The sequence below is a fragment of the Rattus norvegicus genome, chromosome 6 (assembly GCF_021556685.1).
Source record: "Rattus norvegicus strain SHRSP/BbbUtx chromosome 6, alternate assembly SHRSP_T2T, whole genome shotgun sequence".
In the NCBI taxonomy this organism is placed as follows: Eukaryota; Metazoa; Chordata; class Mammalia; order Rodentia; family Muridae; genus Rattus; species Rattus norvegicus.
This window is the reverse complement of record NC_141539.1, coordinates 89,029,961-89,102,049: the sequence shown is the minus strand read 5'-3', so window position 1 is coordinate 89,102,049 and position 72,089 is coordinate 89,029,961. Positions and strand designations below refer to the sequence as shown.

Below are 72,089 nucleotides of genomic sequence, written 5' to 3'. Positions count from 1 at the left end.
GTTGAAATCTCCCACTATTATTGTGTGAGGTGCAATGTGTGTTTTGAGCTTTAGTAAGGTTTCTTTTACATATGTAGGTGCCCTTGTATTTGGGGCATAGATATTTAGGATTGAGAGTTCATCTTGGTGGATTTTTCCTTTGATGAATATGAAGTGTCCTTCCTTATCTTTTTTGATGACTTTTAGTTGAAAATTGATTTTATTTGATATTAGAATGGCTACTCCAGCTTGCTTCTTCTGACCATTTGCTTGGAAAATTGTTTTCCAGCCTTTCACTCTGAGGTAATGTCTGTCTTTGTCTCTGAGGTGTGTTTCCTGTAGGCAGCAGAATGCAGGGTCCTCGTTGCGTATCCAGTTTGTTAATCTATGTCTTTTTATTGGGGAGTTGAGGCCATTGATATTGAGAGATATTAAGGAATAGTGATTATTGCTTCCCGTTATATTCATATTTGGAAGTGAGGTTATGTTTGTGTGCTTTCATTCTCTTTGTTTTGTTGCCAAGATGATTAGTTTCTTGCTTCTAGGGTATAGCTTGCCTCCTTATGTTGGGCTTTACCCTTTATTATCCTTTGTAGTGCTGGACTTGTAGAAAGATATTGTGTAAATTTGGTTTTGTCATGGAATATCTTGGTTTCTCCATCTATGTTAATTGAGAGTTTTGCAGGATACAGTAACCTGGGCTGGCATTTGTGTTCTCTTAGGGTCTGTATGACATCTGTCCAGGATCTTCTGGCCTTCATAGTTTCTGGCGAAAAGTCTGGTGTGATTCTGATAGGTCTGCCTTTATATGTTACTTGACCTTTTTCCCTTACTGCTTTTAATATTCTTTCTTTATTTTGTGCGTTTGGTGTTTTGACTATTATGTGACGGGAGGTGTTTCTTTTCTGGTCCAATCTATTTGGAGTTCTGTAGGCTTCTTGTATGCCTATGGGTATCTCTTTTTTTAGGGTAGGGAAGTTTTCTTCTATGATTTTGTTGAAGATATTTACTGGTCCTTTGAGCTGGGAGTCTTCACTCTCTTCTATACCTATTATCCTTAGGTTTGATCTTCTCATTGAGTCCTGGATTTCCTGTATGTTTTGGACCAGTAGCTTTTTCTGCTTTACATTATCTTTGACAGTTGAGTCAATGATTTCTATGGAATCTTCTGCTCCCGAGATTCTCTCTTCCATCTCTTGAATTCTGTTGGTGAAGCTTGTATCTACAGCTCCTTGTCTTTTCTTTTGATTTTCTATGTCCAGGGTTGTTTCCATGTGTTCTTTCTTGATTGCTTCTATTTCCATTTTTAATTCCTTCAACTGTTTGTGTTTTCCTGGAATTCTTTCAGGGATTTTTGCGATTCCTCTCTGTAGGCTTCTACTTGTTCTCTAAGGGAGTTCTTCATGTCTTTCTTGAAGTCCCCCAGCATCATGATCAAATATGATTTTGAAACTAGATCTTGCTTTTCTGGTGTGTTTGGATATTCCATGTTTGTTTTGATGGGAGAATTGGGCTCCGATGGTGCCATGTAGTCTTGGTTTCTGTTGCTTGGGTTCCTGCGCTTGCCTCTCGCCATCAGATTATCTCTAGTGTTACTTTGTTCTGCTATTTCTGACAGTGGCTAGACTGTCCTATAAGCCTGTGTGCCAGGAGTGCTGTAGACCTGTTTTCCTGTTTTCTTTCAGCCAGTTATGGGGACAGAGTGTTCTGCTTTCGTGCGTGTAGTTTTTCCTCTCTACAGGTCTTCAGCTGTTCCTGTGGGCCTGTGTCTTGAGTTCACCAGGCAGGTCACTTGCAGCAGAAAATTTGGTCTTACCTGTGGTCCTGAGGCTCAAGTTCGCTCGTGGGGTGCTGCCCATGGGCTCTCTGCAGCGGCAGCAACCAGGAAGACCTGTGCCGCCCCTTCCGGGAGCTTCAGAGCACCAGGGTTCCAGATGGTCTTTGGCTTTTTCCTCTGGCGTCCGAGATGTGTGCGCAGGGAGCAGTCTCTTCTGGTTTCCCAGGCTTGTCTGCCTCTCTGAAGGTTTAGCTCTCCCTCCCATGGGATTTGGGTGCAGAGAACTGTTTATCCGGTCTGTTTCTTTCAGGTTCCGGCGGTGTCTCAGGCAGGGGTCCTGCCGCTCCTGGGCCCTCCCCCACGGGAGCCCAGAGGCCTTATACAGTTTCCTCTTGGGCCAGGGATGTGGGCAGGGGTGACCAGAGTTGGTGGTCTCTTCCGCTCTGCAGCCTCAGGAGTGCCCACCTGAGCAGGCGGTTGGGTCTCTCTCTCACCGGGTCTGGGAGCAGAGAGCTGCTGCGGGCCGGGATCCGTGGGTGTGGGACTTCCGTTAAACACAGAACGTGCCCGGTCCTAAAGAAATTCTGCTTCCATGTGTCCCAAGCTCACCAGGCAGCTTTCTTGCAGCAGAAAATTTGGTCTTACCTGTGGTCGTGAGGCTCAAGCTCGCTCGTGGGGTGCTGCCCAGGGGCTCTCTGCAGCGGCAGCAACCAGGAAGACCTGTGCCGCCCCTTCCGGGAGCTTCAGTGCCAATATTCTTTCTTTATTTTGTGCGTTTGGTGTTTTGACTATTATGTGATGGGAGGTGTTTCTTTTCTGGTCCAATCTATTTGGAGTTCTGTAGGCTTCTTGTATGCCTATGGGTATCTCTTTTTTTAGGTTAGGGAAGTTTTCTTCTATTATTTTGTTGAAGATATTTACTGGTCTTTTGAGCTGGGAGTCTTCACTCTCTTCTATACCTATTATCCTTAGGTTTGATCTTCTCATTGAGTCCTGGATTTCCTGTATGTTTTGGACCAGTAGCTTTTTCTGCTTTACATTATCTTTGACAGTTGAGTCAATGATTTCTATGGAATCTTCTGCTCTTGAGATTCTCTCTTCCATCTCTTGTATTCTGTTGGCGAAGCTTGTATCTACAGCTCCTTGTCTCTTCTTTTGGTTTTCTATATCCAGGGTTGTTTCCATGTGTTCTTTCTTGATTGCTTCTATTTCCATTTTTAATTCCTTCAACTGTTTGATTGTGTTTTCCTGAAATTCTTTCAGGGATTTTTGTGACACCTCTCTATGGGCTTCTACTTGTTTATTTATGATTTCCTGATATTCTTTCAGGGATTTTTGTGTCTCCTCTCTATGGGCTTCTACTTGTTTATTTATGTTTTCCTGGAATTCTTTCAGGCATTTTTGCGATTCCTCTCTGTAGGCTTCTACTTGTTTATTAATGTTTTCCTGTGTTTCTCTAAGGGAGTTCTTCATGTCTTTCTTGAAGTCCTCCAGCATCATGATCAAATATGATTTTGAATCTAGATCTTGCTTTTCTGGTGTGTTTGGATATTCCACGTTTGTTTTGGTGGGAGAATTGGGCTCCGATGATGCCATGTAGTCTTGGTTTCTGTTGCTTGGGTTCCTGCGCTTGCCTCTCGCCATCAGATTATCTCTAGTGTTACTTTGTTCTGCTATTTCTGACAGTGGCTAGACTGTCCTATAAGCCTGTGTGCCAGGAGTGCTGTAGACCTGTTTTCCTGTTTTCTTTCAGCCAGTTATGGGGACAGAGTGTTCTGCTTTCGTGCGTGTAGTTTTTCCTCTCTACAGGTCTTCAGCTGTTCCTGTGGGCCTGTGTCTTGAGTTCACCAGGCAGGTCACTTGCAGCAGAAAAGTTGGTCTTACCTGTGGTCCCGAGGCTCAAGTTTGCTCGTGGGGTGCTGCCCACGGGCTCTCTGCAGCGGCAGCAACCAGGAAGACCTGTGCCGCCCCTTCCGGGAGCTTCAGTGCACCAGGGTTCCAGATGGCCTTTCGTGTTTTCCTCTGGCGTCCTAGATGTGTGTGCAGAGAGCAGTCTCTTCTGGTTTCCCAGGCTTGTCTGCCTCTCTGAAGGTTTAGTTCTCCCTCCCATGGGATTTGGGTGCAGAGAGCCTTAAAGTTCTTCAATGGGTACTTTTATTGAGTTTTTAGTCCTTATGTTAGTTGGCAATATAATTAAATGGGTAGAAACTCATTGTTTTCCAAGGAAATACCCTGTCGTTAAATGACTATTTCATTTAAAGGCTATATTATTATTCCTTACTAATTTATTTGCAAACAATTTATGTATACCTAATGGTTGTTCTCCTATTTCCTATCTGTCTTATGTTCAGGTGTGATTCTCAGAGTTTGCAGGATAGAGAAATTAAGTTATTTACATTCCTGTGTCTTGGATTCTTCATAAGATCAATGTGATGCTGTGCTGGATGATTTTTGTTGGCTTGACACAGACCTAGAGTTATCTGGGAAGATGACCCTCAATTGAGAGCATGCCTCCAGATTGCCTGTGGGAATGTCTGTTGGGTGTTTCCTTGATTAATGACTGATGTAGGAGGGTCTAGCCTATTGTGGGTGCTACCACCACTGGGCTGTTTGGGGTTGTATCAGAAAGCAAGCTGAGCAAGTCATGAGGAGAAAGCCTATCAGCAGCACTCTTCCATACTCTTGCTTCAGTTCCTTCTGTCAGGTGCCTGCTCCAAGTCTCTGCCTCTACTTCCCTTTTTGTTTGAATATAAACTGTAAGCTGAAAAAAATCCCTTCCCTCCCTAGGTTGCTGTTGGTCAAGGTGTATTAATCGTGGCATAGAAACTCAAACTAGGTCAAATTATCAAGAACACAGGGGCAGAGCCAGAGGTAGGTGAGTTTCTGTGAACATGAGGCTGTTCAGGTCAGCGAACGTGCAAAATTACACAGTGCAACCCTTTCTCCTCTTCCACCACCACCACCAATAATAGCCACCACTATCATCACCACCATAACAACCACAAATACAAACACACACACACACACACACACACACACACACACACACACACACACCACACCCCAAAGCCAAAAGCTCACAAAATAACAAAGAGATTGATGTATAAATCAGGGTGATTTTATATATAGTTCAAGGTTCTTTCCCACTTGAAGGTATGTACTTAGCCTTTTGCCTCAGCCCACCAGCACAATACAGATATTCCACAACATATTCATAATCTGGTTCTGAAGAAACTTGATATGTAAGAATTGTTTTAATTTTAGAACAATAAAAATTGTTCCAAACCCATTTGTACAATTTTCTTTACAATGGAGTTTGAAGCCACACTTCCGTTCATTCCTCGTAGGTAAGAGGCAGGCAAACAAATCTTATTGACCATCTTATCCTTTAGTGTGTACCGGCCAATCGCCCAACGTATATTTTTACTTTTTGTGGATCCTTCCTTTTCATATTCGTAAAAAAATATCTTCTTGGGCTGGAGAGATGGCTCATCAGTTAAGAGGATTGACTGCTCTTACAGAGGTCCTGAGTTCAATTCCCAGCAACCACATGGTGGCTCACAATCATCTGTAATGGGATGTGATGCTCTCTTCTGGTGTGCCCAAAGACAGTTACAGTGTACTCACATGTATAAAATAAATAAGTAGAGGTGGGCACTCCCGAGGCTGCAGAGCAGAGGAGACCACCAACACTGCCCGCCCCTGCCCACATCCCTGGCCCAAGAGGAAACTGTATAAGGCCTCTGGGTTCCCGTAGGGGAGGGCCCAGGAGTGGCAGGACCCCTGCCTGAGACACTGCCGGAACCTGAAGGAAACAGACCGGATAAACAGTTCTCTGCACCCAAATCCCGTGGGAGGGAGAGCTAAACCTTCAGAGAGGCAGACAAGCCTGGGAAACCAGAAGAGACTGCTCTCTGTACATACATCTCGGACGCCAGAGGAAAACACCAAAGGCCATCTGGAACCCTGGTGCACTGAAGCTCCCGGAAGGGGCGGCACAGGTCTTCCTGGTTGATGCCGCCGCAGAGAGCCCGTGGGCAGCACCCCGCGAGCAAACTTGAGCCTCGGGACCACAGGTAAGACCAACTTGTCTGCTGCAAGAAAGCTGCCTGGTGAAATCGGGACACACAGAGGCAGAATTCCTCTAGGACCGGGCACGTCCTGTGTTTACCTGAAGTCCCACACCCTCGGATCCCGGCCTGCAGCAGCTCTCTGCTCCCAGACCCCGTGGGAAAGAGACCTCACTGCCTGGTCAGGTGGGCACTCCTGAGGCTGCGGAGCGGAAGAGACCACCAACACTGCCCACCCCTGCCCACATCCCTGGCCCAAGAGGAAACTGTATAAGGCCTCTGGGCTCCCGTGGGGGAGGGCCCAGGAGCGGCAGGACCCCTGCCTGAGACACTGCCAGAACCTGAAGGAAACAGACCGGATAAACAGTTCTCTGCACCCAAATCACGTGGGAGGGAGAGCTAAACCCTCAGATAGGCAGACACGCCTGGGAAACCAGAAGAGACTGCACTCTGCACACACATCTCGGACGCCAGGGGAAAACACCAAAGGCCATCTGGAACCCTGGTGCACTGAAGCTCCCGGAAGGGGCGGCACAGGTCTTCCTGGTTGCTGCCGCTGCAGAGAGCCCGTGGGCAGCACCCCACGAGCGAACTTGAGCCTCAGGACCACAGGTAAGACCAAATTTTCTGCTGCAAGAAAGCTGCCTGGTGAACTCAAGACACAGGTCCACAGGAATAGCTGAAGAGAGGAAAAACTACACGCCCGAAAGCAGAACACTCTGTCCCCATAACTGACTGAAAGAGAGGAAAACAGGTCTACAGCACTCCTGACACACAGGCTTATAGGACAGTCTAGCCCTGTCAGAAATAGCAGAACAAAGTAACACTAGAGATAATCTGATGGCGAGAGGCAAGCGCAGGAACCCAAGCAACAGAAACCAAGACTACATGGCACCATCAGAGCCCAATTCTCCCACCAAAACAAACATGGAATATCCAAACACACCAGAAAAGCAAGATCTAATTTCAAAATCATATTTGATCATGATGCTGGAGGACTTCAAGAAAGACGTGAAGAACTAACTCCCTTAGGGAAACACAGGAAAACATTAATAAACAAGTAGAAGCCTACAGAGAGGAATCGCAAAAATCCCTGAAAGAATTCCAGGAAAACACAATCAAACAGTTGAAGGAATTAAAAATGGAAATAGAAGCAATCAAGAAAGAACACATGGAAACAACCCTGGATATAGAAAACCAAAAGAAGAGACAAGGAGCTGTAGATACAAGCTTCACCAACAGAATACAAGAGATGGAAGAGAGAATCTCAGGAGCAGAAGATTCCATAGAAATCATTGACTCAACTGTCAGAGATAATGTAAAGCAGAAAAAGCTACTGGTCCAAAACATACAGGAAATCTAGGACTCAATGAGAAGATCAAACCTAAGGATAATAGGTATAGAAGAGAGTGAAGACTCCCAGCTCAAAGGACCAGTAAATATCTTCAACAAAATCATAGAAGAAAACTTCCCTAACCTAAAAAAAGAGATACCCATAGGCATACAAGAAGCCTACAGAACTCCAAATAGATTGGACCAGAAAAGAAACACCTCCCGTCACATAATAGTCAAAACACCAAACGCACAAAATAAAGAAAGAATATTAAAAGCAGTAAGGGAAAAAGGTCAAGTAACATATAAAGGGAGACCTATCAGAATCACACCAGACTTCTCGCCAGAAACTATGAAGGCCAGAAGATCCTGGACTGATGTCATACAGACCCTAAGAGAACACAAATGCTAGTCCAGGTTACTGTATCCTGCAAAACTCTCAATTAACATAGATGGCGAAACCAAGATATTCCATGACAAAACCAAATTTACACAATATCTTTCTACAAATCCAGCACTACAAAGGATAATAAATGGTAAAGCCCAACATAAGGAGGCAAGCTATACCATAGAAGAAGCAGGAAACTAATCGTCTTGGCAACAAAACAAGAGAATGAAAGCACACAAACATAACCTCGCATCCAAATATGAATATAACGGGAAGCAATAATCACTATTCCTTATCTCTCAACATCAATGGCCTCAACTCCCCAATAAAAAGACATAGATTAACAAACTGGATACGCAACGAGGACCCTGCATTCTGCTGCCTACAGGAAACACACCTCAGGGACAAAGACAGACATTACCTCATAGTGAAAGGCTGGAAAACAATTTTCCAAGCAAATGGTCAGAAGAAGCAAGCTGGAGTAGCCATTCTAATATCAAATAAAATCAATTTTTAACTAAAAGTCTTCAAAAAAGATAAGGAAGGACACTTCATATTCATCAAAGAAAAAATCCACCAAGATGAACTCTCAATCCTAAATATCTATGCCCCAAATACAAGGGCACCTACATATGTAAAAGAAACCTTACTAAAGCTTAAAACACACATTGCACCTCACACAATAATAGTGGGAGATTTCAACACCCCACTCTCATCAATGGACAGATCATGGAAACAGAAATTAAACAGAGACGTAGACAGACTAAGAGAAGTCATGAGCCAAATGGACTTAACGGATATTTATAGAACATTCTATCCTAAAGCAAAAGGATATACCTTCTTCTCAGCTCCTCATGGTACTTTCTCCAAAATTGACCATATAATTGGTCAAAAAACGGGCCTCAACAGGTACAGAAAGATAGAAATAATCCCATGCGTGCTATCGGACCACCACGGCCTAAAACTGGTCTTCAATAACAATCAAGGAAGAATGCCCACATATACTTGGAAATTGAACAATGCTCTACTCAATGATAACCTGGTCAAGGAAGAAATAAAGAAAGAAATTAAAAACTTTTTAGAATTTAATGAAAATGAAGGTACAACATACCCAAACTTATGGGACACAATGAAAGCTGTGCTAAGAGGAAAACTCATAGCGCTGAGTGCCTGCAGAAAGAAACAGGAAAGAGCATATGTCAGCAGCTTGACAGCACACCTCAAAGCTCTAGAACAAAAAGAAGCAAATACACCCAGCAGGAGTAGAAGGCAGGAAATAATCAAACTCAGAGCGGAAATCAACCAAGTAGAAATAAAAAGGACCATAGAAAGAATCAACAGAACCAAAAGTTGGTTCTTTGAGAAAATCAACAAGCTAGATAAACCCTTAGCCAGACTAACGAGAGGACACAGAGAGTGCGTCCAAATTAACAAAATCAGAAATGAAAAGGGAGACATAACAACAGATTCAGAGGAAATTCAAAAAATCATCAGATCTTACTATAAAAACCTATATTCAACAAAACTTGAAAATCTTCAGGAAATGGACAATTTCCTAGACAGATACCAGGTATCGAAGTTAAATCAGGAACAGATAAAACAGTTAAACAACCCCTTAACTCCTAAGGAAATAGAAGCAGTCATTAAAGGTCTCCCAACCAAAAAGAGCCCAGGTCCAGATGGGTTTAGTGCAGAATTCTATCAAACCTTCATAGAAGACCTCATACCAATATTATCCAAACTATTCCACAAAATTGAAACAGATGGAGCCCTACCAAATTCCTTCTATGAAGCCACAATTACTCTTATACCTAAACCACACAAAGACACAACAAAAAAAGAGAACTTCAGACCAATTTCCCTTATGAATATCGACGCAAAAATACTCAACAAAATTCTGGCAAACCGAATCCAAGAGCACATCAAAACAATCATCCAACATGACCAAGTAGGCTTCATCCCAGGCATGCAGGGATGGTTTAATATAAGGAAAACCATCAACGTGATCCATTATATAAACAAACTGAAAGAACAAAACCACATGATCATTTCATTAGACGCTGAGAAAGCATTTGACAAAATTCAACACCCCTTCATGATAAAAGTCCTGGAAAGAATAGGAATTAAAGGCCCATACCTGAACATAGTAAAAGCCATATACAGCAAACCAGTTGCTAACATTAAACTAAATGGAGAGAAACTTGAAGCAATCCCACTAAAATCAGGGACTAGACAAGGCTGCCCACTCTCTCCCTACTTATTCAATATAGTTCTTGAAGTTCTAGCCAGAGCAATCAGACAACAAAAAGAGGTCAAGGGGATACAGATCGGAAAAGAAGAAGTCAAAATATCACTATTTGCAGATGATATGATAGTATATTTAAGTGATCCCAAAAGTTCCACCAGCGAACTACTAAAGCTGATAAACAACTTCAGCAAAGTGGCTGGGTATAAAATTAACTCAAATAAATCAGTTGCCTTCCTCTATACAAAAGAGAAACAAGCCGAGAAAGAAATTAGGGAATCGACACCCTTCATAATAGACCCAAATAATATAAAGTACCTCGGTGTGACTTTAACAAAGCAAGTAAAAGATCTGTACCATAAGAACTTCAAGACAATGAAGAAGGAAATTGAAGAAGACCTCAGAAGATGGAAAGATCTCCCATGCTCATGGATTGGCAGGATCAATATAGTAAAAATGGCCATTTTACCAAAAGCAATCTACAGATTCAATGCAATCCCCATCAAAATACCAATCCAATTCTTCAAAGAGTTAGACAGAACAATTTGCAAATTCATCTGGAATAACAAAAAACCCAGGATAGCTAAAGCTATCCTCAACAATAAAAGGACTTCACGGGGAATCCCTATCCTTCAACTCAAGCAGTATTACAGAGCAATAGTGATAAAAACTGCATGATATTGGCACAGAGACAGACAGATAGACCAATGGAATAGAATTGAAGACCCAGAAATGAACCCACACACCTATGGTCACTTGATTTTTGACAAAGGAGCCAAAACCATCCAATGGAAAAAAGATAGCATTTTCAGCAAATGGTGCTGGTTCAACTGGAGGTCAACATGTAGAAGAATGCAGATCGATCCATGCTTATCACCCTGTACAAAGCTTAAGTCCAAGTGGATCAAGGACCTCCACATCAAACCAGACACACTCAAACTAATAGACGAAAAACTAGGGAAGCGTCTGGAACACATGGGCACTGGAAAAAATTTCCTAAACAAAACAGCAATGGCTTACGCTCTAAGATCAAGAATCGACAAATGGGATCTCATAAAACTGCAAAGCTTCTGTAAGGCAAAGGACACTGTGGTTAGGACAAAACGGCAACCAACAGATTGGGAAAAGATCTTTACCAATCCTACAACAGATAGAGGCCTTATATCCAAAATATACAAAGAACTCAAGAAGTTAGACGGCAGGGAAACAAATAACCCTATTAAAAAATGGGGTTCAGAGCTAAACAAAGAATTCACAGCTGAGGAATGCCGAATGGCTGAGAAACACCTAAAGAAATGTTCAACATCTTTAGTCATAAGGGAAATGCAAATCAAAACAACCCTGAGATTTCACCTCACACCAGTGAGAATGGCTATGATCAAAAACTCAGGGGACAACAGATGCTGGCGAGGATGTGGAGAAAGAGGAACACTCCTCCATTGTTGGTGGGATTGCATACTGGTACAACTATTCTGGAAATCAGTCTGGAGGTTCCTCAGAAAATTGGACATTGAACTGCCTGAGGATCCAGCTATACCTCTCTTGGGCATATACCCAAAAGGTGCCCCAACATATAAAAAAGACACGTGCTCCACTATGTTCATTGCAGCCTTATTTATAATAGCCAGAAGCTGGAAAGAACCCAGATGCCCTTCAACAGAGGAATGGATACACAAAATGTGGTACATCTACACAATGGAATATTACTCAGCTATGAAAAACAACGACTTTATGAAATTCGTAGGCAAATGGTTGGAACTGGAAAACATCATCCTGAGTGAGCTAACCCAATCACAGAAAGACATACATGGTATGCACTCATTGATAAGTGGCTATCCAAGGTCTCCCAACCAAAAAGATAAGGTCTCCCAACCAAAAAGAGCCCATGTCCAGACGGGTTTAGTGCAGAATTCTATCAAACCTTCATAGAAGGCCTCATACCAATATTATCCAAACTATTCCACAAAATTGAAACAGATGGATCACTCCCGAATTCCTTCTATGAAGCCACAATTAAAAAAAATAAAAAAAATAAAATAAATAAGTAAATATCAAAATAAATAAATAAACAAAGTGCCTTTAAAGTATTTTCTTTTTGCCTAATACAGTGTCTTAATTTCTGTTTTTATATAATGGTTTTAAGTAGTCCAATGTATGAATTTAGTGACATCTCAGAAAATATTTATTTAACAATTTTTAAAAATATACATATTTTCTTCTAGTTTACCAATTTTTACTATCTTATAATTAAAAATGCAAGTTAATTATGTATAGTAATGGGTTTCATTATGGTATCTTCATGCATGCAGAGTGTAAGCCAATCACATCCATCCTCATTACCTTATCTGATTATCTTCCCACTTTCATCAATCTGCTTTCTCTTCCCAAGTACACTAGACCCTCTTCTACACACACACACACACACACACACACACACACACACACACACACACACACATGCACACACAAATATATGCACCTTGGCATACAAATTTTTCCGTTAGCGTAAAGTGCAAAAAATCAAAAAATGTATCTTTTCAAACCGAATTCACCCTATTTGTCTCTATAAAAAAAGTCTAGTTAATAAAATAATTGTTTATATCCAAGGAGAGTTGGAAAGTTGGATTCAGGGTGCCCTGGCTAACAAAACGATCAGGTGCCCTAAATCAATGGTCTAGACTTTGTTGAGAGCTGAAGCCCGTTTCCTTTGTGCTTCCAACAATCCCTAGAACTTATAATTCCTAATGGAATGTTTGAGAATCAGTTTACGTGATTCACTATTAGCACTCAACGAATTCAAAATGTACTTTTCTGGAATTTAAAGTAAAATATTTTCAGTCTGAGGTTGGTTGAATCTATGGACATTGAACCACACATTTGGAGGACCAACTGAGCTTAGTGGTAACTTTTTCCTCTATTTTGAAGAAAACTCATAAACTCTTATCAAGTTATCTATTAGTAAATTATTTATCAGACTGTATTTATAAAATCACTGTGAATATCATTAAGAACATTTTTCTTTCTTTTTTGTTTTTTTCATTTTTTATTAGATATATTTCTTTACTTACATTTCAAATGTTATTCCCTTTCCTGGTTTCCTGTCCATAAGCCCCCATTCCCTCCCCTCTCCCATACGGGTATTCCCCCCATACATCCCCCTCTACTGCCCCCAATATTTCCCTGCACTGGGGGTTCAACCTTGGCAGGACCAAGGGCTTCCCCTTCCACTGGTGCCCCAACAAGGCTATTCTCTGTTACATATGCAATTGGAGCCCTGGGTCAGTCCATGTATAGTCTTTTGGTAGTGGTTTAGTCCCTGGAAGCTCTGGTTGGTTGGCATTGTTGAAGAACATTTTTCAAAGTCGCTTGCCTGACATGTCCCCTTCTCTTGGTCACGGAGTCTCTTCTAGATGATTAGAGCAGCAGGTGTGTTCTGTATTCCTTCAGGCTTGAGCTTCCTCTAAGTTGTGATCTAAGACTGCCAAGATCTATGCACTTGGAAATTGTAGAGTGTGCATTCCCTAGATGGCCTGTGAGCATACTGCAGGACCCCCAGAGGAGCAAGCGACTAATAATGGTAAATAATTACTAGCCTAAATATTCACTTTTAGTAAAGTTATATCTGCCAAAGAGTATTTGATGTGGAGTCACGGCTTTGCACATTCTATAAATACTGAAATCATCAATATTTTACACAAAGTAGAAAATGATTGCACCAGAATACTGTGTATTTATTGAATTTCTAAAAAAATATTATATATGTGTACTGTATTTCTAACCTTTTTCCACTCTGTCTTCTCTCTCCAGCTCCTCCTTGCTTCCAATTTTCTCTCAAAAGTATGACTGCCCCCTCACCCCTGTGTGTGTGTGTGTGTGTGTGTGTGTGTGTGTGTGTATGTGTGTGTGTTTGTGATATGTGTGTGGCGTGTGGTATCTGGTGTGGTGTGGTGTGTGTGTGTGGTGTGGTGTGGTGTGTGTGTAGTGTATATGTGTGTAAATACAACCTACTGAATTCATTAAGTGGAAGCAATTACAATGTTCCTCTCTGGAGAAGACTAACTCTCTTCTCAACAGTAATTAATTGCCTGTAGCTCTTTTTTTTTATTGGACATTTTTTATTTACATGTCAATGCCTGTGGCTCTTTAACTAGGGATGTGGCCCATGAGACTTTCCTCATCCACACTGTTATGTCAACTGGTGTTAAAATTGCTCTGGTCTTGGTTAGGTAGCCATATGGGTGAGATTTTATGGGTATAGCTCCCTGTCATGTATAGAAGACAATCACATGGCAGATGTCCTGGTTCTCTGGCCCTTACAACCATTTTGTACCCTCTTCCTTGATGTTCCATGAGCCCTAAGTATAGGGGTTGTGTTGTAGATGTATTAACTGAGGCGAGGGACCAGGCACCCCATTGTCAGTTATTTTGATCAAGTATGGCTTTCTATAAATGGTCTCCATTTCCTGAAGAATTAAGCTTCTTTGATGAGGCATGAGAGCTACACTTAGAGGCCTTGTCTGGAGCACAGGCTGTGTGGACCTGTCTGGGCTTGGAAGTTGAATGGTGCTGGCAGGATAAGGTTGGTAGGAACAGAAGCAACAGTGTGGTATTTTGAAATGTGGCATGCTGGTCAATTACAGCTCTTCTGGTGCATTAATATTTATAGCTTTCACTGGGGCGTGAGGACAAGGCATGTATCCCCAGTTACAATACAGGGTAAGTGCTCACAAGAATAATAAAACTGTTGTTAGAAAATGCACCCTTGAACCCTTATGAAAAAGTGAGCTTTAAGAAATACAAGTTGACTAGATTAGAAGGGGGAGTGAATACTGGCACATAGATGAACACTTTGCGCAAGGAAAATTTTATTTTCTGGTTGGACTTAGAATCTCAAATGCTACTGGGTGAAAATAGGGGGAGCTATCAATGCATGGTTTCAGCTTTTCTCTTTCATGTGATTAAAATGAATTAATGCCTGGAAGTTAATTCTGCTGATAGTGGCACAATTTGTGAATGGCAGAGAAAGATCAGTGGGTTATACAGTTCATATGGGTGAATTGTATACCAGGCAATTACATGTTTATGAATCTGTTTTTGTCTTCAAAAATAATAAAAAAAGTCCCTAGAAGACATGATATTATTGTTTCTGCTGAAAAACATATGTATAGGGAAGAAAGCTTGGTATTGTGACGGGACTACATAGAAAATGGTAATTATATTTTCAGTAGGCATGGTATAACTCTGTATGTTTATAACTCTAGTACTCCAGAGGCTCACACAGGACGGTTGCAAGTTTGGGTCCAACTTGAGCTACATAGTGAAACCTTGTTTCAAATCACAACAAAAAGCCTCCTATGTTTATGTATTTTTAGTTTTTAAGTGCTTTAGATTTTCCTTCTGCTTGGTGTCAGGTTGTATTGTGTGACTGTACGTCGTGACTGCCTTTAAGTTGTACTGTCATTTTGAGGCAGACTGTTAAATTCTTCATGCAATTCACAGTTCTTCATTTGCATGCTTGCTAAATGATTCCCTAGAGTAACATTTGACTTAAAGTCTTTAGGCTGACTTTCTATAAGGTTATCATCCTCTGATTTCTGATATTTGAAAATAGTACCAAATTGGATTTAAAACCCAAAATAAACATGATAAACATTAAAAGTATTTCTCTGCTCTTATTCTCAGCTTAATTGTGAAGCCCATTTCTTATTTATCCCATATTCTTTAAGAAACTCAAGACTGGCTGTTAAAGAGCTCTTTTAATTTGTATGAACTGTTGTAGCATTTAAAATCCATGTCCTGCCTTTGATAAAAATCAAAATCAGAGTGAATAATATGCCTTGGTTGAGCATTAACATGCAAACCATGCAGCAGCAAAGATGGGCTTAGGCGCTGAGAATAAAGCAGAAGCCAGCACGTTCTGACAGCTGTGAGAAACACAAAAAATATTAATGGTGGCAGTTAGAGAGTCAGCCAGAGAATAGCAATGCACAGGTGCATTTCCCCTAGTGCACAGAGTTCTTCTTTAGCATTCATGATAAGTTTCCAATAACTTCATCTTTACACACAAATTAGAAAGCAGTTTAGATTTATTAGGCTGGCTGAGCAATTGCCCAGAACAGCTAAAAGAACAATGCCCACAGGGACATATATATTTGTAATGAAGTAGTCTTCTATGATAATGTCTTAAATATCACCACAGTGCCATCTTTATTTTCTGATAAAGTCATCATCATGAGAGTTTTAAGACTCTCTTAATTTTATTCTTAAGATCTCATCTAGGTAGAATGAAAAATTACATTGTAATTCTGATTGCTTCAGGATATTATCCTTTGATAGAAATTTCCATTATTTATCCTCCAATATTTTGACTTTAGAGGCTAAAATGTCACTTTGGATTCGAGTAGCTAAGTGGAAAACTTTTTTTTTATAAGCTGATGTTATTTTATTTATTTATTTATTTATTTTTTATTAACTTGAGTATTTCTTATATACATTTCGAGCGTTATTCCCTTTCCCGGTTTCCGGGTAAACATCCCCCTCCCCCCTCCCCTTCCTTATGGGTGTTCCCCTCCCAACCCTCCCCCCATTGCCGCCCTCCCCCCAACAGTCTAGTTCACTGGGGGTTCAGTCTTAGCAGGACCCAGGGCTTCCCCTTCCACTGGTGCTCTTACTAGGATATTCATTGCTACCTATGAGGTCAGAGTCCAGGGTCAGTCCATGTATAGTCTTTAGGTAGTGGCTTAGTCCCTGGAAACTCTGGTTGCTTGGCATTGTTGTACATATGGGGTCTCAAGCCCCTTCAAGCTCTTCCAGTTCTTTCTCTGATTCCTTCAATAGGGGACCTATTCTCAGTTCAGTGGTTTGCTGCTGGCATTCGCCTCTGTATTTGCTGTATTCTGGCTGTGTCTCTCAGGAGCGATCTACATCCGGCTCCTGTCGGTCTGCACTTCTTTGCTTCATCCATCTTGTCTAATTGGGTGGCTGTATATGTATGGGCCACATGTGGGGCAGGCTCTGAATGGGTGTTCCTTCAGTCTCTGTTTTTTTTTTTTTTTTTTTTTTTTGTTAAATTTTTTTTTCCTTTTCACATTTTTTTTTTTTTATTAACTTGAGTATTTCTTATACAAATTTCGAGTGTTATTCCCTTTCCCGGTTTCCGGGCAATCATCACCCTCCCCCCACCCCTTCCTTATGGGTGTTCCCCTCCCAACCCTCCCCCCATTGCCGCCCTCCCCCCAACAGTCTAGTTCACTGGGGGTTCAGTCTTAGCAGGACCCAGGGCTTCCCCTTCCACTGGTGCTCTTACTAGGATATTCATTGCTACCTATGAGGTCAGAGTCCAGGGTCAGTCCATGTATAGTCTTTAGGTAGTGGCTTAGTCCCTGGAAACTCTGGTTGCTTGGCATTGTTGTACATATGGGGTCTCAAGCCCCTTCAAGCTCTTCCAGTTCTTTCTCTGATTCCTTCAATAGGGGACCTATTCTCAGTTCAGTGGTTTGCTGCTGGCATTCGCCTCTGTATTTGCTGTATTCTGGCTGTGTCTCTCAGGAGCGATCTACATCCGGCTCCTGTCGGTCTGCACTTCTTTGCTTCATCCATCTTGTCTAATTGGGTGGCTGTATATGTATGGGCCACATGTGGGGCAGGCTCTGAATGGGTGTTCCTTCAGTCTCTGTTTTTTTTTTTTTTTTTTTTTTTTGTTAAATTTTTTTTTCCTTTTCACATTTTTTTTTTTTTATTAACTTGAGTATTTCTTATACAAATTTCGAGTGTTATTCCCTTTCCCGGTTTCCGGGCAATCATCACCCTCCCCCCACCCCTTCCTTATGGGTGTTCCCCTCCCAACCCTCCCCCCATTGCCGCCCTCCCCCCAACAGTCTAGTTCACTGGGGGTTCAGTCTTAGCAGGACCCAGGGCTTCCCCTTCCACTGGTGCTCTTACTAGGATATTCATTGCTACCTATGAGGTCAGAGTCCAGGGTCAGTCCATGTATAGTCTTTAGGTAGTGGCTTAGTCCCTGGAAACTCTGGTTGCTTGGCATTGTTGTACATATGGGGTCTCGAGCCCCTTCAAGCTCTTCCAGTTCTTTCTCTGATAGTGGAAAACTTTTATACCAATAGAGAAACCCACTACTCCAGAGAGACAAATGATGTAGAAATAGAAAGCAAGAGTTTTCTCTTCAGTGCATTTGAGCACCTAGTGACACTGAGTCTCTGCACATGTCCTAGAAATTCAAACAAACTAAAATCCCACACACTCTCCTCTGAGTTTCACAAAAGCCCAAGACACTGTGGACAAATGATGTTTAGAGATGCTATCTCCCAAGTTCACTGTCAATGAAAAATGTGAAATATTTGGATTTTGGATGTCTACAGAGAAGTCTTCCTTATCATCAAACTTTCAACTTAAGCACAGAGAGAAAAATAATGTAAGCAGTGTCACAGTGTCACTGAGGCATGAAGAACAGGATTCAGTAAAATCACTAAAGCTTCTTTCTATATACAACCTAGAATGAACACTTATATGGTGGTTTCCATTCAAGTGCCTTAGAATATGTGATCTCTCTTTTCCTCTTTCTTTCATCTATCTATCTATCTATCTATCTATCTATCTATCTATCTATCTATCTATCTATCTATCTACCTACCTACCTACCTACCTACCTACCTATCTATCTATCTATCTATCTATCTATCTATCTATCTATCTATCTAATTTATGCACATGCATATGTGTGCCATGGTATATCTATGGGTTAGAGAACAAGTTGTGGAAGTCAGTTCTTCCCTTACATCTTGTGAGCCCTGGGTATCAAACTTCAGCTTTGGTAGCAAGTTGATTATCTGCTGAGTCATTGTCCCGGCACAAGCACATGTATCTAAGTACCTTGGCCCATATATCAAAACTGTCTTTTAATAATTTATATTAAAATATAAATGAACTCTAATTTTAATTTTGCTTCTATTTCTGTTGAGACTTTAATATTATCTAAAAGATCCTGTTTGAGGGGTCTGGAGAGATGCTCAGGGATTAAGAACACCTGCTGCTCTTGCAGAGCACCAAAGTTTAGTTACTAGCACCTCGTGTTCACAACCACCAATAGTTAGAGTCTGGAGGCCGAACACCCTTGTCTATCCTCTTTGGACACCATGTATGTATGTGGTTCCCATAAACACACACACACACACACACACACACACACACACACACACACACACACAATTAAAAAGTGAAGATCCTGTTCAATGCCATTCTGACAATAGTGTGAATCATAGGGAAACTTTGGAGTTTATCAGTTCTTCTCTGAAGCCCCTAGTTTTCCACTCATGCCCCATGTTTATCTCTAACCACTGTACTCCTGATTATTTCTCCTGGAATCTTTCCTTTCTTGTTTAGGATGTAATGATGCTGGGTGGTACAACTTCATCACATTCCTAAATGCCAGTGGTGATATCCTATGTGAGGCTTGAGAAGGCTATGAGACCAAGGATGCTAGTATACATGTATTTATATTCTTTAAAAAATGACAATGTTTTTCTAATGTATTAGAGATGAATTTTAATATCAAGATTTGAATGAGATCGCATTATTTTCAGCAAGTTCTGTTTTGGCAATCCATATTGCCATTTTAAAACTTAGCTGTAGAACAAAACATTAATAAGAAAATAAGAAAATAATTTCATAGACCTAAGTATATTTAAGCTGTGGTCTGTGAGCTGCATGTGTCCTAGTACAGTTATGAGTGTAGACAAACACATTTCTAGATCATGGTGTCATGTCTCAAAGTCAAAAGGTTTGACACCTGGATATTGTAAACATTTTGATCTAGTTACATTTATTAGATGAAAGGTTCATATTTGATTTCTCCAGTAACATATTTACACAGAATAAAAAGTTAAAGTCTTGCTTGTACAGCAAAGCCAGAATCTTTTGGATGGTTCAGTCACAGAAATATGATGTCAATCAGGCTCACAGTAGAAATATCCCTTCCTTGGACCAGATTGTATAGTTTTCCCAGCTTGAGCTAATCAGAAAATTCTTTGATAGCCCTAGATGTCAGCTTTCAAAATTACTTTTGACCACAACAATGATTCATGGACTAATTCTAGATTGAAAAATGTTAATACCAAATGCTTATGGTAAAATAGAGAAAACTAATCTCTTATATATTGTTGGTTAGAGTCTAAAGATTGGAATTTGAGTTATCTATGCATAGAATGTTAGTGTTATATTCAGAAATGCATAAAATGCAAGACTCAACCTTAGCTCTCATTGTATGAGAAAGCAACATGTCTAGAAAAGTACTGTGATATTAAAATTATTCCAGAGGGAGGATGACAGGATTTCTCAGTAGATATTGAAAGCTTGGTGACCTGAGTTTAGTCCTGGAAACCACATCTTTAACCATAAAGATAAAAGGGTTGAAGCAAATCTGCACAGTTATCCAATGACCTCCCTCCACATGTATGCTGCAATACAGACACATACACAGGACTTCCACCACACATACGCACAACAACAATAAAAAGATCTATCTAAGAGAAATACACAGACATTTAATGCCCACTGTGCACATAGTTTATTTTAGGCAAAAGAAGGGTAGATATTTTTGAAAGCAGAAGGATTAAAGAACAAAAGAAGCTTCAGTATATTCTAATGATTATGAAAGGTAAATAGAAGCCAAATTAAAAAACAACACCAAAGTTATGGCTTTCATTCTATTTGTGTAGCAATCATTTTAACAAACTGGGAGCCCTATCAGACAAGATGTTGGAGTAATTCATTAATGGTTTCCTAATTATTTTGGCTCTCACTATGTCTCTGCTGGGTTTTAAATCACTAAAAATCTAGTATCCCTACCCAGGGGCTGCACACCAGAGTACCTCCACCCTGCTTTCCTTTGAGCAGTTGTGTTCCGTCAGCTCCAACAGGTATGGGTGATGTATGGTGAGCTATGGCTAATTTCTTTTTTTACAAGCAAATAAATAATTTTGCGGCTCATTAGGCCGATCATTTCTCCAATTTGTTCAACCTTTGCTGTACTTTTTGATCAGCTGGTTTTCTCAGATTCATTTTCCCCTGCAAAGCTCAAGCAATCAAGTGAATTGCTAGACCTGCCAATCTGATGTCATGACCTGTTAAAATAGAATTCATCAGAAGAATTTCATTATGTTTTTGTTAGAGCAGTTGTCAGAAATCTTTCACTCCTGCTCTCCAGTTGCACTGACTGACAGGGGACTGATACAGACACGGAGGAAGTGAGACATTTATTAAGAATTTTAAGTTGAGATGCCAGCAGAGTCTAAAGCTTCCTGTACATAATATCCTTTGGAGAAAAATTTTCCAGTAGTCAGCTGTAGATGATTAAACTTGGGGATCTTCTCTTTAAGAAAGATTAGCAGTCTGGGAGACTACTCTCAGTTTGATGCCAAATGTGTGATGGGGAGTTGCAAAAATCCAGGCCAGACTTAAGTTGGAAATAGAAAACAGCTTTTGCAAAGGTTATTTTTAGTATAATCTCTGTTTTCATAAAGAGTTGTTTACTGAAGCAATTAACCTGCAGAAGTCATCATGGGCTGACCTAGAGAAAGGGGGAAGAGAACTAGATACGTTGAGGACAACCTTTCTAAAGTCGAAAATTCAACTAGGATGGCCTTAAACTTGGCCAACATTCCTGCCCTGATTTTCCTGGTTGGTGGATGCTGGGGTTTGGGGATCACTACATAAATCACTTAAACACCAATCTCAGTCAAATAGGGATGGTTTATAGAATAACTGATTGCTATATCCAGAGACATAATTCAGGCTCAGGACTGAGCTGTGACCCCAAGTTAAGGTCCTACAGGGTTTTGTAAAGCCTGAGATCTACATACATATCTGCCAAGTTATTCACCAGTCATGATTTAGAAATAGGGGGATTTCCTCAGGAATATATTTTTGTTGTAGACTTACCTTGCTTCCATTTGTTGGGATATACAACTGTAGGAGGGGATTTGTTTAACATTCATGTCTTTTTTTCCCTCCATCTTTATTAACTTGGGTATTTCTTATTTACATATCAATTGTTATTCCCTTTCCCGGTTTCCAAGCCAACATCCCCCAACCCTTCCCCCTCGCCTTCTATATGGGTGTTCCCCTCCCTATCCTCCCCCTATTACTGCCCTCCCCCCAACAATCACTGGGGGTGCAATCTTGGCAGGACCAAGGTCTTCCCCTTCCACTGGTGCTCTTACTAGGCTATTCATTGCTACCTATGCAGTTGGAGCCCAGGGTCAGTTCATGTATAGTCTTTGGGTAGTGGCTTAGTCCCTGGAAGCTCTGATTGCTTGGCATTGTTGTTCATATGGGGTCTCAAGCCCCTTCAAGCTCTTTCAGTCCTTTCTCTGATTCCTTCAACGGGTGTCCTGTTCTCAGTTCAGTGGTTTGCTGCTGGCATTCGCCTCTGTATTTGCTGTATTCTGGCTGTGTCTCTCAGGAGAGATCTACATCCGGCTCCGGTCAGCCTGCACTTCTTCACTTCACCCATCGTATCTAGTTTGGTGGCTGTATAAGTATGGACCACATGTGGGGCAGGCTCTGAATGGGTGTTCCTTCTGTGTCTGTTTTAATCTTTGCCTCTCTATTCCCTGCCAAGGGTATTCTTGTTCCCCTTTTAAAGAAGGAGTGAAGCATTCGCATTTTGGTCATCCGTCTTGAGTTTCATGTGTTCTGTGCATCTAGGGCAATTCAAGCATTTGGGCTAATAGCCACTGATCAATGAGTGCATACCATGTGTGTTTTTCTGTGATTGGGTTAGCTCACTCAGGATGATATTTTCCAGTTCCAACCATTTGCCTATGAATTTCATAATGTCATTGTTTTTGATAGCTGAGTAATATTCCATTGTGTAGATGTACCACATTTTCTGTATCCATTCCTTTGTTGAAGGGCATCTGGGTTCTTTCCAGCTTCTGGCTATTATAAATAAGGCTTCTATGAACATAGTGGAGCATGTGTCTTTGTTATATGTTGGGGGATCTTTTGGGTATATGCCAAAGAGAGGTATAGCTGGGTCCTCAGGTAGTTCAATGTCCAATTTTCTGAGGAACCTCCAGACTGATTTCCAGAATGTTTGTACCGGTCTGCAATCCCACCAACAATGGAGGAGTGTTCCTGTTTCTCCACATCCTCGCCAGCATCTGCTGTCACCTGAGTTTTTGATCTTAGCAACATTCATGTCTTAACTTGCCAACCCGAATGTCAGTTACTCAAGTACATGTTTCTTTCTGCCAAGTTGGACGTCGATACCCAGGGAGATCTTGGGAACTTAAAGTTTACTCAACCCCTACTCAAAGTGGGGGTATTATTTTAAATAATATTTAAAATATTTAATAATATTTATTTCTTATGTTGGGGGTCCATCCTAGGGGTACCTTATAAAAGCAAATGCCATAAGAACTTATATACAGGTGCAGGGATTTCCGCTTGGTGGTTGATTTGGGTCCAAGCTTATTGCGGGTAACTATACAAAGCAGTTCTATTGACTTCTATCATGACTGTTTTTCAAGGGCAGAACATATAACAGAACTTGTAATCAATATGGCTTTAGAAAGTTTTCTAGTAACAGCAGAAACATATGAAACAGTTTCTTTTTTTCTTATTTAGTTTTTATTCATAATCATAAATTTAGGTTTGCAATCCTGATAGACTTGAAGGGGAATGAGGAAAATATGGAACCCAAAGAACTTCAGTGAGAGCAGAGATTATAGGGTATTGTGAACAGATGGGGTGGGGGCGCTCTCCTGAGCTACAGAAGGAATTATTTGATGGATAAAATGCCCGCAAGTCAAAGAAATTAGAGTTGTCCACAGTCAGAAATGGTGATCTTCTTACTGGTCTTACCCTTCCTGGACCCAAGAGGCTCCATGACTTCCACAATGGTCGAATGGTCGTGCCTTCTTTCACCTTCCCAAAGATCACATGCTTGTCATCCTGTCACTCAGTCTTGGCAGTGCAGATAAAAAACTGGGAACCATTTGTGTTTGGTCCAGCATTTGCCATGGTCAAGATGCCAGGACCCGTATGCTTCAGGATTAAGCTCTCATCCTCAAATTTCTTTCTGTAGATGGACCTGCCACCAGTGCCATTATGGCCTGTGACCTCACCATCCTGGCACATAAATCCTGGAATGATTCTGTGAAAGGAGTAACCCTTATAGCCAAATCCTTTCTCCCCAGTGCTTAGAGCACAGATTTTTCTGCTGTCTTTGGAACTTTGTCTGCAAACAGCTCAAAGGAGACATGGCCCAAGGGCTCGCCATTGGCTGTGATGTCGAAGAACATGGTGGGGTTGACCATGTGTGTAGCAAGCGGTGAAAAGTGACAGCGGCGTCTGCAAAGTCAAGACAGTTTCTTTAAAATGGCAGACTAGGCAGGTAATAGTTACCTAGTTCTTAACATTTTACCTAGGCTTTAACATTCTGTTTAATCCTTAACAGTCTACCTCTGCCTTAACAGTGGATTACGAGCTAAAAGATGAAACAAATGCTTTCATCGTCAGAGTCCTTTCAGTCATAAGCTTTATCACAGCAATAGAGAAGTAACTGAGACTGGCTTTCTATTGTGATGGCTTATTCTTGGTTGTCAACCTGTCTATATCTGGAATTAACTAAAACCCAAGCATCTGGGTACATCTACGAGGGCTTATTTCTTAATTAAATCATTTGAAGTAGAAAGATCCATATTTAATCTGGGCCACACTTTCTGATGAAAGTCTATGGAAGAAGGAAGATTGTTCTCTCTCTTTACCTGCTGGGTCTCACTTTTACTGGCAAGTCCATCCCCTTAATGACATTAGAACCTACTTCTTTGGGAGTCTGTATATTGAAGTCCTGTAGAAAAAATTTCAGTCAGTAACATGGCTACTTTGATCACATCCAAAGACGACCTAGGTCTACATGATTCCACTAGAATATAGACACGCACTTGTTACATGCCTTTAATCCCTGTGCCTGGAATCTTTTGGTATGTGCCTTTAACCCCAAAAAATGTCTAACTGAGGGGCAGACAGAGTGATGAATCAGAGTAAGATTTGACAGAATAAGTCAAAAGTAGGACTTGCCCATCTGCTATTTAAGAGCAAAACAGGGAGAGAGTGTTGAATTCACCAGTGAGTTGGGAATTGAGAGGGTTGGGAATCAGTGCTATGTGTATAGTGCATTGCAGTGGAATTGAGTTTGTTCCTGAGTTCATCCAGTTCAGTGCAGGTCCACACAGACAGTCGAAGCCAGATAATAAGAAGGAAGGAGAGAAGATTAAAACAAATTGCCAGAGTTAGTTTGAGGCCAAGAAGAACAATTCAGTTAGAAGCTGAGAAAAACCAGATTAAATCAGTCAGTTTGGAGGGTGTTTGAGCCAAAATAGCTGAGTTGAACCAGTTAGTCAGAAAAAAAAAACTACAAATAGTTAACACATTCAGCAGTAAGCCTCCAAGATGATAATTACATCTGGCAGAAAAAAGATACTTTTCAAAGACCGGGTGAGATATCCAGCCTTGTGTACTGAGCAACTACAAAATTCCTATACCTTTTATTGTTTGACAGTTATTGTCGGATTAGTTGGACCACAGCCTGGAAGACATTCTAATAAATTCCCTTCTCTTATATATTTATATGTCCATTTATAAGTTCTGCTTCTGTAGAGAACCCCAACTAATACAGATTTTGACATCAGGAATGATTCTAGAGCAGGATTCATGTAAGGATGAATCTTTTAATATCTGCAATAAACTTTCCAATTCACCAGCACATACAGTAAGCCTTTCCAGCTACTGAAGCCTCTCCTGGGAGTTCAGAAAGTATTGCAAACCCGTGGTTTGAACTATTTTACAAACTTAAGACAAATACATTTGATGATCTTAATTCGATAATTGTGAGAGGCAACAAATTTGGCAACTCTGGGTATAAAACTATTGACCATTTGTGTAAAAAATGAGAAAAAGATGAGTATTTCTGGATAGATTGGCGAAGATAAAAATGAGCTCAATGCTAAAATTAACCAACTTCTAGCATTTCAGAATACAATGTCGGGCAACAATGAACTTACTGATAAAAATGACCCTCTCCAGATTGGGCATAAACATCCATGCCCTGGAAGAGAATATTCTCTACAGCAGCCACAGAGTTCAAGTTGTAGAAACTAATACCCTCACTATAAGGCTGCTGGAATTAACAAGGGGCTAGGATGTGTGTGGAGACCCTATTGAATCTGAGAACTTTGGACTCTCAGATTATCAAGGGTTTATCTCACTGAAGAACTAGTCTCTCTAACCTTAGCATAAAATGTACTGCCACCTCCACCCCTTAAAATATTGCCTTTGTCCACCTCTGGCAGAGGAAATCAATCCTACATTGTCTGTTAAATCAGCAGTGTCTTTCTCTGAAGGAGATACCAGGCAAGGCAATACTGGTGCTCCTCAGTTGTCTCCACACTTCTAACTAGACTGAAGTCTAAGTAGGCTCCTAGAGGGGAGATAGGAAGTGCAGTACATGACAAGGTACACTATAATACTAAAGAGGTCAATGAGTTTCCTAATTCATTCAAGCAGACATTTGGGGAATATGTGTGGGAATGGATTTTAAAGGTGTCATTTAATGGTGGAAGAAACATAAAACTGGATCAAGCTGAGTTTATTAACATGAGTCTACTGAGTGAAGATTTTAGGTTTAATATATAAGCGCACACAGTTAAAAGTGTGTCAGAAGCTAGCTTGATTGGTTGGTTGAAGCATTTGTCAAAAGATGATTTAAGAGTTGGAGATGCCTGATAGATAGCCTTTGGCTTAGTGTTGATGAAAAATTTGAAGGCTATGGGCAATTGCAATGGTAGAGTGGGTACACTGTATAAAACCAAATCCTCCACCATGGGAAGGCCCAAAAGACATGCTCTTCATTAATGCTATGAGATGAAAAATGGCAAAAGGGGGACCAGCACATCTGAAAAGCTTTGTTGTCGTCATTTTCTTTCTGTCAGACCTCAAGGTCAGAGATGCTACTGCTCAGCTGGACAAATTAAATGTTTAATTGGTCCCTGAAGTAGCCTTGAATCACGAAAGGCAGGGTGATAATAGTTATTATAATTCGAGGCATAGGCAAAGCAATGTCCATAATGGTTAGCATAGACCAAGTGAATTTTATGCTGGCATGACTCGTATGGACCTTTGGTACTGGCAAATCAATCATGGTGTTTCCAGGCATGAAATAAATAAAAACCCTACTGAATTTTTGTTTGATCTGTATACGCAGAAAAATTTTCAAATGAAGGAAATGCTTCATTGGATTGTAGCAAAAGGCAACCTCAGCCTGTGAAACAATTTCCAGACTTGAGCCAGGCTTCAGACCTCAAATCTCTTGAATGAAGTGGTGTCTAGGTTCCCCTGAGGAAGGACTTTGCTGAAGTACATAAAAGTTTTAGTGTTAGCTTTTCTACAGTCTTTCCCCCAGAGGAACCCACAGCCTTTTATAAGGGTAAGTGTAAAAGTGGTTAAAGAAAAAAGATGTTTTCCCAAGAAACACTGTGGCTTTTCAGATAAAGTACAGGCTTATGGAAAGTAAGGTCTTAGAGCTTTGGCTAATGTTCAACTCATACTAGGTGCAATTCATCTTGTGGTGATTTTTCCAGTCCCAGAATGTATAATTGGGATAGGTATACTTAGAAGTTTGCAGAATTCTTATATCGATTTTCTAACTTGTGGAGTGAAGGCTATTTTGGTTGGAAAGGCTAAACTGAAATCTTTAGAGTAGCCTCTGCCAAGGAAATCAGTATCACATTCCTGAAGGAACTGCAGAAATTAGTGCCACCATCAAGGACTTGAAAGATGCAGGGTTGATGGTTTCCACAACATCTCTATCTTGCCTATCTGGCCAGTGGGCAGATTTTTGGGCAGTATACATTTTCTTTGGAAGAGGGAATGGCCAGATGCTCAATTGTTCACTGACTCATGAACTGTAACCAACGGAATGGCTGGTTGTTCAGGGACTTGGAAAAAACATGACTGGAAATTGGTGAGAAAGAATAAGTATGTAGATAGATCTTTCTAAGTGGAAAAGGGATGTGAAGATACTTGTGTCCCATGTAAAAGCTTATAACATTATGTCAGCTGAGGAATTCAATAATAAAGTGGATAAGATGACCCGTTCTGTGGACAATCAGCCTCTTTCCCCAGTTATCCCTATAATTGCCTAATAGCCCCATGAAGAAAGTGGCCATTTTAGCAGAGATAGGAGTTATGCATGGACTTGATAACATAGACTTCAACTCACCAAGGCTGACCTGCTTACAACTACTGTTGAGTAGTAAACAATACCAGAAACCAACATTGAGTCCCAGATGTGGAACCATTCCCTGGGGTGACCAGCCAGTGGTAGGTTGACTACATAGGATCACTTTCTTTATGGAAAGTGTAATGCTTTGCTCTTACTGGAGTAAATATTTATTCTGTGTATAGATTTGCCTTTCTTGCAGTTAATGCTTCTGTAAAACCTACTAAATGTGGACTTACATAATGCCTTATCCATTGTCATGGTGTTCTACACAGTATTGTTTCCAGCCAAAGAACTCACTTCATAACCAGAGAAGTGTGACAGTGAGCCAACATCATGGAATCCAATGATTTTACCATGTTCCCCACCATCATGAAGTACTAACCTTTACCTTTTGGCTTTTGTAGTTTTGCCTCTGGCTGACAGTGTTTGTTAACTGAAGTATGTCAACACAGAACTTTTTTTTTTTGTGATTGTGTTTTTCTCCCACCCTGAGAAAAGCTCAATGCTACACTGGTATCCTGAATACAGTGTAGTAATCAAGACATTCTATTGGCTTGAACCCATGTTTGAGTAGTCTTCTCTGGTGGATACCTCACAACAGCTAACTTAGTGTCCTTCAGAAGGTAGTACATGCTTTGAATCAGCATCCAACACAGTGCAGTTTCTCTCCCAGCCAGGATCCACAGGTCCAGGAAGCAAAGGGGCAGAAAATGGAATAGTTCTACACACTAGGGAAATTTTGCTTTCTGTTCTTTCAACTTTAAATTCTGCTGGCCTAGAAGCTATGGTTCCTTAGTAGGAACTCCTCCTGCCAACTCACAGCAAATATTCCCATTGAACTGGAAGCTCAGTGTTTCTCCTGGCCATTTTGGGCTTCTGATGCCCTTAAGTTCACAGGCTAAGAAAGGAGATACAGCGTTAGGAGGGGGTGACTGGTCCACATTATCAAGGGTAAATTGTATTACTTCACAACAGTTGGGACAAAGATTATGTCTGGAGTCCAGAAGATACTTCAGGGCATTTTTGAGGCTACCATTTCCTGGCGCTAAAGTCAATGGGAAACTACAGCACCCTAATTTAGGCAGGATGACAAAAGGCATAGGCCATTGAGGGATGAAAGTATGGGTTACTCCTCCAGGAAAAGAGCCAAGACCTGCTGAGATGCTTGGTGAGATGGAGGAAATGCAGAATGAGTAGTAGAGGAAGGGAGTTGTAAAAACCAGCTAAGGCCATGTGACTTGTTGCTGAAATGAGGATTATAACTGTATGTTTCTGTTGTACTTTGGTGAGAATGTGTTTGTACAGATAGCTGTGGTCTTTCCCCTTGATTTCTTTATCATGCAATGTAACATTAATTAAGAGAATATCAGCAGTTATCATACTTAAGTTTGAGATGCTAAAAGAATGTTCCTGAAGAGACATTGCAACATATTCTAAATTTATAATGTGATTGTACAAAGGATATTTACATCCTGTTAGGCATAATTGTGACCGGGTTATTGTAAATTAAACATGACATAAGGAAATATGATTATGTCTCAAGTTGACAAGAGGTAGATTAGTGGTGGCCATTCTTCATTCTTAACTTGGTTATATCTGGAACCAAATGACTGGATGTATCTGCCAGGGATTTTTTTCTTCTACTTCTTCAGGATTCTGGTATATACTGAAGACCAGTTGAGACATCCAACCTTGTGGACTTAGCAATTATGGAATTCTTGCAACCTCTGTTGGTAAATAAGCAGCCATTGTTCAACTAGCTTGGTAGCAGCCTGTAAGCCATTCTAATAAATCTCAAATATATTATATATTATATATTATATTATACAACTTCTGTTCCTTTAGGGAATCCTGACTAATAAATACACTTGTGAAATTTCTTACTAATCTAATTCTCTAAGACTAGTATGAAAGAAAATAAATCAGAGATCAGTATTAATTTTAAGGTACATTTTACCAGTTTAGAGTAAGTGTCCTTATTCCTCCTTCAGTGAGGATGCCACAGCGAGCATTTGTTCTATGATAAGAATGAACACAATAATAAAATACACTGCACATTTTCAATACAACCGAGGTAAGATTCGTAGCCAGTGGCCATCCTCTCTGTTACCACTGCACATATGTGACAATACCTTGTATGTTTGCCATACCATTGTGGTAGAACAGAACTGACTTTGTACTTAAGTGATATTAAAAAAGAAAAGAAAAAACAATTCTCTGAACCCTAAAACTTGAAGGTGGTTATGTATAATCCCTATGCTTTCTTTCTTTAGCAATGTATTCAATTTAGTAAGCCATCTCATAATGCATTAAAGTATAAGCAGGTTCTGATAGGGTAAACTGCAATTAAAGAATGAGTTTTAGTTTTTTCTAATAAATTCTTGAATTACATTTAAACACGGACATTTACCTGTTATATCCTTGTTTTTAAAATAGTAAATATTAATACTACTGAAGCAAATTAGTTTTTAATTTTTGTTGATTGGGGTGCTACTTGGATACTTTAAAAGGGATCAAAGAAATTGGGTTAAAGAATCTAGGGAATTTTTCTTTGATATAAAATTTAGGGCTGTAAGGAATACCTATATAGAAGGGTAGGGGGAGGGGTTAGGGGGATGTTGGCCCAGAAACCAGGAAAGGGAATAACAATTGAAATGTAAATAAAAAATACCCAAGTTAATAAAGATGGAGAGAAAAAAAAAAGATGGCCCATGTTTCAAAGGTGGCTCTGCTATATAAGATATCTTGGAGGTCCTTCTGATTCATTACCCCCACAATGTCAGATAATTCTTCGGCTGTAATTTCCTTGCTGGTTCAACATCAGCACACCTTAGTTCAAAATTCAGAAAAAGAGAAAGAATGGAATGTGAGTAGGTTAAATGGCTATTCCTCTATGTTAGGCCATTCTATCGGCTTTGGAAACTTCTGGCTACTACGGAGATTAAGTTATATCTATCTATGGTAGCCAGAGTTGGGGATAAATGTCTCTAGCCAGAAAAAAATACCTAATTTAAATAAGGATTTAACATTAATAGAAAGACTACTATAATATACACAAACAAGAAATCAATAGTTTTAAAATCTCAAACATGCAAGTTCAAAGACACCAAGGTTAGAGGCTGAGGTAGTAGGGTTGTGAGCCTGCTTCTGTTTCCTTGTAAGATTCTATCCCAAAAAAGTTAGAAAGATATTAGATTTTTTGAGAATAAATAAACTCCTAGTCTTCATTTCTTCAGAGTAAATCAACCTTTAGAAATGAGGGAGTCAAGAAAGAATGAAAAAGAGACTAGAATTCCCCCCCCCGGCAGAATTAACAATGTGAGTGTGTAGGAAACTTCCCCACTGCTATACATGGTGTAGTTCATATATAGATATGATGTACAACATGGAAAGGCAAAGGGGAGTAAGATGAAATGGCAGTAAGATTTGATTTGTTAAATTTTGATCACATATAGAGCAATCCCCTTTCTTCAGAATACAGGCTTAGATTGCAATAACAACACCAATAGGCATTCCTTGGTAACTACCTACAATGCTTAAAACTTAAGAAATCAAAACTGTCTGAAAGTTTTCCTTGAAGAGAAACGGCCACATGCTCAGCACTACTCATTTTGCCTTGCAATCATTTCCTGGGGAAATTTCAAGTCTGTCCTGATTCCATGGCCCCAACTCCTTATGAAGAGAAAACAACTCCTCAGAAATGAAAAGTTTCAAGTTCTATATAAACAGACTTCTGTTGACCTAGATTCCATGGACTTCAGTCAACCAGACATCTGTCTCTTTATACAAATCTTCCATCACATGGCTACCAAAGTGCATTTTCTCATACAGCATAGATCATTACAAATAATGTTGTTAGTAGATGATATCAGAAGAATTTATATAAAACCCCTATTGCTCCCTGACATTCACTCACTCATTAAAGAACAGTGTAGCATTTAAAGAATTAGCAATACAATTCTTTTCCATGCTAGTTGCAGTTTGTGTCTCCTGAAAGAGCAATGCTGAACGAAATCTTCCAAGACATTTCAAAATAAAATAACTCTCAGTGAGAAATTAATGTGCCATGTGCACTGAGCAAGTCCCAGAAATTTCTTGCAAAGCTACCTTGTCTACATGTGTTTGACTTGAGGTAGCTTTTCTCTAATTATAAGTTTTAACTCAACCTGAAAGTGAGAGACTTAAGAAATAAAGGTATGTATAGAACAATGCTTTGTTCAATTTAAGTGGCCCTGGTAAGGTATCGGCTCCCTGAACTCCTTGCTATGTATGTCATATATTCAGTTTGGGTATGTGTCTTAATTTGCTTTATTTAGGCATGGTTTATGCTTGTTGCTTAAAATTGTTAACAGTGTCTTCTATCAAAAGTGCTTTTGGTTAGATGATGTGGTCTCCCTAACTGTCGTAAATCTTGAAGATGAAACAATTTTTCTTTTTTTCAAAAGGACATTCCTTAGATAATTTCAGCAAGGACTAGGTTATCAAGAATATGTTTTAAACCATGTAAAATGTTTCCCTTCCAAATTCTAAGAGCCTTCTCAATCCTGTTTTTATGAACTTGGTTTTCACACATGACATTTGAAACCCATGAAATGTCCGAATTCACAATTTTTGTGACACATACTCATGAATCTGACTGTTTTGAATTGTTGTATTGCAACCACATCTCAGAGTTCTTATTCTTCAACTCTTCTAAAGAAATGAAAACATGCTGATTTCTGTTCAAAGAAACTGCCCACACTCCTTCTTTTTCCAGAAACAACAATCTATATTTATTGACTCTTATTCTAAACAGATTTGTCTTTTTTTCTTTTGGCTTTAGATTTTCTTTTTTAAAATTTTTTATTAGATATATTTCTTTACTTACATTTCAAATGTTATTCCACTTCCTGGTTTCCTGTCCATAAGCCCCCCATCCTCTTCCCTCCCCCTCCTCCATAAGGGTATTCCCCCCATACATCCCCTTTACTGCCTCCCCCCCATACTCCCCCCGCACTGGAGGGTCCAACCTTGGCAGGACCACAGGCTTCCCCTTCCACTGGTGACCCCAACAAGGCTAATCTTTGCTACATATGAACTGCCCACACTTCTATTCCACTACTAAATTGACATGAGTAGAATTTGGGGCTTGAGAGTTGAGGCAGTGTTCCTTGTATGTATTAGATTCTCAATGAATATTTGCTTCCTCAAAAGACTTCCTTTTATAGTGTGCTGTATCTAGAATTGTAGAGAGTGTGAGATAAACAGTAGTTACAGGTTAGCAAGTTATCCTTTCATGAAGTTGTAAGGTCTAGTAAAACCAAAAGACTTCTGATTCAGAAGGAAGTGTCAGTTATAGTATAATAGGAACCAGTAAGACACAGACAAAGATTTATTATAAAGGATTAACTTGTGGGATTATAGAGGATGAGATATTCTATAATCTACCATCTGTAAGCCTCTAGCCAGGAAATCTGGTGGTTTTCTTCCACTCCAACCCTCACACATTTGGGGCCCTAGGAGTCCATGATGTAAGTCTCAGTCAAGACTGAAGGCTGAGATCCAGGAACACTAGTGTCCACAGTTCCAGTGGGATGGGTATCCTGAATCAAGGAAAAAGATATAATTTTCCACTACCATATCTCCTTTTTCTTTTCAGTTCCTCTGTGGATTGCAAGATGCCTGTACACATTGATAAAGAGTAGTTTTATTCAGACCACTGGATTAAATGTGAATGTCTTCCTAAAACACTCTCATAGAAATACCCAGAAACAATGTTTTACCAGCAACATGGCTTCTCTTGGCCTAGTCAGATTGGCTAATAAACTGATTCATCACAGAATGTACTACAGTTAAGAAACTCTGAACTCAGTTTTATATTGTAAAGTTTAAACAAAATTCTTTACTTTGAGGGGGAGGCATTTTTTTTTGGTTATTCTGGGCAGCAAATCAACCTTCTTTCTGTTCCAAGCAAGTGTCTTCAGCCTCTTGTCAAGGCCATGTATCAATCAGTCTTGAAAATGTAGTACATAATTGAAACCCTGTAACCTCTGATCAGCATCTCCTCATCCTCCTCCCCAAGCACTGGTAATTACCATTCTTCTCTCAACTTTCGTGAGTTTAGCATTTAAAATTCTGTGTTTATGTGAAATCATGCAGTACTTGGCTCTCTGTGCTTGGTTTACTTCACCTAGTATAGTAGCTTTCAGGTTTATTCATGCCACAAATATCAATATTTCCTTACGTTTTTTTTTCTTTTTTTTGGAGCTGGGAACTGAACCCAGGGCCTTGCATTTGCTAGGCAAGCGCTCTACCACTGAGCTAAATCCCCAACCCCTCCTTATGTTTTTTAAAAGATTAATTATCATTCTATTAATTCTTCTTTTATATATTCCATTCTTTACTCATCAGTCAACATTTAATTTTTTCAACATCTTGGCTATAGTAGAGAATATTACTGTGAGCATGGGAATGCATGCTTTAATTTCCTTTGAATACTATCTTAATCACTGCTCTATTTGACCAAGGCAGCTCTTAAAAAGGAAGAGGTTCAATTGGGGGTTTGCTTAAAGTTTCAGATCATTAGTCTGAATTCACTATTTTATCACAGTGCAGAGGGAGCATGGTTGCTTGTGGGTAGGCACTGGAGCAGTAGCTGAGAGCTTTATAATCTGATCAGGAAGAGAAAGAGGGGGGGGAGAGAGGGGGGAGGGAGGGAGGGGGAGGCAGAGAGACAGAGACAGAGAGACAGAGGCAGAGGCAGAGACAGAGACAGAGAGACTGGCATGGGATTTTGAAACCTCGAAGTCTAACCCCAGAAACACACTCCTCCAACAAAGACACACCTTCTTAACCTTCTCTGACAGTTCATCATCTGGGGACTAAGCAGAAAAAATATGAGCCTATAAGGCCAATTCATTCAACCTCGACAGACACAGATTCTGAAATAGGATTGTTATGGAAGAAGAATAAACTTTGAAGACTTACTGTACTGCATGAACATAGCTAGAAATGGTATACTGTGTACTTGAAAGTTATTGAAAGAGATCTTAACATCGTGTTTATTTTTATTTTTTAGAAACCACATACACTCACACAAAAAAAGCCAACTATAAAGGCAATAGAATTTTCTTTTTGAGACAGGGTCTCACTTTGTAGATTAAGCTTGGCCTAGAACTCACTATGTAGTTCAGGTTGGCCTTGAACTCAAAGCAATATTCCTGCCTCAGTTCCAGAGCATTGGAATTAGAATCACAAAGACACATGCTCATCACATAAATATGTTAAATATGTTAATTTTTGATTATGGTGATTACTTCTTAATGAATGCCTATATCAAAATATTAATTTGCCAATTTCAATTACACATAATTTTATTTGTAATTATACCTGAATAAAAAATGTAAAAACTGAGAAAAGCACTGCGTCCTTATTAGGAGAAAGGTAATTCGTAACAAAAGCTGTTGTTGCAAAAACATGTAGAAACACAAGACTCCTAGAGGTTTCTCCATTCTGTTTATGCAATACTCACATTTTGAAACGTGCATGTAGTTTTTCATATAACACTAACTGTAATTGTTAAATTTCCTTGTTTTAATTATCTATAGCCACAGGTCAAAGACAAGTTATTTTTATTTCTTGGCTATATTTTAATTTAATTTAACCAAAAATGGTACCCATGTAAGATCTTATTAGAGGAGATTATATCTGCTCTTTTTTTCATTATATTACCCACTGTTTAAATATTACATAAACATATAGGAAAAGGTACTATATCTGAAAATTTACATACCATAAGGTAAAATAACACCGTTGTAGGCGCTTCTTCAGATGTGGGTTAACCTGCTTTGCTTGTGCGTTGGGGACATGAGGCGTGAAGGTGACTCTGATTCTTTATGCCTAGAAGCAGCCTACTTTGATTCAATGGCTAAAGTTAACAGATGTCTTTGTATTCTTCATTTCCTTGTGTTTTCTACTCTGTCATATTTCTATTTTAAAAGGCTATAAACACCTATCGACTCTGAATCCAAAAGTCCAAAAGCCCAGATGTTGAATTTCTGAGGCAAAATATATGTATGTGTAACAAAGTCCTCACAGGGGCTCAGATGATGATGTATATCATGATTTATGGTCGGTGGAGGTTTACTTCAGTTATTTAAATGATAGAAAATGCAGCAAATATAGCTGCAAAACCCACATAGGAATGAAGTAAATTATTGTGAGGTAGGTACCAGGTACCGTTTATTGTATTTCTAACTTCCAGAACAGATTAGCAAGGAGGGAGTTATCTCCATTCCCAGATCAAAAGATATTGAGGTTCAGTGGTCAAGGCCACTTGCTGTGGGTAATTAATGTACGACCTTTTATAACTCTGATCTTCTTTGGATGACTAAAGATAGAGGTCATCATCCTTAGGGTGGCTTTTGAAAATTAATAAGCCTCAGTATGTCAGATTTTATTATTTCTTAGCAATAATCGCGCCTCGGATAAACCTCATTGGCTACGATACTGCCACTGCGCAAAGCTAGATTTTATTATTTCTATCTTCAAATTTTATCATTTAAAAAGTTTTAGTAAGTAAAGACATAAATGATGCATTAGAACAGCTATAATGTACACACATATGTACATATATGTATGCATGTGCTGATTTCTCTCATTTTACATTTGTAAATGTATATGTATGTATGTGTGTCTACATAATTTTAGCAACTATCTATGATATAGATTTTTTTCTTCAGCATAGACTGTCATTATTCCTTCTCTTTCTGTGATCATGTAGGGCTTCATCTGTCTTGTTCTACAGCATATTGTACATAGTTAATGCTTTTGTGACCTCTCTGCGTCTTGTGTTTAAGGGCTTGGAGGATAGGAACTATCTCCCTTTTACCTTTGTATCTGTGGAGTGTGGCTTAGTATGTGGAATTTAGGTAAATGATTAATGTATTTTTGAATGAACAAACAAAGTAACCAGTTTAATTATTCTGTGTTTACTTTTAGTATTCCCATGACCCTTCATTTTTTCACAAGTAATTTGTACAAAGGGCAGTCACAGTGCATTGGCACTACTTCAATAACACTAAAAGTATGGTAGACACAAAATGACTGACATAGCTATAAAAATTGCTGACTAATCTAGAATAGCAATTATTTTTTCTGTAACCTATTTCTTTTCATTCATGGCATTATACTAAAGGATGTGAAGCTGTAAGGCTTGGAGGAAATCTAGGTGGTGGCAGGAGCTATAATCATCAGGCAAGTGCAAAACCAAAATCAGATTCCAGTCTTTTCCCAGATGCTGCAGGCAAAGCGATTCTATAGAATTCTTTGGCACCACATTCTGCACTTCTGTGTCACTGAGAAAATGTTCCTGAATACAGAATCTGTGCTTCTAATCTGGAGTCCAACTACTATATATCAGGTTAAATGTTGTAGAGAAGTACTCTTTAGTGCTTTTATATTTTTTAGGGTCAACTAGCACATCTTCAGCCGCTACCTCCAGGACTCTGCGGCTTCAAGGCAATTGAGTATACTTTTTGCTCACTGAAACATCTCTCTGGGGGCAGCATTGAGTGTCATTGACATGTTTGACAGCTACTGAGGGGAAGCACCTGTCCTCCAGAACATTGCCATAGGAAAGGATAAAGAAAAGGAGTAACAAAAACATTTCTTGGCTCCTGAACTATCCACTTGGAAATAGCCCATGTAGCTGAATTTCAGTGTCAGGAAGGTACAGTTTTACCACATGACCGGAATGAGAGAATGGCGGGCTTATTTTTGGCAACCCTTATGACTATCACAGATTTTTGTAACATTTTCTCCAGGCTACTACGAAAATAATTTGGAGCAAAAGCTTTTAGTTGATTGAAGACAAGGAAAAGCTTTAGGATCAAAGATGCTTTTGTGGCATATTCAATTTTTGAGTTTTGATGCTGTAATATTTAAGTCTTCCAAGGTGATACACAGAGCACTCTAATTGCACATTTTTACGTTTCTAATTGTAGAGGTTTCCAAGTGTACTCTCTTCAGAGTGTAGCTTCTCTGTAGACTTGTCTTCATTCAGAACAATATCAATTCCATGATTCAAACACAAGACTTTCCTGTAGACTATGCTTCTCTGTTAGTCACTCATCCAGGATGCATGGAGGGTCTAACCCTAGTGGTTCAGTAGTGAAGAAAGCATACCACCTTTCTAGAAATGCTGGTGTTCTGGAGTTTTGCCATGGTGAATGAGAGTGTACTTCATTCTGTTTAGACTCATTGGGCTTCTGAATGTGTGGATTCACATATTTCTCTTTATTGTTTCACAATAATTTCTCTTAAAAATGGACTTTGTTCTATTCACTTCCTCCTTCCTGAACTTATTAGGCTTTTGTGAGACTTTCTATCTTCTAGGTCTTACATATCTGTGGGCCATACTGGTCTTGGACCACTTTAAATATCTATTCAGCTTTCTTTTTCCCCCCAAATAGAAAAATGGATGAGAAGAAACTATTTCAAAATTTCATGAAATTCTTCTTTTAAAAGAATTGTGGTTAGCACCTCTTTTAAGACTTAGATAATGTCATCAAAATAATTTCAGTTTTTGAAATCTCCCAAAAATACATTTAAAAACACTTTAAGTATCAAAGCCATAAGAACAGTAATATTTTTTCAGGCATAATTTTAGAGCTTTATAAAAAGAAGAAAAAAAGCTATATATGCCTGAAGGATAGAGTTTACTAAGTATAAAACTAAGATATAGTTATTGGCCTTACTAATATAACTTGCAAAATTAAAATTGCTTTTTCTTCCTCTCTTCTCGCTTTCCCACTCCCCTCTTCTCTCCCTTCAGTTTTGCTTGATCTGTTTTGTAGCAGGGTCTTGCTATGTAGCTCAGTGCTAGCCTTGACCTTAAGATCTTCCTATTTCAGTCTCTTGAGTGCTGGGATTAGAAGTGTGAGCCTATTATATCTGGGAAAAGCTTCTTTCTCACTGACAATGAGTGCTTGGAAACAGGGATGAGTACTCGAGGAGCTGGTAGGAGAGATTTTTGTTTATAGATTATTGTTTCCATTTCCTTGTCAGTTCACACCGGTGTGTATGTATGTGTGTGTGTGTGTGTGTGTGTGTGTGTGCATGCATGTGTGCATGTGTATATATACATTTATTTTTCTACTGCACGAAAGCCTATTAAGCAATAAGAAGGCAGAAGGCAGAACAACAATAGGGTCAAATAAGTGAATGCTCTGTCTTTGAGTTATAATTTTTCTTTTGTGCATGAGGTATTCAATAACAACTTTAGAAAATGGGGAAAGGGAAAAAAATAACAGTCTCTTTTATATACTCCCTGAATATACACTGAAATAGAAAGTATGACCTGAGCTTTCAGGGTCACATTCTGTGTTTTGAGTTTTCATACTCTGTTTTTTAAGTGTCATTCCAAGGAGAGAAGAGGAGAGTATCAGCTTTCAACAATGTGTTGTTTCGGAAGCTATGTTTTCCTTAACCGGTATGTCAACGTGGAGCTGTCTGTACCTGCCCTTATCATTTTCTGATCATTCCTTTTATTCATTGCTTTCAAGAAAAGTCTGTTCCAAAGATAAGAAAGCTGCCTTCTTGTGCATTCTTCACCACAGAGAAAGCAAGGCCATTGTTACAGCAACTCGTTTTTCCTGCCTTCTTTTTGGTTACTAATATCCTTTATATATTTCATTTTTTCTGATACTGGGGATTGAACCCAGGGCCGTCAAATGATTCAGCGAGACCCCAACTACAGTTTTAAGGATTTGATAGTATTGGTTTTGAGCTTGACAGAATCTAGAAGTACCTATGAGACAAGATTCATGGCATGTCAGTGATGCGGTTTTTACATTAGTTAACTGAAGAGGAAGGACCCCTTAACTGTGGGTAACACTATTTGATGGGCTGGGATACCAGAATGAATAAGACAGAGAAAGGAAGGCAAGAGGCATGTCATTCTGTGCTTCCCGACCTCCTGTGCCATGTGACCAGCTGCTTCCCGTTCTTCCATTCAGGCTTTCCTCCTCATGATAGACTGCATCTTTCTGTTCTGTAAACTAAAATGAGCCCCGTGGTTCTTCAGCACGCTTCTGTCAGGTATTTGGTCACAATAAGAAAAGTAACTGACACACTCGTGTGTGTACTCATGCCTGCGGTATACATTTGTAAGGACATGTTCATGTCAACGTGGAAGCCAGAGGTTGACATTAGGTATCTTCTATTATCCTCCACCTTAGATTTTGAGACAGGGCTCCTCACAGATTGGCTAGACAGAGGTTCTCTTTGCCCCACCTTCCAGTGTTGGAATGACAAGTGTGCACCACCATGTCCAGTGTTTTACGTGGCTACTGGGGATTGAAATCAATTTCTTAAGCTTGTGGAGCAAGCACTTTACACACTAAGCAATCTCTTGAACCCCTGAGCGTCACTCTTCAAGGAGTCTTTGATTGGTATTTGAGAATGGTGTAAATTTATCTGAATTTATTAAAACAAAAACATTTACTTATGAATTTGATATACTTCATCTGGCTCAAAAATACTGCATTTTTTAATGTAAAAAATGTCTCTGCTTTTAAATTTATTCCTAGTTATTTAAACATACATTTTTTATGGTAAAATTTATTTTACACTAAGAGGGTGATGCCAGCTAAAATTGCTAGTACATTCAATTACACATTTTAAATTGGAATTTTAAGTCTCAGATGTTATTTGAATAGGACCAATATTCTTAAAGATACATGCATATAAAACTAATCCACAAGCAAGTATTAATGTGATGGCTTGATTTCTTTAAAACATTTGTCTGCTTATTTTTAAATCTTCCTGTGGCTAAAATATGTTTACTCCTTTAGGAAACAGCTATGCTTTCCCAAGCAATTTTCAGAGATTACCTCCCAGCTGGTGGAGATTGCATAGCAACAGGGATAGTTGGCTAAAATACTAACTGGATTTTCATTATTGATACTGATGGGATATTTATGGCCATCATTTAGAGTCAATAAATAGAGTTGTTAGGGAGAGAGTCTGAGACAGACAGGCCACACAGGAGGGCCCAGGAGAGAACAGAGCTCAAGATGACCACTAGTTTGGTGCAATGAAACCTGGACAGGAAGCTAGCCTGATAGGACCACCAGTCTGGCACCACACAGGCCTGAGAAGGAGGTGGGTAGACCATGCCAGAGATGACTCCTGCCCTGTACCATAATGTATGAGTGGAGCATGGCATTCCTGAAACCACTCCTGAGGTGACCCAAGACACTCAAATACACTGGGCACCTCTAAGAGGAGCAAGTAAGTGGTGGAAAAATGGGAGAGAAAGAGAAGCAGAAAGATGTAGGCACAATAAAGAGAGACAGAACTAGAGACTTGATGATAGTGAAGAACAGCCTTCTATGGGTAGCCAATTATGTCTCCTAGGACCATGGTGTGATCCTGATCTATGTTGCAACTGGAGGCTATGTTGGGCCCATGGCCCAGCAGCAGTGGAGGTCTGTTACCACCCAATGCTAGGTGGATATCCCTGGTCTGGGTTGTTATACAGGAACATGTTGATGTCTGAGGGCTGGCCTTACCCTTTGCCTGGCCATTGTGGGTGAGCTGGCTCTGGGAACATAGGAGTAGGAGAAGTGATCCATGCCCTAATCATTTGCACTCTTCAGGAAAGTGGGCACTGCGCATTGTCCAGGAAGCATAGTAGAGCTGGCCCTGGTTGTCGAGTTTCCAGTGAGCTGGTCCCAAGAATTTGAATGTGAGAGAGCTGGCCCTGCCACTTGTTTCCTGTGAAGTTGCATGAATGAGGGAGAGATGCCCTCCTTGCCCCTCATCCTTCACCACCTGAGGCAGGTGCGAGACTTGGCCCTGAGGTTGTGAGAGCAGGGGATCCCTGCCCCTCACCAGCTGAAGTACTAGGGAGACCTGTATGTGTACCTCACCTGGGCAGGATAGTAAGAGGTGGCCCAAGACATGGGAGTTGTGGGTAAGTGGGCTCTGAGGGTATGGACATGGAGGAGCTGGTCATTTGTCTGTCATGTGGTGACATTGGTGAGGGAGAGATGCTCTACCCCATCCCCCCGCCCTGCCACTTATGACCTGGCCCTGAGGTCATGATGCTGGAAGAACTGGCTCTATGTCTCACCAGCTGCAACATTCAGGACAGTGGACTCTTGCATTACCTGGGCCACAGGGTAGAGCTCATCTTGGTCATGAAAAGTCAGGGGGTGATACAGTCCCAAGAGCATGAGTCTGGGCTCTGGCCTTTGGTGCAGAATTGGATGGGCAGCCTGGGCAGAGAGGAGAGCTCAGGTGATGGTATGGGTGCAGGAGTCTGACCAGCTCAGATACCTTGTAGGATCAGATCCAGGGCTTTGAATTGGCCCACCCCAACATCTATCCCATCTGTGAACTGCTGGAGTGTGTGAAGGAGCTACTCCTGTAGATCTGAAGCTACAGGTTCTCCATGAAACAGGGCAATAACAGAATGTCTGAGAGGAGTCCCAGTGAGGTTCCAGGATTGATAGACCAATAGAAGACAGAGGACTTGTACCAGACCGACAAGTCACTAAAATGAATATTTGCAAGGAAAGTGTGTTGACTGTGACACACTGCAGCTTCCATAATGAGATTTTTTTCCCCTTTGTTGAGGAGACTGCAAGGGTAGACAGTGGGTACAAGGGGAGGGGGATATAAGTCAAATACAAAGTTAAAAGAAAAATATTCTGTCCCACAATTAGACTTGAGATTCTGAAAATAAGCTTTCACTTCTTTTTTCCATATTGAGGCATCCTTTGTTTTGACCATGTGATTGTATGGCATTTCATAAACTATGTATTCTATGAAAACTCAGTATACTGATTACTTCATTTTAAGCACTCTAAGTCCCCCTTTCCTTCCCCAGATTGTAATAGTTTAGTGAAGACTCTTAAAAGTCACTCAGTGAATATGTTTGTTTATTTTGGTTTAACTTAGAATTTCTCAAATTGAACAAATATGTTTTACCCCAGTTAACTCATTAACACTCTGGACTGTGGGTGTGAGAAACACCGTCCAGTGTCCTGCAGCCATTCCTTCTGTCCTCCTTACCCTCATTTCAGCCTGGGGACTAATTATTGTGTACCTAGATTAGTCCATTAGCGTTCCCAAATAGATTCTGTGCTTCTACTCTCTCATTTTCAACCTTGTTTCTTTTATTTTTCTTGGTGGCACTAGTGTGACGTTTGCATTATGCAGTTCTGAATGTGACTCAGAGTGAAAGAAACCAAGAACTGGGATCTTGGAGATATTGATTTCCTGGGATCTGGGATCTGAGAGCTATGGATTTCCTGGCTTTGGCATCCCCTAGAAAGAAGTATCATCTTGGAAAGTTCATATTTGTCTGGGCTTTTGTATTTCTACAAAAATTTCTAGATTTCTAGAATTTCTACAGCTATTTTTAGATGGCTCTATGCCTCCTTGCTTTCCTCGTCCCCTCTCTTCATTTTTCCTTCCTGATTAATTGAGATAGGCCTTTGTTACATAGTTTGAACTGACCTCAAACTGAAGGCTGTCCTCCTGCCTCCACCTTCTTGATGCTGAGATTACAGACATGTGTTCTATTGTTCTTTTTAGGTTAAATCATATATGCTATCATTAAAATGAAAATACCTTCTTTTTGCATCCAATGAGATTATCTGGTTTAGCTCTTTTTAACTTAATGTTGTTTCCTTTTCCTCCCTGCATTGTATGATTCAGTCAAATTTGACTGCTACTTACTGCTTTCTGTATACCTCAACCTATTACAGTATGGTTCCTTTTTGTCAATCTGTCTTACATTTTAGATTTCTTGTGTCTGCCTCTATAAATCAAAGTTAACTTTTAAGACATCTCAGTTATTTTTTGTTTCAGGGAGTTTTTAATTACTCTAAACAGTTGGATTTTTCTTCCATCTCCAATTCTTACAGTTTTTGAACTTTGAGCTCTTTAATCTACTTTGAAATATATTGCTATGTATGTACTGTCTATCCATTAAGCTGTAAGTGAAATTAGATACTATTGTTTATAGGCTTAACCCTCGCACCGTGGGAATATATGAATGAGTGCAGAGTTTAAAATGCATAACTGAAGAATTAGTTTTGCTCCATTAGAGAAATGCTAGAGTAAAATCTGAACCACTAATGAAACTAATAGTTTTTCTCTTGGATATAAAGGTATAATGTGAATAGGAGAATAGAAATAATTGGAACTATATTAACTAAGCTGTGAACTCATTGCAAGCTGTACTAAGACATAAAGTACTATTGAAACAATTAGGGATTTGGTACTCACACAACCCTTTTGGAAGTTTATAAACTATGATTTTTCTCCTATAATTCTCCCTTGAAGATAACAACTCAAGTAAAGAAAGGTCCTTCTTTAAGAAAAGCTGTGGCAATCTTTACAATTGGCTATTAATTCCCTCTCAGTTTGTCTTTGTCTGAGATCTAAGTCCTTCATTTCAACCTAATTTTTAGAAGTTCCTTAAACATTGCATTTTAAAGTCTTGCAGTGTTCAAATTAAGACAGAATAATTATAATTCAGAGTACGCATTCCATATTTTCTTATAATAAGAAAGGAAAAACAGACTCAAACAGCAATTTCTTACATTTTATACACGGGTATATACATTAGAGAAATAAAAACCTGCCACTTTAAATTTTTCCTCATAGATTAAACACAATTTTTCTTTTTACCAAGAGCCTTGGAATAGCTTCTGTTAGAGGATGCTGCTGTGATTAGAGAAGGGAACAGTGTCGTGCCTGCCATTTGAATAAGGATTTAGTGAGGTCTATAGTGCTGAGCTTGTCATAGAAGATGCTTGAAATATACATCAAAGGGGATTTAATCTAGGCAAAGCTAAAAATAAAAAGGCCCATTTCATAGGGACATGCTAGTAAAAAATTGCAGAATATGAAAAGGAGACTTATCTGAAATCCATCTGCAAAGGGAAAATACAGTGTTTACTGGTGACTGGTTTTATCCAAGATTTCATTTATATCAAAGGACTAATGTTCATACTGAAGAAGCATGGGCTAATTTAATGTTTTGTTTTGCCGTCTTAGAAACTGTGAGAATTTCCCACCAAGTTTAAATTTTTAGTGAAAAAAAAAACCCTAAGTACATGATTGATATTCTTGGGACATGCACTTAATTACTGGGAGCATCAATGAATGGGACCCTGTTGTCTATTTCTGTGGTACGAGTACCCACAAAAGTTGGAGATTTCGACTGCAAGATTTGCTTTTTTTTTTGGAGTTTGGTTAGTGCCATAGACCTAAGGTATGTGTCCTCAAAATTCATATGTTGAAACTTAATCTTTGACATTATAATATTTGTAGGTGTTGCCTTTGGGAGACAATGAAGGTGGATTTGTCGAGGGTGGGATTAGTGCTCCTATTCAAGGGCACCAGAGAACTTTCTTATAGTGTTAACCATGTAGTGACACACATCGTTACAGTGAATGAATGCTAGGCTATGATCCAGGAATCCTGAGACAGTTAGTACATCTTTGGCTGTGAGCCAGTACTCGTATGCATTAGTTCTGTATTATGGATGTAGATGATGCCAAGATTTCAAGTAGGTCACTTGCCCCTGATCAGATCTGGGCGGTTAAGAGACTCTGTTTTCTTTTCTTTTCTTCTTCCATTGGAAAAGCCTCTCAAAATGCAATTCACACTGCGAGCAGTCGAGTGGTTTCATTTGCACATATAGCACAACAAATGTCTTAACGTGGAAAGCAGTTTACAATATGTACAGCTAGTTGTGCACAGGGTACATAATTCATCTCAATAATGGATTTTTATTGTAGTTATATTTGTTAGATGTCGTTCTACCACAATAAAACTCTTAGAGATTATTTAGGAAAAATCCATTATTTCTGAAAATAAGAGATTCTTAGCAAGATAAAGAAGGGCTGTTTCTGTCCCTTGCATATGAATATGCCCACTAGTGTCCCATAAACAGTTGACTACTGGCAAGTTGAACAAGTGATCCAGAGTTAGTAGACATGTTGTGTGTTTTAGGGGGTTAGCTCAGGCAAACATTTAGTGAAAGCTTTATGTTTTAGGTCACATTTTTCACAGCTAAATTACAATTTGACGAAAGAGCTTTAGTTCAGTTCCAGGTAAGTTTGGGTGTGGAATCTAAGATATTGCTGTGTTTTCGTCTTAAAATATAGTGATTGTTTGGCTATCACTTACAGCCAAGATCATTCCTTTTGAGATAGGTATCTTAGCATAATTCTGGCAATAAAAGACAGTGTTAATATAGTGAATGTTCTGAATCAAGGCCAAATATCTTCATCATTATTAAGCATCTCATCTATAATATAAAATATGTTGATATTCATGATTATGCCCATGAGACATTGTGGGCTGAGAAGAAGGTGTGGAATTAGTAAAAGCTAAGTTTACATTGATGTGATTTTGGACTTGGTATATTTGATTGCTTTCTGCTCCACAACTGATGTTCGCATGTGGTACATGAAATGACTGTCAATTTCCCAGAATAGAATCTATAAAACCTATGAACAGATTGAGTTCACAAAATATATTTGTATATCAATTTGTTTGGAACTAGAAAATATGTTTCTATGAAAACAATGTCATATTGTTTAGGCAGAAAAGTTCTTTTGGGTTTGTATTATGTGCCAGGCAGTTCAACTATAAAGGAAAGATGTCTTATATTTCCTCAATGATATTACAGTCTCATGGCAGTGAGTGATAAGTGGGTAAGTAGGATGGAGGCCTTTGGACTCAGACAATGGCCATAAAAGTAATTGTAGGGACCAGAAAAGGTGCCCCCTCCATGGGGCAATACCTAGGTAATTATAAAAAAATGAATGATACTTCATACTTACTGTGAGGGAGAGGGAGTGACGGTAGCATGCAATACTAGGACCCATTCAATAACTGCCATTGGTTTGAGTAGTCAAAGGGACTTGTAGGAAAAGTAGGATAGAAAATTTGCTATATAATTTGAAAGCTATCGACAGGTTTCGATTAAAGGAAAATGAAATAATTATGTTGTTGTGTTAGAAATGCTACTGTCAGTAGCTCCATGGAGGGTTAGATGAAGGACTGTTATCACACGGAAAAGCCTTAATAGACACACATACATGTTCTCCAGTGAAATGATGAGACCAGAGTGTGAGAGAAGTCTCATAATCAAGATCCAGTGAAATGGCTCAGTGGGTAAAGGGATATTCTGATGAGGCAGATGATCCAAGTTGATGAAAGGAGAAAGTTAACCACCAGAACGTCCTTCTCTGACCTTATATATATGACATGGTCTATGCAATTGTGCATTAATTTGTGTACACACACAAAATAAATGAGTGTAAAAAGCAATATATGAAAAAATAAGTCTTATAATCACTCTTACAATCACTCTCATCAAGACTGCACTTGTATTTCAGCTTGTGTTTGCGTTTGGTTATATAGACGTCAAACCGAGTCATTTGAATTGCTTGAGAAATGAATATCATAAGGCCCTCCATTTCCATGACACTTCTCTCCTGAGTCCTGGGGGCCCAAGTCTTCTCTATTTTGCTCAGCTAAAACAAAGTATATCTCAATATACTTAAGAAGAATGCTCCTAGGTGTATAACGGTGAGAATGTAGCAGAGAATGAGGACAGTTGCAGGTCATAGTACCACATGTCTGGTGCTCCTCTCAGGACCTTTTGGATCTAACAAACCTGCAAGATCCATTGATGGATTAGGTATTTGGGGAATGGAAAGTAAGGGAAAGTTCAAGACAATTCAGTCCTCTAGATTAGGTGATGAAAAAGTCACTTACTGGTGGTACATATAAGCATACAAAATATAAGGGCAAAAAGACAAGTTCAACTATAGATCTTTAGGACATTCAAGGAGGCGTCTCAGTAGCCAGCTTTGTATTACTGCAGCTCAGAAAAGCTGTTTGTGGTAGGGTAGACAGGGCAGTTGTCTGCATAGAGGATATTATCGGAAGCTTGTGTCAGATCAAATCAGAAGGCTGATGAAAGTAAGAGTGGAAGGGTAAGAAGAGAGACAGGAGCAGCTGTGGAATTTAAGAGGGCAAGCCAAAGAAAAGGCTTTAGGGAGATGGGAGCCTCTCACTGAGAATGAAAGATGTTGTACCCAGATACTTAGAAACATTACCTTGAAATGAAATTCTTTCCAACAACACAGTCTTATCATTCTGATTGAAGAGATTATTTCTACAAAATATTTTTCTCACTGTAGTCTCTACTGTGAACCGTAAGTTGAAAAGTAAAATTAAGACATAAAAACATCATGAATGGGATTCAGTGAATTTGTACTCCTGAAAAACATGTTTGTTTTGAGTGCAATTATAGTCAAAAGAATTTCAGCAAAACTGTAGATAAATATGGTAAAGAGAAATGGCCAAAGTTCAGGGAATAAATCTCCTCCTTGTTAAAGCATTTTGTTCTATCACTCACAGGACAGCATGAAGTATTCTGAAGTCAGCATTTCTGAAGAAGCCTTGCTGTCATGAAGGGGAGATTTCTTCCTGTCAGCTACAGCAGAATAAAGTGATATACAGTGAAAAGAAACTACAGGTAGCTAAGATTTCCCAGAGAGAACTGCTGTGGGAATTTGTTTTAGTCTTCTGCTACTTGATAAAATTCTTTCCCCTGGGTAAATAGATTTGCATAGCTGTATTTACCAAGGAAATCCTACCCTTTATGGTCTAGAAGTTGAAATCTTTACCCAGGAGAGCCATAGCTCTGCTTCTGTTAATTTGAACTTACTAAAATGTCTCAGTTTGGAGGCACCTGACTCACAAGGCTAATTTAAATTGGGAAAAAAAATCCAATATAATTTTTTTCACCAAACCCAACATAGTAAGGACTATACTGATTTTTGCATTTTTTAATACTTGTGCACTAAAGTTCTGAGATTTGTTGGCTGGTCAAAACATATTAACTTATCTGGGAAAAGGTAATCACTCGTAATTAGTAGATAGACTTTGTTAAGTGATAAGATTAGTAGCTCCTTTTATTTTAATTGCATTCTTGTACAGTTGAGGGTACACATGACAGAATCCTGTTCTACACTGTTGAATGGTAGGATTTAGTGTGTTATACTGTAGTGCTTGGCACATAATATTCTCTTTGTCAAGATGACACCCTTCCTCTGTAAGATACAACCAGTCAGGAAAACATTGCTGACATTAGGTTTTATTCTGCTGATGCTACACAAAACTGCAGACTTGGAAATGTGGCATTGCTCTGGAAGCACAGGCTGTTTTTCATCGATGGCACAAAATAACACAATAAAAAGTCACATTTGTTGCTAGTTGTCATATTTATCAAATTACCCCTCCATCAATATGCCATAAACCTTTCAGATGCTCAGGAAACCTAAGATTCCATTAGCTAAATGAATCAAAGATTTAAAGTTGTGTATTTCCTCTAGTGTAGGATTTTATGTACTCAGGACACATTTCTTGATTGATTAAAAAGCTTTAAATTGTAACCACATTACCTCATTTATTTAACCCATAATATTGTTGGAGCCCTATTGTGTTAACTTTTCATGGAGAGACATGAGAAGTTATCTACATGAAACATCTACTTACCCTAGACTTCACCAAAGTTCAATTTGATAAGTCAATGAGTTTATTGGAGTGACTTAAAGGAGCATGGATACCTCAAAGACAGCTGCATCACCGAAAGGTCTACCTGGTGACAATAAACAAAATCTATATCCTTAGAATTTCCTACATGGCTTGCAGCTACTTTGTCATATTAGAGAGTGTCATAGTACCAGTATACATAATCTTGGTGAGGGGACTGATTAATTTTGAAAGTTTCAGGAACTTTCTGAGACTTGTGAGTTGTTTACTTCCTGAATCTTAATGAATAGTCTTTTTCCAGGGTAGACTGTATCAGTTAAGAGGAAATTGCCAAACAAAATTCCAGTTCCACAGCATTTAGCTCATGTGGAAGTCCAATCAGCTTCTATTATGTTAATATCATCCATTTTGATTCCATCCCACACTTAAACTCAATGTGACTGTGATGATTAATGTTTAATTGTAACATGATAGAATCTAAGAACACCAAGTGACCATCCTCTGGGCATGCCCATGGAAAGGTGTTGATTACATTAATTGAGGGGCCCATGATAAAAGACATTATTTGCTTTCTGGGTTCCTGAACTGTATGAACAAAGAAAAGAGACTGAATAGCAGTGTGCACTCATAACTTTCTGCTTTCTGCTATAGATGTGATGTGACTAGCTGCTATATGTCCATGATGCCTTGATTTCCCTACTACTATTTGACTTTAATGTGAGAAAGAGTAAGCCCTTTATCCCTAAAGTTGCCTATATTGGTTATTTTATCACAGTAAGATGAAGAGAAACTAAGACAATAACCTAACAATATTGGTTTCTTTCTTTCTTAGCCTGCTTACCCTCTCTAAATGTTTCCCAGGCTAGACTTGAATTCTCCATGTATGCAGGTGACAGGTGTGAATCAGCATGCACGCCTTTGTGCATGATCAACGAGTGCTTTACTGACTCAAATATCCCATATTTAGTTTCCAACAAAACAAAAATTTCAATGATTGTTTTAAAAAGCCAAATGGTATTAGTATCATTTCAGTAGTTACAATTGTACTACACTTAACAGTAGTTAAATTGTGTTCATTACGAAGTCAAGAAATTCTACTAATGCAGCATGTGTTTCTGCAAAATTGGTCTACATTCCTGTTCAGTTTTATCCATAATTTCTCCATAATATCTCTACTCTTTTCAGTCCCCCTTTCAGATATTCTTTCTGGAGACTTGTCTCTACCTGCACAACCTTGCACTTCCTTGTTCCAATTTTGGACTGGATGTTTTTCTGTACCAGTTGGGCAGTAGTTATATTGACACTTCCATTTGGTGCATTCAGAAGCTTATCAAAGGTCCAAATGACAAAGCTATGGCACTTATCATAATAATTGTGGAGGAGAATCTAATGGATGGGAGAACCCTTTTTTTTATCCATAAAATGAACAGCCACATATCTTTTCCCTGTGTACCTTGTCAACCATTTCTGTTTTTTAGGCAGTTTCTAACTCCTAGCTCAGTATTAGTATTATAATACTACTCCTACAATTTTTATCCTGATATTATGGATATTTTTTCTGTAGGTTTTTCTGATTTTCCCCATTTCTAAAAGCTAATACAATGAAGTATATCAAATGGAAACTTTTTAGAATCTGATGAACCCAGTGCTATCCCAGCTCCCTCACTAATTGGCTATGTAATCTTAGCAGGCTAACAATTACTTTATAAGATTTAATTTACTCACCTATGAGGATAACAGCATCAACTTTATAGTCTACTGTAGAGTTCAGTATGCTAATCCACAGTTATTGTTTAGCACAGTTCTTGCAACATAAAAAAAGTGTTAGTCTTGACACTTCTGTGACAGTGAGTTGGCTAACGCCACTCATATAAGAGACCAAGTGAGCCTACCTTGACTCTCAAACTTGGCATGTTGAATAACTACACTGTTCAGCTGCATATGAAATGCATGTTTTGAGTGATTCTATTGGGGAACACCATGTTGTCTAGAATGGTGAGTTGTGGTGGTGTAAGGTGTGTGGGAGGTGAGATTTTTATGTGAGGTAGAAATCAGAATACTCCTGTCACTTAGGGCCATTTTCAAAGTGCCCAAGTTTGGTATACCCCTCCAAGTGAGCTTGATATGGCTGAGGGTGGCATGTAGCAGGGATATATCTTGATCACGCTTATCTGGTGACATTCCTGTGACTGAGAAACTGGTCTGGAAGAAGTTATTAGATTGTGCTGAAGTGGGATGATTTTACAAACATAAATCTTAGGAAATCAGCCAAAGGGAAGTCAAATAAAAACAAAGAGAAATGTTCTTAAGCTCAGTGTGTGCCCCACAGAAATAGTCAGAGCAATCACCATCCTTTTCACACTGTCAGTGAGGTGACTCATATTTTATATGCATAGCACTTCAGTAGACACATCAATAGTTTTTATTCAACTCTTATTCAGCAGTGTCTGCCCTCGGTAAGAACTTTGTTAACTCTTAAAGTACCAATTCTGTATATGAACCTCTAAAGCCTTGTTACTTTAAATAAAGATAATTAAGGATGTTCTGACACTTCAGTGAAACACATGATATATTTTTTTATCCTAACCCAAAATCTGTTCATCAAACTATATTGCACCTTTCTGAAGGAAAATGAAGGAAGAAGGGAGCTGAGCGAGGGTGAGAATACTGGGAGGGGGGAGCTGTGGTTGCAATGCATTGTATGAGAAAAGAATAAATGAAAAAAACCTTAAAAATACATATTCAACAAAATTCTTATTGTAACTTATGGGGCTGAGGTACAAATAACTTAAAGCATGGTCAAAGTACAAAAATAGAATGTGTATTAAGTAAATAAACTCTTTTAAAAATTTTTATGGGGTCTTTGTAAATTTCACATCATGCACCCCAATCCAACTCATCTCCTCCTTTCCTCATACCTGCCCTCTGCCTTTGCGATCTCCTCCCCAACAGAGAAAAAATGAATCTCACTGTGGAAGCTGCAGTGTGTCACAGATGTCCCACAGTATACCCTTTTGTCCACACTTCTTTGTTTACAGAAGTTCACTGAAATGAGTTGTTGGTCTGGTACCAGGCAAGATCAGATGCAAGCTACACGTCCGGAGCCAGCTCTACTGTGCTGCCCAGGCGAGCTGCAGGGCCCGCTCTCCTGAGTACTAGAGCAGGTGAGGGGCAGGACCAGCTCTCCCACTCTGATGACCATAGGGCCGGCTCTCCTGCCAGCCACACCACTGCATGACAGAAAAGTGGTGGGGGCAGCTCTTTCATGCTCACACTCTGGGGGTTGGCTCACCTGAGCCCTGTTACCAGGGTCAGTTCTACTCTGTTTTCCAAGGAGATGTAGGGCCTGCTCTCCTGAATACTGAAGCTGGTGGCGGGCAGGGCCAGTTCTACTGCTCTCATGACCCCAGGGCCAGGTCTCCCACCTACCACAGGTGGTTAGGGAAAGGGGGAAAGACGTATCTCTCCCTCATGCATACCACCACATGGGAGATGAGTGGTAGGACCAGCTCTTCCATGCTCATGGTTGGTTCATCCATAACTTCTGCAATGTTCAGAGTACTGAAGCTGGCTAAAGGGGGCGACCAGCTCTCTTGCTTCTTACTGACACCAGGGCTTTCTGTGTATCTAGGGTCATCTCAGGGGTGATATATCTTACATATGCATTATGGCATGTGGCAAGGGTCATCTTGGCATTGTCTGCCCTTCCAGGCTTGCGCAGCAATGGACAGGTGGCATCATAGGCTAGCTCCCTGTTAGGGCTTCATGGCTCCCCCCACCCGGCCTACCTAAGTGGTCTCTTGAAAGGGTGTCTGTCTTGGGCTCACTCTTGCCCAGGTCCCGAGGTCCCAGGTAAGGTTGTTCTAGTTTCTGGCTTCCTCACCAACCTCGAAGCTCATCCAGTCTTGCTAGACTGGTAGTCGCCTCAAGCTAGCTCCTAGTCCTGGCCCCTCTGGTGTGGAGAGGTTGTAGTTTTCAGATGGCTTCTTCAGTCAATGTTAGGCTTCTAATCATTCAGATGTTTTTAGGTCATAACACTGAGTATAAACATAGTCTTTCTCCTCTCTGCCACCTATGGATGCACATGTGACACAGCAGTCACACCTGCAAAGCCTCTAGGGGCAGGAAATAAATAATCTTTACAGGAGACTGTTTGGGGATTAACTACTTGCAGTATAAATTATATTTATGCTATAAATGATCACACTTTGTTAAGAGTTGACTCTGAGAATAAGAAAGCATGTTTGTTTGTTGTTTTAAGGGTTCTACAAGATTTCCAGTTCTGGGGCAGGCTGGACTCTTGACCCTGTAACAGGGAGAAAAAGAGCACAATACATAGCTAAAGGCAGTAAAATGGAATGCCCTCGAGGCTAGCTAATGGTAAATCATTTCCAATGGAGGTTGTTATGGTTCGGGCAGTGCTATAAAAATGCCACCGTGGGAATGAGAATCCAGAAACACATCCATGAATAATACACACTAATCTTTCAGGATAAATCTCAGTCAGGAACCCCAGCTGGATTCTCCCGGCATTTCTGCTGCAAGTTGTAAATACCTGTCTTGATGATGTTTTGTTTCCTCCTCCAATTTGGGTACTCCAACAGTGTCTGGATGGGGTAAGTACCAGTTTAATGGTGTTCACTGTCTACCTGTTGTTTCTAGCTGCATTTTTCTATTTGTTCTTTTACTACTTCTTGCTAAATGCTTAATGAAATTACTCATTCAGATCATCCTTCATGTAAAACAATGCTGTATATGAAACGATTTCAACTTGTAAGATGACCTTATAGTAGAAGGCCAATGATTATGTTTTCAGTTTTCTAGATGAAGGAAATTAAAATAAATTAATATGTAAGGGTTGAGGGGCTGATATTTGAAACTAGATGTATCTGACTCTAGAGCATTTTTCTTCTTTCTGAACCAAAGTTGAAAGGTAGTGTAGAAAATGTAGCCTTGACAAATATCTAAAAGGTACAAAATGATAAATTAAATATTTTTTCTCCCATTTTGAAAGATGTGCCCTTCTTAATAGGGGGTCATTAAAATCTAAATTTTAGTTCTTGAAAATAAACATTCTCCTATAGATAGTACAACTCTTAACTCTGAAATATGCTACCAGGGGCATCTCTTTCTACGGACTCTTCTTTCTCCTGAGAACTATAATTCTTTGCAGTTGTGCATATATTTTATAAGATAGTTGTGCCCTACTAGGCTAGCCTCGTGAATCTAAATTTTGGGTTACATCAGAATCTCCTGCTGGAACTGTTACAACACCAGCGATTCTGATGTAATGATCTGGAGTGGGAGCAGAGAGTTTGTGTTTTAATAAGTTTCTAGATAAACCTGATATAGCCTAGAACTACACATGAGAACCGTAAATCACCCTAAGTCATAGGAATGATAAAGGGAAACAGTACATTAGCAATTACTTTCTAAGGATGCTGGTTGGAGAACTTTTTTTTTTTTTTGAGACCTTTTTGAGACAAGGTTTCTGTGTAGACCTGGCTGTCCTAGAATTTGTCCTGTAGACCAGGCTGGCCTTGAACTCAAAGAGATCCACCTGCCTCTGCCTCCTGAGGGCTGGGATTAAAAGCATGCAGCACCACTGCCTGGCTTGTTTTCTATATTTTTAAGCTCTAACCAGAAAGCATATTTTTCTGGATATAATATAGATATAGATTTTTGCTTGTCTCCTTCCTCTTCCTCCAATTATATTTCCCCCATCATTTCCCTCTTGCTCATCTTTTGTTTGCTTAATCTCTAGCTTGGCTTTCCTTCCCCACAGCAGAATTCATTAAGATGGCTGCTTGGTGGTGTTTAGTAGGCTTGATGGACATATGCTGACATGTCTAGTCACTAGGATTCAGAGCCTGGGGATGTGAGAGAAGCTATGTGGCTTAATTCATCATTCCTGGTCAGGGTATGAAGTTCTAGAGATATAAGAAGAAGGCTTATCAGGCATCTTTTTCCTTTCCATAAACTTCATCACATTAACCAAAAAGGAATAAAAACATAATGTACAAACAAAGAGAAGAGAGAAGAGGAAAAATTATCATATTGCCTGGTGAGCAGAGATGAGGAAGGAGGTCTATAAGGATGTGAAGTTAAAAAGTTTCTAGTACTGCAGGGAACAGACTTGATCACAGTACTGGAGAGACCTAGAACCAACAATCCTTAACATATCAGAGGGTAAAATTGTGGTGTGGGGCTTAAAACAGGGATGGACTGAAAAAAATCTACAAAGAGTAAAAGTCTTGTTCCATTTCAGCATACCACAGAAATAAAACAAAATAAAATCCATACGAGTTTTTAATTTATGAATGGCTAAAGAAAATATGTAGCCTTCTGTTTTTTGTCTGTGCCCAGAGCTGACCCTGTGCCTCAGTTCTATGTACCTAGATCCTGCTGGGAGAGAGTTGGTCCAAATGGGAGCCCTCAGAACACAGGAAAGGAGGAGTCTGGGACAGGATCCTTCCAGTTTCTGTTTGTGCCAAGAGCTGACCCTGTGCCACAGTGCTCTGTACCCAGATCATGTCTGGAGGGAGTCGATCTCCCAGGAGTTCTGACGCACAGGCTTACAGAAGGGTCAAGCCACTCTCAAAGACAGCAAGACCAGCTAACATCAGAGATAACCAGATGGCGAGAGGCAAGTGCAAGAACCTAAGCAACAGAAACCAAGGTCAATTGGCATCTTCAAAACCCAGTTTTTCCACCACAGCAAGTCCAGGATACCACAACACACTGGGAAAGCAAGAGTCTGATTTAAAATCACATCTTATGATGATGTTAGATGACTTAAGAAGGACATAAATAGCTCCCTTAAGAAATATAGGATAACACAGGTAAACAGGTAGAAGCCCTTAGAGGAAACATGAAAATTCCCTAAGGAATTACAGGAAAAGACAACCAAACAGGTCAAGGAATTGAACAAAACCATCCGGGATCTAAAAGTGGAAATAAAAACTATAAAGAAATCACACAGGGAGACAACCCTGGAGATAGAAAACCTAGAAAAGAGATCAGGGGTCGTAGATGCAAACATTATCAACAGAATACAAGAAATAGAAGGAAGAATCTCAGGGGCAGAAAATACCATAGAAAACATTGACACAACTGTCAAAGAAAATGCAAAATGCAAAATGCCTAATTCAAAACATCCAGGCAATCCAGGACACAATGAGAAGATCAAACCTAAGGATAATAGGTATAGAAGAGAGTGAAGACTCCCAATTAAAGGACCAGTAAATATCTTCAATAAAATTATAGAAGAAAACTTCTCTAACCTAAAGAAAGAGATGCCCATAAACATAAAAGAAGTCTATAGAACTTCAAATAGATTGGAGCAGAAAAGAAATTCCTCCCATCACACAATAGTTAAAACATCAAATGTACAAACAAAGAAAGAATATTAAAAGTAGTAAGGGAAAGAGGTCAAGTAACATATAAAGACAGACCTATCAGAATTACACCAGACTTCTCACCAGAGACTATGAAAGCTAGAAGATTCTGGGCAGATGTTATACAAACCCCAAAAAACCCACAAATGCCAGCCTAGACTACTATATCCAGCAAAATTCTCAGTTACTGTAGATGGAGAAATCAAAATGTTCTATGACAAAACCCAATTTACAAAATATGTTTCTACAAATCGAGTCCTATAAAGGATAATAGATGAAAATTTCCAAAACAAGGAGGGAAACTACACCCCATCAAAAGCGAGAAAGTAATCTTCTTGCAGCGAACTCAAAAGAAGATAGCCAGACAAACATAAATTCAATTCTAACAACAAAAATAATAGAAAACAACAATCATTAGTCTCTAATATCTCTCAATATCAAAGGACTCAATTACCCAATAAAAAGTCATAGACTAACAGACTGGATATGTAAACAGGACCCAGCATTTCTCGGCATACAAGAAACATATTTCAGTGACAAAGACAGACACTACCTCAGAATAAAATTTTCCAAGCAAAGGTTCCCAAGAGAAAAGCTGTAGTAGTCATTCTAATATTGAATAAAATCGACTTTTGACAAAAAGGTATCAGAAAACATAAGGAAGGACACTTTATACTAGTCAAAGGAAAAATCCATCGAGATGAACTCTCAATTCTGATTACCTATGCTGTAAATGCGAGGGCACAAACATTTGTAAAAGAAACTTTACTAACGCTCAAAGCACACTTTGCACCTCACACAATAATATTGGGAGACTTCAACACTGCACTCTCATCAATGGACAGATCATGGAAACAAAAACTGAACAGAGACACAGTGAAACAAACAGTAGCTATGAGCCAAATAGGTATGACAGATATCTATAGGACATTTCATTCTAAAGCAAAATAAAATACCTTTTCTCAGCATTTTTGGTACTTTTGCCAAAATGACCTTACAATCGGTCACAAAACTACCTCAATAGATACAGGAAGATAGGAATAATCCCATGCATCCTATCAGTTCATCACAGACTAAGGCTGGTCTTCAATAACAACAAAAAAAACAACAAAAAGTCCACAAACACATGGAAGCTGAACAATGCTCTACTCAATGATAACTTGGTTAAGGCAGGAATAAATAAATAAATAAATAAATAAATAAATAAATAAATAAATACTTTTTATAATTTAATGAAAATGAAGGCACAACATACCAAAAGACATGGGACACACTGAAAACAGTGCTAAAAGGAAAATGCATATCTCTGAGGGCCTCTGAAAGAAACTGAAGAGACCATACACTAGCAGCCTGACAGCACACCTGAAAGCTCTAGAACAAAAAGATGCAAATATACCCAGGAGGAGTAGACGTCAGGAAATAATCAAACTCAGAGCTGAAATCAACAAAGTAGAAACAAAAAGAACTATATAAAGAATCAACAAAACCAGGAGTTGGTTCTTTCAGAAAAATCAATGAGATAGATAAACTTCTTAGTCAGACTAACCAGAGGGCACACAGAGCATATCCAAATTAGTAAAAATCAGAAATGAAAAGGGAGACATAACAACAGAATCAGAGGAAATTCAGAAAACCATCAGATTCTACTACAAAAGCTTATACTTAACAAAACTGGAAGATCTGGATGAAATGAAAAATTTTCTATACAGATGCCAGTTACCAAAGTTAAATCAGGACCAGATAAACCATCTAAACAGCCCCATAACCCCTAAAGAAATAGAAGTACTCAGAAGAAGTCTCCCAACCAAAGGAAGCCCCAGGACCAGATGGGTTTAGTGCAGAATTTTATCTGACCTTCCCAAACTACCAAGTACCAATACTCTCCGAATTATTCCACAAAATAGAAACAGAAGGAACACTACCCAATTTGTTCTATGAAGCCACAGTTACACTTATACCTAAACCACAAAAAGACCCAACAGAGAACTTCAGATCAATTTCTTTTATGAATATTGATGCCAAAATAATAAAATTCTTGCAAATTGAATCCAAGAACATATCAAAATGTTCATCCATCTTGATCAAATAGGCTTAATCCCAGCAATGTAGGGATGATGGTTCAATATATAGAAAATTATCAATGTAATCGACTTTATGAACAAACTCAAAGAAAAAAAACCCACATTTTCATCTCATTAGATGCTGAGAAAACATTAGACAAAATTTAACACCCCTTCATGATAAAAGTCTTGGAAAGTTCAGGAATTTAAGGCCCATATACAAACATAGTAAAAGCAATATATAATAAACCAGTAGCTAACATCAAATAATGGAGAGAAACTTGAAGCAATCTCTCTAAAATCAGGGACTAGACAAGGCTTCTCACTCTCTCCCTACCTATTCAATTTAGTGCTCGAAATCCTAGCCAAGCAATCAGACAATGAAAGGGGGTCAAAGGGATACAAATTGGAAAGGGAGAAATCAAAATATTTGTAGATAATATGATAGTATACTTAAGTGAACCCAAAATTTCCACCAGAGGATTACTAAGCCTGATAAACAACTTCAGCAAAGTGGCTGGGTATAAAATTAACTCAAATAAATCAGTAGCCTTCCCCTACTCAAAGAATAAATAGGCTGAGAAAGAAATTAGGGAAATGACACCCTTCACAATTGTCCCAAATAATATAAAATCCTTTGGTGTGACTTTAACCAAGCAAGTGAAAGATCTGTATGACAAGAACTTCAAGTGTCTGAAGAAAAAAATTGAAGATCTCAGAAGATGGCAAGATCTCCCATGGTCATGGATTGGCAGCATTAAAATAGCAAAAATGGCCATCTTGCTGAAAGCAATCTATAGATTCAATGCAATCCCCATCAAAATTCCAACTTAATTCTTCAAAGAGTTATAAAAATATATTTGTAAATTCATTTGGAATAACAAAAAACCCAGAATATTGAAAACTATTCTCAACAATAAAAGAACTAGAGGAAATCACCATCCTTGACCTCAAGCTGTATTACAGAGCAATTGGGATAAAAACTGCATGGTATTGGTACAGAGATAGGCAGATAGATCAAAGGAATGGAATTGAAGATCCACAAATGAACCCACACACCTGTGGGGACCAGATGTTTGACAAAGGAGCTAAAACCATTCGGTGAAAAAAAAGACAGACTTTTTCACGAATGGTACTGGTTCAACTGGAGGTCAGAATGTAGAAGAATGCAAATTGATCCATTCTTATCTCCTTGTACAAAGCTCAAGTCCAAGTAGATCAAAGGCCTCCACATCAAACCAGATACACTGAAAATAATAGAAGAGTAATTGGGGAAGAGCTGCGAATATATGGGCACAGGGGAAACTTTCCTGAGCAGGACACCAATGGCTTATGCTCTAAGATCGTGACTTGACAAATGGCACCTCATAAAAATTGCAAAGCTTCTGTAAGGCAAAGGACACTCTCATTAGGACAAAATGGCAAACAACAGATTGGGAAGAGATCTTTACCAATCCTACATCCAATAGAATGCCAATAACCAATATGTACAAAGAACTCAAGAAGTTAGACTCCAGAGAATCAAAGAACTCTATTAAAAAATGGGATATATATAGCTAAACAAAGAATTCGCAGCTGAGGAATATTGAATGGCTAAGAAGCACCTATAGAAATGTTCAAAATCCTGTCATCAGGGAAAAGCAAGTTAAAAACAACTCTGAGATTTTACCTCACACCATTCAGAATGGCTTAGATCAAACTCTCAGGTGACAGCAGATGATGGTGAGGATGTGGTAAAAGAGGAAAAATCTTCCATTGTTGGTGGGTTTGCAAGCTGTTAAAACCACCCCAGCTGTACCAGTCCTGGGCCTATACCCAAAAGATGCTCCATCATATGACAAGGACACATGCGCTAGTATGTTCATAGTAGCCTTATTTATAATAGGCAGAAGCTGGAAAGAATCCAGATGTCCTTCAACAGAGGAATGGATACAGAAAATGTGGTACTTTTGTCCAATGGATTATTACTCAGGTATTAAAAACAACTTGGGACTGGAGAGATGGCTCAGTGGTTAAGAGCACCGACTGCTCTTCCAGAGGTCCTGAGTTCAATTCCCAGCAACCACATGGTGGCTCACAACCATCTGTAAAGAGATTCGATCCCCTCTTCTGGTTCATCTGAAGACAGCAAATATATATATATATATATATATATATATATATGTATATGTATATATATAATAAATGAATAAATCTTAAAAAAACCAACTTGATGAAATTCATAGGCAAATTGATGGAACTAGACAATATCATCCTGAGTGAGGTATCCCAGTCATAAAAGAAGTCACATGGTATGTACTCACTGATAAGTGGATATTAGCTTGGAATACCTAAGATATAATTCACAGACCACATGAAGTTCAAGAAGAAAGAAGACCAAAGTGTGGATGCTTCAGCCCTTCTTAGAAGGGGCAACAAAATACTCACAGGAGGAAATATAGAGACAAAGTGTGGAGCAGATACTGAAGGAAAGGCCATTCAGAGACTGCCCACCTGGAGATCCATCTCATATACAGTCACCAAACCCAGACACACTATTGTGCATTCCAAGAAAGGTGTGCTTACAGGAGCCTGATACAGCTGTCTCCTCAGAGGCTCTGCCAGAGCCTGACAAGTCAGAGGTGGATGCAAAGAGCCAACCATTGAAATGATAATGGGGTCCCCAGTGAAGGAGTTAGAGAAAGGACTGAAGGGGTGAAGCAGTATGCCACCCCATGAGAACAACAATATCAACCAACCAGACCCCCCAAAGATTTCACAGGGATGGACCTGTGGCTCTATCCGAATATGTAGCAGAGGATGATGGCCTTGTTGGGTTTCAATGAGAAGAGCGGCTCTTGGTCCTGTGAAGGCTCGATGCCCTAGTTCAGGGGAGTGTCGTGGAGGGGAGGCCGGAAGGAGCTGTTGTGTTGGTGGGGTTGTACCCTAATGGAAGCAGGGGGACGGTGGATGGGATAGCGAGTTTCTGCTGTGGAAACTGTGAAAGGAGAGAACATTTCCAATATAAACAAAAGATCACCTGTGCCCTGCTCCTTTGAGCTAAATCTACCATATTTAATTCATATAACTGAGCAACAGTATCCCCAGTCCTAAAATATGACACAGAAAATGGGAGAAAATAAAGCTCTTCCAACGAGCTCGTGCTCCTCTCACATTAGTGAAGATAAAACCTTGGGTTTAGAGTCCACACAGTGTACTCATTCACAGTGTACTCATTCACAGTGTACTCATTCACAGTGTACTCACTCACAGTGTACTCACTCACAGTGTACTCACTCACGGTGTACTCACTCACGGTGTACTCACTCACGGTGTACTCACTCACGGTGTACTCACTCACGGTGTACTCATTCACGGTGTACTCATTCACAGTATACTCATTCACAGTGTACTCACTCACAGTGTACTCACTCACAGTGTACTCATTCACAGTGTACTCACTCACAGTGTACTCACTCACAGTGTACTCACTCACAGTGTACTCACTCATTCACAGTGTACTCATTCACAGTGTACTCACTCACAGTGTACTCACTCACAGTGTACTCACTCATTCACAGTGTACTCATTCACAGTGTACTCATTCACAGTGTACTCATTCACAGTGTACTCATTCACAGTGTACTCACATCCCAACTTCCCTGGACCTTACGGTCCCCTCAGCAACACTAAGCCAAGGCTTATTAGGCATCTAGCTCCCTTTCAATAGGATATCTTTTGACAAATGCTTCACAACCATACAAACAAATTTTTGACACTCTAAAAACTGTGCAAGCTTCTATCTTAAAGCTGGAATCTCCACTCAGCGAGTCCCTATCAATAAACTCTGAGCAGGGCCACCCAAGTTCTGTAACAAGTGTTTTAAAACATCTGATATAGAAGAGGCATTAATTGAGAAATTAGTGAATCAAAATTAGAAAACTTTGAAACTGCAAGTTGAGCATCTCTGCACCAAAAATTCCAAATCCCAAATGCTCCAAGTATTCTGAAAAATTTAAAGTGTTAACAGTACATTATAAATGGAAAATAACATGCTTGCCTTCATGTGACAGGTCACAATGACTCTCGTTTAGAATTACCTCCAAGAAATGTGTGTGTAAAATATCCATGGATTTTATGTTTAGAGTTAGTTCCTATTTCCATACTGTATCATTTAAAATGTGTATTATGTAATATGTGTTATTATATTTATTTGACAATATTCAGATATAAAGGAGAAAAGAAATATTTGGAAATATTTTTGGCTTTAGCATTTAGGAGTGTCAAAATGTAATAGGATGATGTGGAATTACAAAAAACCCAAAGAAATCCAATTGGGATTAAAGTTGCATAAAAAAATCAGTTAAGGGAAAGCCTTTACCTTCTAGTCAATGAATTAGAATCTACTTCTGGGTAGAGACATGGCCTTGTCAATTCCCTTAAGAGTTAATCCAGTTGGATGAGTGAACTTCCTTGCCAAGGGACTGTCTCTCAAAAGACTGTTCAGTACCCAAAGACTATACATGGACTGACCCATGGCTCCAGCTGCATATGTAGCAGAGGATGGCCTTGTTGGGCACTAGTGGAAGGAAAGCCCTTGGTCCTGCCAAGGTTGGACCCCCAGTGCAGGGGAAAGTCAGGGGGTGGTGGTAAGAGGGGGTGGATGGAGGGGAGGCCGGAACACTTGTATGTGGGAGGGGGATGGGGAGGAGATAGGAGCTTATGGACAGGAAACTGGGAAAGGAAATAACATTTGAAATGTAAATAAAGAAATATATCCAATTTTTTTTAAGAAAAAGACTGGTTCATCTTAAGTCATGCTAAGGAGATTGGGGACATAATTAGTCCCTTAATGAGATAATCTTCTTTATCTTTCCAGAGTTCCTATCCCTTAACAGTTCCTACTCACCAGCATGAAGCTATGTTGGTTTGCTCAACTTTCTGATTTCTGAAACAGAAAGGCATAACCTTACTCCTGTCTTTTAGATATCAATCAGAGCCTAAGTATACTTTTTCTGGATCTTTGGATTTTTTCATTCTTTTTCTCTACGCACCCCTCCTTGCTATATGGTTCTTGAGTTTTGATTTTTTGCAATATTTGTTGAAACTCAGTCAATTTCTGTTGCTGTGGAGAGACACATAACCAAGGTAACTTCTATGAGAGAAATTATTTAACTGTGGATGGTTTACAGTTTCAGAGGCTCAGTCCATTATCATCATGGTGGGGACTGTGACAGCATGCACATGGGGCTGGAACCATGGCTGAGGGCTCTACACCCTGATTTGCAGGTAGAGAGAGATTCAGGACTTGGCATGGGTTTTTGAAATCTCAAAGTTCCCCACCAGTGATCAGTTCCTCTAGCAAGGTCACACCTTCTAAATCCTAATCCCTTAAAATAGTGTCACTCCCTGGCAACTAAGCAATCCAATATGGTAGCCCATGAAGGCCATTTTTATTCAAACCATCACACTCAAATTTCTTGCACTGATTAGTTCTTTCAAAGTAATTTAAAGGCATTTTTACTCTGGTGCATGGATTTGGAAATTCTGCATGAAATTTTTGGCTACTGACAAAGTCCTAGAAGTAGCAATTTATTGGCTGTTAGAGACTAATTACGGTGCACCATGTGAAATAAGAACAATTCTGCATTTTGGCAAGGCATATCACAACAGGAGCCTTACTGTGTTTATCCTTCAGAAATGAATTCCTTGGCTTTTTCTTGTTTTGAAGATGTGGTAAAGTGACAAATTAAAATTCACAGCTTATCAATGTGACAGAAGATTAAAAATAGAGGGATTTATAAACAAACCTTTACATTTCAAAAAATGTAAGAAGTGCTTTATGAATTTTTCAGTTTGTGTTTTTCTGGGAAAAAAACCCATTTGATCTCCATTTGATTGACTGCAAGATGAAAGTCAAGCTGGTCTAACTTAAAGTGACTTCCTTTCATTATACAATGTCATCTCTTATTTTCAGTAAGGATAGAAGAAATTGAGTGAGAAAATTGAAAAATCATTTTAATGCTCCCTAAAGAAATTGTAACATGAGCTGGAACATATGGCTAACTTGTGTGGCAAAGTTATCGATGGCAGCTAATCATTGTCAATAGAATTTTTGTGACTGAAATGTTATAAACCAAGAAGAGTTTATTTTATTTTATTTTTTTTAAAAAAAAGACAAGAAGAGAAAAACCAAAACCAACAAACCTTTGATCAGGCTTTTTAATCTCTTTGTTCCATTTGTAAATAAGGTATTAAACAAGGGTGACTCATAAGCCAGGGTAAAAACACTACTTTTGCCACCTATTGCTTCTTTAAAATTTACTTACTGGCATAATATTCCTCTCCCCGCTGGATGAACAGCTGTTTCCATTCCTTCTTTGGCTCACATTTAGGTGGTAGACCACACTGTAGACTTGGGTAAAAAGCAGAATCTATCCAATATTACATTTTCTACATCCCAATGCTAATCAATTATGTCTTGGTTTGAAGTTAGTTCTGTCAGTATTAGGATAGCAATCAATTTCTGCTTGTTGATTGTCCTATTTTCTTGGAATGCTTTTTTCTCTTCTTTTTACTTCAATGTATTGTTTATATCTTTGATAAAATGTGCTTCTTATAAATAACAAAAAGATGAGTCTTATAATTTTTCCAACTTGCTTGTATGTGTTTAGTTGAAGAATTGAAGCTATTATTGTTTAAATTTATTGTTGAAAAGTATGTGTTTATTGATTTGCATTAGCTTTGAATTTCAGTCCTTCATCCAAGTACATATCAACATCACTAAATAGACTCAGCAAGCTTTATATATATTAATATAATATAATATATTTATATATATTGTATATTTAACTGTAACATTTATATTCAATTAATATAAATGAGATTTATATTAAATCTAAATGTAAATTTGAGAGGGGGGATTATGGGTGTATGGGAGGAGAAGGGAAGGGTGAATATGATGAAAAATATTGTTTTCATGTACGGAATTCTAAAACTTTTGGCATTAAAATTTCTCTTGAGAAAGACATTAGAAAATGGCAAGATACCCTGTCTTCATGGGTTGGCAGAATTATTATTTTGAAAATGACCATCTTACCAAAAGCACTTTATGGATTGAATGCAATCCCAGACAAAATACACACAACACTCTTACAGAAATTGAAAAGAAATCTTAAAAATACTAACATTAGAAGGATTGCCATTCCAGACTTTAGAAGTGTGTGAGTGTGTGTGTGTGTGTGTGTGTGTGTGTGTGTATGTATGTGTGTGTGTGTTTGTGTGTGTAATAGAGTATAATACTAAAACTATCATAATAAGTAGAGCTATACTAATAAAAATAATATGGCATGAGTATAAAACACATGTATAGACCAATGGAATAAAATAGAAGACCTAAACATGTGTACTTATAGCTACAGCAATCTGACAAATCGGGAATGTTCCTTCCAGAAATCACAACAAAGTTTCCATTGAATTGGAAGCTCAGACTTCCCCCTGACCACTGTGGGCTTTTGATGCCATTGAGCCAACAGCCTGAGAAAGAAATAACAGTGTTAGGAAGGGTGATTGATCCAGATTACCAAGCAGAAATTGGATTACTTCTCCACAATGGAGATAAGAAAGATTATGACACCCTTGAGGGCAGGAGATCCTTTAGGGGATCTCTTGGTACTATCATGTCCTGTGATTAAAGGCAATAGGAACCTACAACAAACTAATCCAAGCAGAATAACAAAGGGCACAGACCTTTGATGAATGAAGGTATGGTCACTCCTCCAGGAAAAGAGTCAAGACCTACCGAGGTGCTTGCTGAGGGTGGAGGAAATACAGAATGGGTATTAGAGGAGGTAGTTACAAATGCCAACTAATGCTATGTGTTTAGCTGCTGAAATGAGGATTATAACTGGCATATGACTATTTCTTTGAATTTTGATAAGAATATGCTTGCATAGATTTATCAATTTCTTTTTTATGCACTGTAATTTCAATTAAGAGCATAGCAGTGGTTATCACATTTAAATTTGAGATAGTAAAAGAATGTCCCTCAAGATACAATGCCACATATTCTAAATTTATAATGTGTTTATAATGATACAACAGATAGTTATATCATGTTATACATAATTATGACCTGGTTATTGTTCTTTTGGAAATTAAGCATGACATGAGAGAAAATGATTGTATGTCAAGTTGACAAAGGGTGGAGTTTTGATGATTATCCTTGGTCATCAACTTGACTACTTATATAACTAGCTTAAACTCAAATGCCTTGGCACACCTGTGAAGGATTAGTTTTTCTTGAAAAATAATTTTTTTTCCTGGAGCTGAGGACCGAATGCAGGACCTTCTGCTTACTAGGCAAGCGCTCTACCACTGAGCCACTTCTAATCTGGCCCTTAACTCTAGATCTTTTGAGGTGGAAAGATCCGACTTTAATCTGAGACACATCTTCTGCTGGAAGTCTATATAAAGGGCATGAAAGAAGGGAACTTGCTCTTCGCCTGCTTGCTCTTACCTCACAGGCATGCGTATTCCCTCACTGGCATTAGAGCCTACTTCTTTGGGATTCTGGTATTTATGAAGACAAGATGAGACATCCAGCCTCATGGATTGTGCAACCATTGTATTCTTGAACCTTCTACTGGTAGACAGCCATTATTGGACTAGCCAGATCACCTCCTGCAAGCAATTCTAATATATTCTCTATAAATTTTATACTATATATACATACATATATATTTGTTATAACATTGCTAAGTAATGCTCACTGCCACCCTGTTCACAATAGCCAGGAAATAGAAACAACTTAATATATATATATATATATATATATATATATATATATATATATATATCAAAACAACAACAGCAAAAACGAAAAACAAATAAATATAGAACTAAATGGATCAAAGAAACAATGACCCAATTAAGAAATGTGATAGAGGGGTTGGGGATTTAGCTCAGTGGTAGAGCGCTTGCCTAGGAAGCGCAAGGCCCTGGGTTCAGGCCCCAGCTCCGAAAAAAAAAAAAAGAACAAAAAAAAAAAAAAAGAAATGTGATATAGATATAAAGAAATAGTTGTTAAATAAGGGAAATAAAAGTAGCTAAGAAAGAGCTCAAACAGTGTTTACCATTTGTAGGAATTTGAGAAGTACCAATTAAAACTACAATAAATTTTATCTCACCAGTCAGAATGACTGAGATCAAGAAAACACCAGACAGTAAATGCCAGTGAGGTTGTAGGTAAAGAGGAATCTGTATTCACTGTTGGTAGAACTGCAAATTTGTGTGGCTACTCTGGAGATCGGTATCGAGACTCCTCAAAAACTGAAAAATTATGATTGAGCTATCCAGCTCTCGGGTATATGCAGAAAGAACTGGACATCTTGCTGTAGGGATACTTGCTGAGCAATATTCATTGGCACCACGTTCACAATAGCCAGGAAATGGAAATAACTTTCAACAAATAAATGGGTAATAAAAATACACTCCATATGCACAATGAAATACTAATCAGCTGTAAAGAAAAATGAAATTTGCAGGTAAATGGAAGGATCTGGAAAATATGGCATTGAGTGAGGTAACCCAGACCCAGAAATACAAGCATTGCATGTTCGCTTCCATTTGTGGTTTCTAGCTCCAAATCCTCAAAGACGTTCTGCCACTTGGGCTGGCAATGCTTCCTGCAATAAGCATATCCCACAGACCAGTGAAGCCCTATAAACAGGCATGAGAAACCCCCTTTGAAAGGGTTGGTCAGGGTAATTCAAGTGACTCCCACAACAATATAGAATCTTGTTGCCAACCTTTATTGCCTCTCGTAGGTTGAAGGTAAGCACTTTTGCTGAAGGGACTCGACCTTTAGGAGATAGGACTTGAATGATTCAAACTGGATCTATCCTGAAAGCCTCCTTCCTGTGGTCTAGTCTTCATAGTACCAGAAAGTAGTATGCAAGCTGCCAAGGGAGGGAAGCAGGAATGGTCCTCTCCAGGTGTAACTCCTATGACCAGCATGGCATGATATATGTAAAGGTGCAGTAATGTTTACTCACACGTTGGCAGTAGCTGCTAGCTCTCTAAACAGGAGTGGGATTATGGCTGGTACTAGAAACTTAGTCAATTTACCAGGGCTGTGAGGTCATGGTCCTGAGAAAACAATCTACTACCCCCACTTAGCTAGACCAGCATGGCTCCTTACTACATTCTTAATCGTACTTATACCCACAGCTGAGTGTAGCTACTACCCCTTAGCAAATGCAGATGGAGATCATCACAGAAAATCACAACTGGGCATCATATACAGACCAACTGATCTTGGGAGCCCAGTTCCAAGGGATACAATGATATTATAGCTATGCCCTTTGTGCCCCAGGGAACATCTCAGGAGATGTTGCAAAGATGTAAGATATATACCAGGACCTCTGCTGTGAGGCAGTCTCCTCTAGAAATGGCCGCGTAAACGAGACCAAAACAATGGCAACATCAATATACCTGCTAATTCAGAAGGGGACAAATGTCTTGTGGGGTCCCACCACAAGACAAAGGACAGTAGACAACAAATGACCATTGAGAGAAGGAGAATTTGCCTCTCTCAGGAATGAGCTCCCAAATTGATTATCTAATACAATCAGTTGCCTTGAAAGTATGTACATATATAACAAAACCAGACTCAACAGGTTGCATTTATGTATTTATTCACATTCACATATGTGTACATATACATATTCATAAGAATAATAATTAAAAAGAGGCTATTAATTTGAGAGGGGACATGGAAGGAATTGGGAAGGGCTGGAGAGAAGAAGAAATGAGAAAGTGGAGTAATTATATCTGAATAAAAAATATAAAAATAAAATATTATATGTGAAACATTTCTTTTGTCCACAGTTCCTGTAGTTTAGGAATGGGGAGAGCCTTTTCACCTTTTTTTCTGAATTTTTCTCCTTCTTCTATCTCTTGTTATAACCCAAGCATTCTGTACTTATCTTGACCCTTTGTCTTAACCGTTGAACATAGTCAGAACCAGAAACATAATTTTTAAGGGTAGCACAAAATCAGATGCAGGGTCGCTTATTTGAAAAGTAGGAAAAAATATCCTTGAAAGTGCTAAAACATAAAGCTTTAAAAAACTCATTCACAGCTTGTCCTGTAACTTGCCATTGTTTTTATTTTCTGCTTAATGTCAATGTTATTTTAAGAGGAAATATTAACATGATTTTATTGTTCATCAGACCAGTTTACAAAACAAATATAAGAGTGTTTCTCTTGTATGCATGATTGCTGAAATAACGTGCCTGGTATTTTGAGGTTAAAATACATACATGTGCAGAGCCATAGAAACATGTACAGACAACAGTTTTCTCTCAGCTCCTCATACATGTGATTCTATTAACACTTTCTGCCTTGAGGTTTTTTGAGTTAGAAAGACTGAAAGGAATAGGAACATTGGGTACCCTGTCTTTTCCCATCACACCCATTTTTTACTCTGGTGGACACAGTGAGCTAAGTCATGGAAGCACAATGAGTAAGGGAGTCTATTATGGTGTTTTCTTTCTAAAGTAAACTAGGAGTCATGAGCTCAGGATGGTGTCTGGGGTCTTAACGGTTATAGACAGTATACTTTGTACTGACCTTGATTGTCACCAACTCCCATGCATTGTGGATCCCCTGGAAGTACGTGTCATTGTACGTCACAAACTCTGTATGTCAACAGGCCATATGAAAGACACTGGAATCCTTAGATTTCAAGTTCAAAGACACCATTATGCTCTCATTTGGGCCTGGAATATATATAAAAGAATCCGAGGTGTAAGGACTTGGTTGCAGCTTGTTGCTATCGAGAGGTAGTAGAGACTGTAAGAGATAGGTCTACTGGGAGGTTTCAGGGCACTAGTTATGTCCTCAGAGGAGAATTTGGCACTCATATCCTCTCCAGTTTTTCATGTCCTGATCATGAGGTAAATGGATTTGTTCTGCTCTGGGTTTCTGCCTTGAAGTATTGCTTATATCAGAGGCCTAAAAACAGCAGGGAATGACTGGGGCCTCTAAATCCACATGCTAAAGTCATCTTTTCCCCTGTTTGGAGGTTTTGTTATAAAAGAAAAATCTAATTAATGAAAACTATTGAGAATTTTTATCCAAAAAACATTAATCCAAGCATTGAATATGGGTGGGGAGAGTTCCTACATGTAGCACCGGTACACAGGGGCAGTCTCATGGTGCTGGAGGGTCTCCTGTCGCGCTGAACATCCAGATGTTGGGGGAAGCAGATTCCAGCTGTGAGGTCCACATCTGTGCCAAAGCCAATTGTCTTTGTGGCTGAAGAATGTTTTTCCCATGCAGTGGCATCCCCATTTTGACTTTAGCACCAAAGCAGCTCCTCTCACCCAGTTTCCTGGCCTCTGGGTGGTCTCATTGAAATACTGTCACTCCTAGTCGGTGAAGCCTCTCAGCCACTTTGTCTTTGAGTGGACAACTGACAGCTCCCAACACAGCACCTTCACCCTTATCATGAGATCTTCTCCCTCACCCTGCTCTCTCAAATCTCACATCTTCCCTGGAGCAGCAAGCTAATTTCAGACTTTGATCTGGTTTTGGAAAAATCTGCATTTTCCCCCTAAAGATTCAGTGGGTGTGTGATACCAGCGCTATCTTAGTGCCTCAGCTGCAGCTTCCAAATTAAGTATTCCATTTCATGTAAATGATCATACTGAGTTCTGAGCACGCCACAGGGCACACGGATTCAGCATGTTGAACAGTTAGGCCTTTCTGAGTTCTTTCAGGCAATGTACACGTTGGATGACTGAGAGTCTGCTTGCTGAGAACAATATGTTGTGAGCTTTCAGTCGTCTAGAGCACACAGACATAGGGCCAGTGATGTAAAACATGGTGCTTATGTGTTGACCCGTGGAGCTCCCACGTTTTCTAGTGCATTACATAAGCCAACTTATTTGTGTGGAGATGATACACTGGGGGAGGGGGA

At 39.3% G+C, this 72,089-nt stretch overlaps 1 non-coding gene and 2 pseudogenes across 1 annotated transcript; all 3 read right to left on the bottom strand.

Annotated features, from left to right (window-relative positions):
• Positions 1-23,611: 23,611 nt before the first annotated feature.
• Positions 23,612-24,127, bottom strand: Ppia-ps6 (peptidylprolyl isomerase A, pseudogene 6; annotated as a pseudogene).
• A 12,353-nt stretch (positions 24,128-36,480) lies between these two features.
• Positions 36,481-36,597, bottom strand: LOC120093501 (U4 spliceosomal RNA; annotated as a pseudogene).
• A 17,065-nt stretch (positions 36,598-53,662) lies between these two features.
• Positions 53,663-53,794, bottom strand: LOC120093436 (small nucleolar RNA SNORA17). The gene has a single exon (XR_015623605.1). It is a non-coding gene; the product is annotated as a small nucleolar RNA SNORA17 (small nucleolar RNA).
• Positions 53,795-72,089: the final 18,295 nt, after the last annotated feature.